Source organism: Rhinopithecus roxellana, chromosome 9 (genome assembly GCF_007565055.1).
Source record: "Rhinopithecus roxellana isolate Shanxi Qingling chromosome 9, ASM756505v1, whole genome shotgun sequence".
NCBI classification, from domain to species: Eukaryota; Metazoa; Chordata; class Mammalia; order Primates; family Cercopithecidae; genus Rhinopithecus; species Rhinopithecus roxellana.
In genome coordinates, this window is record NC_044557.1 from 92,164,028 (window position 1) to 92,236,116 (window position 72,089).

Below are 72,089 nucleotides of genomic sequence, written 5' to 3' on the forward strand. Positions count from 1 at the left end.
GTAGTGAGGGAAACAACAATGGTATTTCAACTTGTGACTCTAGGCAGCTTCTAACACAGTCTACCTTATGGTATAAAAATGTGTTCAAAAAGGTTATTGGACCAGAAGGAGGAAGTGATTAATTCTTCCAGGATTACTTGGAAAGACTACATAAATTAAATGACACTTGGTCTGTGGCTTCAGAAATTATGTTTAATTGTTATCATCTCACTTATTCTTGTCAAACCTAGGATGTGATAGGCTTGAAACTCCATCTGCATTTCATGTGCTCTGTGTATAGTATTGGACTCGAGTACCATTGAAGAGAGATAATTCTTTCTTCAATAAGTGTGAAAATACCTCTTATCAGCTCGATGTTAATGAGATGCAAATTCGTGCCAAGAGAAGTCTGAAATGTCTTTTTTTTTTTTAATTAGGTCTCTCAGCTACCTCTTGCTTCTTTTCTTATTGTTATTGCATTATATAGCAAAAATTCTGAAATAGATACAAAAGTCCTTCTATAGTGTTACACTTCTAATGCACAGTTCCCAACACCCTTTGACACTGTCTTCAAAAATCTGGTGAAAAGGATGCTATTTTGTTACGTCTTTTAAACACCTAATCTGGTTTAGTTTATCTCTGTATCTGTGTATCAACTCTCCTATTTGAAATCTTATCTCTACTTACAACTATTTAAAGAAGTTTAGCATTTAAAAAGAGAATAAATGGGGACATAGACATGATGGGCTTCATGTTGATGATTCTTAGGGGAAGCTCCCCTTGGTATTATAGGCTCCCTTTTGAAATAAATCTCTGGGCAGCATGTAGTGATGAGGCATCCGTTGTTTAGCCAGAGAGTCGTCCCTGGACTCTCCTTACAGTCTGCTTTCTGTTGGTGCTACTGCAATGAGAGAGAAGCTATGTAATCACAGTTACTTGATTGTAGGTTATAGAGGCCCAGATTCAACTGGCCTACCCAGGAAAGAGGGCTGTAGCCTGACAACAGACACCAAGTACTTCTCTTGCTCCTTCTTATCTTTGTTCTTCTTTGCATGTTGCATTGAGTTTCTTTAACTTTAGACCCAGTTTTTTTTTGTCTATGATGGGGGACCTAGCCAATGACAGCATATACCCTTATAGGGAAGGACATTTCTTTTCCTGGTGCAGGTTAGAAAATTATCCCAGAGAAGTCCCTTGATTGACCTGAGTTTGGTTATGTGCACATTGTAGAGGCAAAAGAAATTCTAACTTTGCTTTCTGAAGGCTTTCATCTTTACATCTGCTAAAACTAGCAACAGACAGATTAACAGGAGAAAAATGTTCAAATTTATTAATGTGAAAGCACATGGGAGTCACATTCAGCATGAAATTCAAAGAAGGCCAGATACTTGAAGCTTAAATACCTCTTCATAGGGGAGAGAAAAGTGGGAGGTGTAAGCACTTTTAGAGGAAGAGTAAATAGTATTTAGGGGAGATGAATGAGCCTCAAGAACAGACAATAGCTTGGAACAAATTTCCTCTGAACTCTGGGGGAGGTGGCAAGAAGTTATGGGAAGGTGAGGGGCAGAACTGCACAGCCAACAAAGGTTTTCTTATTCAGATAAAGTCTTTCAGATAGCTGCCCTCAGAAGAATAGATGAAAAGTCTGTTCAAGGGAGTGTAGCATGACCTTTAGTTTCTTCTTCAGCGATTAATCTTTCCTAGTTAATGAGATTTCAGACAGGAGATTGAAGGCAATTATGTTTCTTTTGGAAGTAGTTCTGAGTCAGATAAAGGAACTCAGAGAGAGCCCCTCCCCACACTTGGGGACAGAAACAAGGAAACGTCAGAAAGATTTTGATTTTTGAGGCAGCTTCTAAGGCCTTCCAATTTCCCTTAATTCAAACTTCAAAGTGCTCAGCATGCCAAAGCACCATTTGGGGTATTCTTTTCTAAGCCTAACAACATCCTTGGATAAACAAGAAGGCAGCATTCTCTGGTTAGTTCAGTGTCCACCCTTTGACCAATTGCTGTAGCAAGGAGACAAGATCATGTGCAAAGGTTGCAAGTTCTCTTTTGAATCCTATAGCAAGCAAATATAGAGGTAGGTCTTCTCTTAAAAAAAAAAAAAGGAGGGTGGGGTATGAATGCAGTATAACCACAGGAATATTCTAATGATTGATGATTGCCTTTTGTTTCCAAGATATATTTTCTAATTCTCAACCTGACATCCCCAGGATATAGCATGAATTTTCCTTTAGGACCTTGCCTCCTAGTATTTTTTTTTTTTTCACATACCTTAAACTTTCCACTTGAAGGCCTTTGCTCCTATAGATCCATCCACTTGAAATGTCCTTCATTTCCTTTCAGTCACTTAACCATCCAGCCATTAATCACCATGTGATGAGATAGGTACTGCTACAGGAGCAACAATGAGATACTGTCTGTATTTTAAAAGATTTTGGGGGGTAAGACACACGTATTACCAAGCAATGTGAAAATATACAGATATAGGGCTGTACACAGTGGCTTATGCTTGTAATCCCAGTGCTTTTGGGGTCCAAGGCAGGAAAATTGTTGAGGCCAGGAGCTTGAGACCATCATGGGCAACATAGCATGACTCTATCTTTACAAAAATAAAAATAAAAGATTAGCCAGGTATGATGGCATGTGCCTATGGTCCCAGCCACTCAGGCTGCTAAGACAGGAAGATTTCTTGAGCCTAGAAGTTCAAGGCAACAGTGAGCCATGATCATGCCACTGCACTCCAGCCAGGGCAAAAGAGTAAGATGTTGTCCCTAAAAAAAATATATATATATATATGTGTGTGTTATATAAAAAAATATATGTATATAAATATATATATTTCATATTTAATAAAAATAGAAAATACATAGATTATCCCTGTTGTAGAAGCACAATAGAGGTAAGTGACCAATCCTGGAGCTACCAGGGGAGGATTTCTGGAGAGGGTGATGCCTAAACTGACTCTTAAAGTTAAATGCTGGAGAAATAAAAGAAACGAGGATCACAATGAAAGTAGCAGTGTAGATACTAGTCAGAAGTTGAAAATCTATAGTCATCAGATGGAGAGGCTAAATCCTACACATCAGTCAAGACATAAGATACATGTGGTCCCCTTCAGTAAGACTTCCCTGTCCTAGAGAGTTAAAAAATAATTTCTTAATCTCTTATGCCACTTTCTCTACACTTTTTAAAAGCCCTGTTACTTTTTACATGTGTTTAATTGCTTGTATGTGCTTTCCCTTCTCTCTAAAATGTGAGCTTTTTAAAGAAAGGTATTGCATTAAGAAAGGTATTGCTTAAAATGATACATCATTTTTTAAGTATCAACCAAAAGAATGTCTCATATATATATTAATATGTATAGACATTAATAAACATAGCTCATTGAACCTACGCAAAAAATTAGAAACGTACCCATTTAGAATATGCATAGTTTCCCCTGGATTTAACATAGAAGTTGCCAAGGGATTACTGTAAGACAGAATGCATATAAAGTAGTTTCCACTGAAAGGTCTATTGATCTTATAAGGAAATGGAAATGCATTTGGGGAGGGAGTGGTAGATATATTTTGATCTATGCTGTAGGTCATTGTAATAGGAAGAATGGAGAAAGAATTTCACAGGGAAAGACTCTCCAGCTGCCTATAACTTTGGCTCAGCAAATGTCACCCCACAACTCTTTACTACAATATTTATTGTTCTGTCATTAGCTTATAAATAACATCAGCCTAAAGACCTAGAGGCGATGCCATGCAACAGCAACCATGATAGGATTGTGCAGAAAGGCAAAGAAGCTCACATTGATGTCTGAGGAGGAGGCGCTAAAAGTAAACTCTAGCAGTTACCAAGAATCATAACTTTCCCCATAAAAACAGTCTGAGCAAAGCGTAAATGGTGCTTAAAATAGCATTTCTCGCCAAAACTCCCTCATAAAAGCACAGAACCCAGTTGAGATAGCTATATCTGTCATAAGCCTTAGGCAAATAAATCTCAAATTGATGGGTATGATGTCAAATGGAATTCCTTTGAGCTTTCATATTCATGTTGAAATTCTGATTCCAGGCACCAAATGAGAGCTGAGAGCCAACTGGCTTATGAGTTGTGTTTTTCTAATAGAGAGCTAGGGGTTGTAAAGGAACTGGGTGGGTGGTGGTATGGCAGAACGTAAACCTAATCTTGGTCTCCTGTAATATCATTTATAAACCCTGAATGCTTTATTATGGCCTCTTGGAATTGTAAGCTAAATTTACATTTTTCCAGATCAGTTTTGCTTCTCTGTTTTATCATTAGAAAAATAATATTCTAGAATGAGCTGAAACCATGATTCTAGTCAACCTCCAAACTCTCTGATCACTCACTCTCTTTCAAGCCTCTTAGGTTTCTTTTTCTCATCCACTCTTCGAACATCAGAGATCCCCATGCCATTCATAAGTGGAGCTGTATCTCTTTTATCTTTGAGTCTCCAAGGCCTAGTACAGGTCCTTCCCAGAGAAGAAGTCAGAAAATATGGAATTAATGTGAACAGATGGATGAAGAATGCACTTCTTGGTGCATGGTGTGCAAGGCATGAGTTGCTGCTGACACAGGAGGTTTGGTCTGGCCTTCCAAGTAGTAGACTGTAGATATAAGTCAGTCATTGCCTCTGTGGCACTTCCAAGCTGAATGACAGATGAAGAACTATTTAACCTCTCTGCATCTTGGTTTCTTCATTATCAGTACAGGGATTGTAATATACTTTTTTAAGGTTTGCTGTGAGGATTAAGAAGCAAGAGAGGGCCTGCACAGTGCTAGTCATGGTGCCTCGTATCCAGGAAGCACACAACAAATGATTGCTTCCATAGGTAGTTACTTAACTCATGTTTAAGTGAGTCTGTTAAAGAATCCTGAAGTGATGAGAATCTTCTCTAGCAATTACCCAGAAAGAGTATGGGTGGAGAAAGCCCACACTGTTGGGGTTGTGGATCAGCACTGCCATCACAGCTGGGGTCCCCATGAGCTGCAGGAAGGGAGGAGGCAGTGATCAGAGCCAGCACACCCACAGAAAAGGCAGCAACCTAAGTTTTCCCACTGGGAAGAATTAACACAACCGGCTACCACCAGAGAGTGGCAGTGGATGTCTGGTCAGGGGTGAGTGGAATCACTTCCTAGTCATCAGATTCCTTAAATTATTTCTCCCTAAAGACACAGGATCCCTTCTCTCCAAATCTTCTCTCCTCATTGCTCTGCCACTACTCTGAGTTCAACCACTCTTCCTTTGCTTCACCTACAGCAAAGTACTGAGTTGTCTCTCTTATCAACTCCTCTTATCCTCCCATGTAGCCTGCCTTCCTTTCTTTTCTGTGTTGAAATCATCCACTCAAGATGCTCTGTTCCCATGCAAAGGTGCCCATAACACCACACACCCTCCTCCTTCCCTTTCCATTCGTCCCCTTTCACTGCCTGCATGGAGGAAGCATATGGTAAAATTCAGTACAAATGGCCTGCATTCCCCTCCTTGTTTGCCCACTCGCTCATTAGGAAAGATTTATGATCTTAATTGCATCCAATTTTTCTCATTTGTAAAAGAGGGATAATAATACCAGAATCACACCATAGTGAGGATTACATGTATTAACGCAAGCAAAGCATTGAGACTGGTCCCTACACCTAGGCAGTGCTCAAGAAAGGTTAGTTATGGGCCCAGTGCAGTGGCTCATGCCTGTAATCCCAGCACTTTGGGAGGCTGAGGAAAGTGGACCACTTGAGGCCAGGAGTTTGAGACCAGCCCAAGCAACATGGCGAAATCCTGTCTCTACAAAATTATATATATAAATTAACCAGGTGCAGTGGTGCGTGCATGTACTCCCAGTTACTCAGGATGCTGAAGTGGGAGGATTGCTTGAGTCTAGGAGGTCAAGTCTGCAGTGAGCTGAGACCACACTACTGCATTCCAACCTGGGTGACGGAGTGAGCCCCTTCCCTGTCTTAAAAAAAAAAAGAAGAGTTACAAATGAAACAAAGCTCAACATTGAAAAATATGTGAAAAATAGGATCAGAGGATTAAGGGCTATGGCCACCATCTTTACCAACTGACCCCAGTTTTGCTGTATCCTAGACATGTTCTTCATTTCCCATCTTCTGGATGAACAGCTTTTTCAGTGAGATCTCAGACTGTAGTTCTGAAATTGTTCACCCCCGTTAACTTGCTCCCAGGAAGAACCTCCATCCTCCCACATCTGCTTACCCTATTGTTGCTGCTGCTGAAGCCAGCTCAAACGTTTGAATCCCCTAAGGGCTTCAGAACTTTGAGATTCTACGTCAGTGTTCCTCCAAGGGACACCCACATTCTCAGAAGAACAACTTATCCTCCACAGTTGCATCCTTGGAGTTGCTCTGATAAAGTTTTTATTCTGTCAGTCTAATAGCTACAGTGATTCCATCTTTTGCGATAGCTTTATCTGAGGCATCTGACCCATTTTGATTTATAAATATTTCCTATGTGACGTCTGAGATAATGTCTATGGCCAGCCGTTGCCACTGTGCTATATGATGACCCCGTCAGCAGGTGGGGGAGACTTGCGTACTCTTTTGCAGAGTGGGAATTATAACAAAGATATTTGGCCCTTGACCCAGCCTTGCTAGATTTTAGTGAAATGGAATGAAATATTTGAAAACTCATTCCTGAGGAAGCAGAGGTGGAGAGGGACAAGGTTCACGTGAACCTTTACAAGAAGAGCTCAAATTTTCTGACCACATGAGCCTCTAGCCTTAACCCTACCTCTAGTGAAATGCTTCTTTTTTTTTTCTTTTTTTAACTATAGGTACAAGAAAGATAAATTAAAAGGCAAAAAGAACAGTGTAAGCCAGAGCAAAATTTGGAAGAGGTCTGTTATTTTACAGTACACACAGAGCAAAATTGTCAGCTTGTAAAATAGAAGCAAAGTAAAAATGGCATTGGGCATGAGCCATCTGGCTGGTCCTGCAGTCTCTTCTCATGAGCCCTATGGGATTTGATAGTAAAGGGCATCTGTGTTCTCCCAGGAGGGACAGCCCAGCCAGAAATATGGTGCCTGACACAGATGAACATTTCTATAAGCATTCTTATTAATAATTTGAAGGCCTTTTCATATACTTTGCTAATAAACTGCAGTAGATAAGATCTAGTGCTGGAAGTCCCTTTGAGAGAATGACTGGATCTGAGCTGTGGATGCTCCTTCACCACTTCCGTGTTCTCTGGCCCAACTTCCAGTTGGCAGCACCCATATCTCCTTGCCTGAGGGATTTCCTTAGCTACCAGGGCCCACTTTGCTTCCTGTCCAGCAGGACAGAAATGCCAGGGAATTCACACCTCTTTCAGGGAGTTGCTGTATGATACTCACTCTGCCGTGCTATTTGGATGAGATAGTCCTGAGGTTTTTTTCACCTGAGAACCCCTTTGATCAATTCTTTCCCTCTCGGTCTCATTTGTCACTTCTCCATCAGCGGTTTCTGACGTCACCTCCAAGATAATCTGCTTACCCTTGAATCCTGGTCTCAGTGTCTTCTTTTGGAGGACTCTGAACTAAGGGAGGAGGGCACACAATCCTCACAAGAATTGATGGCAGGAGTGGGATTTGGTTGAAACAATGTTTTCTTTAGAAAGCAAGTTGTATTTATCCATTTTCACGTTGCTGATAAAGACATACCCAAGATTGGGCAATTTACAAAAGAAAGAGGTTTAATGAACTTACAGTTCCACATGGCTGGGGAGGCCTCACAATCAAGGCAGAAGGCAAGGAGGAGCAAGTCACATCTTACATGGCAGGCAAAGAGAGAGAGCTTATGCAGTGAACCTCCTGTTTTTTTAAAACCATGGGAAAAGACCCACCACCATAATTCAGTCACCTCCCACTGGGTTCTTCCTATGACATGGGATTGTGGGGGTTACAATTCAATATAAGATTTGTGTGGGGACACAGCAAAACAATACCACAAGGCAAGATTAAAAACAGAGTGATCCCAAAAACTTGGATGAGAAATGGACAACCAGTGGTTGATGACAGTGGCCACTTGCAGAATCACTACAAAATAGTCAATGTTAGTGACAATAGCATTGTCCCAAGTCCCAGGCTGGATGGGGATGGAGTACCTGAAGGTAGCAGTCTGGATATAATTAATCATATAATAATTATATATCTTTTATATAGATATTATTCATATGTACTGTGTGTTATAGACACACACACACACACACACACACACACAGAACAATTAAAAGGTGCCATGGAATTTTCCATATGATGTAAAAACAAAGAAATTTATAAAACAATTCTAACCATGAGATGGGACTACAAGGGAATATATGGATATTCTATTCCTTTGGAGCCTGTTTCTGTTAGCTTAGACAATGAAACAGCAAATTTTCATAAATTAGTTTCCTTTTGCTGCTTTAGCAAATTACCACCCATTTATTGACTTTAAACTGTAGAATAAATGTGTACTATATCAAGATCTGATGTCAGAAATCAGATTCATGGATCTAAGGTCAGGTTGTCAAGATGGCTGATTCTTCCTGGAGGCCCTGAGGGGAGGATCTGTTTCTTTGCCTTTCTGTGCTTCTAGTGGATGCCTGTGTTCCTCGGCTTGCGGCCCTTCCTCCATTTCTAAGTGTATCTCTCCAATCTCTGTGTCCATTGTTACATCTCTTCCTCCTCTGACTGACTCTTCCTTCCTCCCTCTCTTAAGGACCCTTGTAAGGTCTTGGGCTCACCTGGCTAATCTGGGATAATCTGCCCTCCTCAAGATCCTTAATTTAATCCCATCTTCAAAGTACATTTTACCATATAACATAAAATTTATGAGTTCCAGAGATTAGGATATGGATATCTTTTCAGGGGGAGGGGGGCATTATTCAGCTACAGCACTTCAGGGTCCTATCACTTGGGTTACTTAGACATAGGAGTTTATTTTGCAAATTATGATAGAAATATAGCCATTTAAACAGAATCGAGACAGTTTAGGGATAGACATTTGAGGATAGAGACTATAAATTGAAATGATACCCTAGGGTCTTCTTGATAATGTGATGGCCAATAGAATGTTGATGAATAGAGCATTCACCCATGTAGGAAAAAATGGCGGTCCTTCTATAACCACTGTTAGGTGCTTCCGTGAAAAGCCATACAACGTCAGCCAGGAGTGGGAAGTGCTGGAGAATGAGAAGGTATTTTTGTTTCAGAATGGATACATGAGGCTGTGAACTTAGGGAATATCCTCAGAGAGATCTCTAGGCTTAAATGGAGAACGGCACTACTCAGAATGCATCATTATTAAAACAATTGGCTAGAGGTAAGTGAATGCAAAATTAGCTGCAAAGTAGTCAAACATCTTGTGGTATGCTGTAAATTGGAAAGGAAAACTTAGTACTGAGGGACCCTGGAGTTATATAAGATACAGATTTCTTTTCCTTAAAACGAAGGAAATACACATGGTGTAAGCTGAATTAACCTTGTTTTATAGTGTTCAAAGAGAACAGGCTTATTTGGGGATCTCATGCAAATAGTTAACAAAAAGATGATAAATGCAGAAAACAAAGGGAGGTTTGTGGATATTTTTAATTTTTTAAAAATGTGTTTTTATTTTTAATGGACAAATAATAATTGTATATATTAAGTACAATGTGATGCCTTGGTATATGTATACATTGCAGAAAGATTAAATCAAGCTAATTCACATATCTAGTACCTCACCTACTTACCTTTTGTCTATGTTAAAAACGTTGAAAACCTACTCTTCTAGCAATTTTGAAATAGTTGATAGTGTATTGTGTACGATCACCATGCCTTGCAATACATCACTAAAACTTATTTCTCCTGTCTACTGAAACTCTGTACCCTTTGACCAACATCTCTCCTTTCTCCGTCTCCCTGCAACCCTAACCTCCACTATTCACCATCTTACTCCCTGCTTCTGTGAGTTTGACATTTTAAACTGTGTGTATTTTTACTTTAAAAAGGATTGTCAATGGTATGTATTGATGGAAAGCCCACCAATGTTAAAATGAGTAAATATAGAGAGTGAAAGCAGAAGACCTCTCTTCCATGTTATGTAAGCCAGTACCCAAGCAACCTCAAAGCCTCTGTATCACATGAAATTAAACTAACCTAATGATTAGACAGCAGGCTGAGACTAACCTGGAACCTCACTGGTGGAGGATCAGAAGTCTTATGCATCAATTAATTTACCTGGCCAGGAGGAGGAGTGTGCCAGTGTTTAATTAGAAGCTGAGGTCCAATTTGCTGGTCCAAAATCCTGGAAATGATTTTCCAGGATTTGAGAAACTTTTCAATGAAAGGATGTTATTTTCAGAGGTTATGAAGTCATTGAAATGTAAAAAAAAAAAAAAAGTATGTTTTCTTCTACAAATGTAGTTTTAGCTTTGCTATTTAAGAGTCTTATGATCCATTTTGAATTAACTTTTGTTTGAATTGTGAGGTCAGAGTCAAATTTCATTTTTTTTCCATTTGGATATACAATTATTCCAGTGACTATTGTCCTTTTTATCTTCAATTACCTTAATGTCATGTCAAAATGTCAGTTATTCTCTTCTCCTAAGCTATATGACTATCCTTATGTCTATGGACCGTAATCTTAGAGAAAGTAAGTGTAAGTCCTCTCATGTATTTCCTTTTCTCCCCAAAATTGTTTTGACTGTTCTAGGTCATTTCTACTGATAAAAATTTTTAAAAGTCAAGTATTTTGATTGGAATTGTTTTGAATCTACACACAAATTAGGAAAGAATTGACATCTTAACAATATTCAGTCTTCTGACCCATGAACATAATATATTTCATTTTAATTAAATGTTCTTTATCTTCACTAAGCAATGTTTTCTAACATTCAGTGTAAAGTTAGAATATGTTAAATTTTCTGTATTTAATGTTTTTGACACCATGTTAATAATATTGTTTATTTTACCTTTTTTGTAACTGTTGCTCAGAGATACAATTTTTTTGTGTTGACTTTGTATTTTTCAGCCTTGTTAAACTCATTAGTTTTAGGAGTTTTGTTTTATAGATTCTTTAGAACTCATTAATGTACCAAAGCTTGTCTATGAGTAAAGATACTTTTACTCCTTCCTTTCCAATTTGTATGCATTTTTTTTCTTGTCTTATTGCACTAGCATGAAGAATTTTCAAGACATTTTATATAAAAGTCATGACAGTAGTATCTTTTCCCCCTTCTAAGTCTTATGAGGAAGGCAGTCAATCTTTCATCATTAAAAATAACACCTCTAGAATTTTGAAGATGTACTTATCAATTTGAGGAATTCTTTTATTTCTAGTTTGTTGAGAACTCTTCTCATGAGTGTTGAATTTTGTCATAAATAGGTGTTGAATTTCATAAAATGCTTTATGTATTAAAATAATATTTTTTTCTTCTGTTAACATGGTGAATTATACGGATTTTTGGATATTAAATTAACCTCATAATCTTGGCATGTACACGTCTTAATTATGGAATATTCTTTTCTATATATTGCTAAATATCTATTTTGAGAATTTTTGTGTTTAGGTTTGGGTAATGAATATTACTGTAATGTCTTTTTGCTGTAATATTTTTGTCTGGTTTTGATAACAGGTTAATCCTGCACTAATAAAAATACTATATCTGTTTTCTAAAAAAGTTTGTGTAAGAAAGTTATAATTTCTTCCTTAAATCATTAGAACTCACCAGTAAAGCTAGCTGGGTGCTGTGGTTTGGATATGCTTTGTTTGTGTCCACTAAAATTAAATTTGATCCTCAGTGTACGGGTGTTTAGAAGTGGGGCCAAATGGGAGGTGTCTGGGTCATGAGAGTGGATCCCTCATAAATGGGTTGGTGCTGTCCTTGGAGTAGTGAGTTATTGCTCTCCCAAGACTGAATTAGTCCTCTGGGAATAGATGAGTTCCCAAGACAACAAGTTATCGTACAGCAAGTTTCTTCCTCTTGTTTGACCCTTCTCACACATCTCTGCTTTCCCTTTGACCTTCTTTGCCATGTTATAAGGCAGTACAAAAGCCCTTGCCAGAAGCCAAGTACATGCCCTGGAACCTCCCAGTCTGCAGAACTGTGAGTAAGTAAGCCTCTTTTCTTGAAAAAGTATACTGTTTCATTTATTCTTTTATAGGACTATAGGACTAAGATACTGGGCTTGTAATTTTCTTGGTGGGAAAGTATTTAATTGCAAATTTGTTCTCTTTACTAGATAAAAGATTATCAAGATTTCATTTATTTTCTTTAGAATCTTTATTTTTATTGCATTTTAAAAAATGATATTGAATAATAGCAAATAATTTATATTTAGTAAAATTCACTTTTCTAGTGTATAGTTCTTCAAGTTTTGGCAAACATATACAGACATGTAACCAACACCACAGTTGAGATACTGAACAGTTCCTTTACCCCCTAAACTGCCCTCTACCACTGAGTAGTCACCCCTTTCCATCCCTTAACTCCTGGCTACTATGGACCCAGTCACCAGTCCCGTAATCTTGCCTTCTCCAAAAGTCATGTAAATGGAATTATGTTGTATGTAGTCTTTTGAATCTTGCTTCTGTCACTTAACATAAAACATTTGAGAGGCATCCCTGTTGTTGCATGTACTGCTTTTTTTTTTTCTTTTATTGCTTGGCATTATTCCATTGCATGGATATACTACACTTTGTTTACCTATTCTTCAGTTGAGTTTGTCTCCAGTTTGAGGCAATTATGCATTCTATTATTACAAAGTGTTATGTGCATGTTTTGTGAGAATGCTTTTATTTCGCTTGGGTAAAAATCTAGGACTGAGATTGCTGAGTTGTTTGTATTTCTCTATATAAGAAACTACCAGATAGTTTACCTAAGTGGCCGTGCCGTTTTGCATTCCCACCAGTAGGTTATGAGAATCTCAGTACCTCCATATCCTCAGCAGCACTTGACATTATCCACTTTTATATACTTTAGGCCTTTTCATAGTTACATCTTGTTGTGATTTTAATTTGCATTTCCATAATACAAATTACACTGAATATCTTTTTGTGTGCTTATTTGTATCTGTGTATTTCCTTTGGCAAAGTTTGTGTTCAAACTGTTTTAACTCTTTTTAATCCTATCTTTTCTTGAATCTTGAGACGTCTTTATGTATTTTGAACACAAGTCCTTTATCATAAATATAATGTATAAATATTTTCTCCCTATATATGGGTTATCTTTTTATTTTCTTAAATATCTTTCAAAAAATAGATGTTATACGTTTTAATGAAACCAAATTTTACTGATTTCATTGTTTCTGTTGTTGTTGTTATTAATGGACCATGTTATTTGTGTTATGTCTAAGGAGTCTTTGTGTAATCTAATGTTGCACAGATTTTCTCTTAGGTTTTCTTCCAGGATTTTTTATTGTTTTAGGTTTTACAATTAAGTTTATTATAATTTTGAGTTACTTTTGTTTTAGAGGTTGCAAGGTATAGATTATTGTTGTGGGAAGTCAGGGACTCCGAAGGGAGGGACCGGCTGAAGTCACGGCAGAAGAACATAAATGGTGAAGATTTCATGGACATTTATTAGTTCCCCAAATTAATACTTTTATAATTTCTTATGCCTGTCTTTACTGTAATCTCTGAACATAAATTGTGAAGATTTCATGGACACTTATCACTTCCCCAGTCAATATCCTTGTGATTTCCTATGCCTGTCTTTAATCTCTTAATCCCGTCATCTTCTTCGTAAACTGAGGAGGATGAATGTTGCCTCAGGACCCTGTGATGATTGTGTCTGCTGCACAAATTGTTTGTAGAGCATGTGTGTTTGAACAATGTGAAATCTGGGCATCTTAAAGAAAGAACAGGATAACAACGATGTTCAGGGAACAAGGGAGGTAACTTTGAACTGGCCGCCGGTGAGCCAGACGGAACAGAGCTATATTTCTCATCTTTCATAAACAGATAGGAGAAATATCGCTGAATTCTTTTTCTCAGCAAGGAACATCCCTGAGAAAGAGAATGCGCCCTGAGGGTAGGCCTATAAATGGCCCCTTTAGAAGCCTGCCGTCTTTTATGGTGGAAGCCGAAGGGATGAAATAAGCCCTGGTCTCCTGTAGCACTCCCAGGCTTATTAGGAGGAGGAAAATTCCCGCCTAATAAATTTGGTCAGACAGGTTGTCTGCTCTCAAACCCTGTTTCCTGATATGATGTTATCAATGACAATGCGTGTCCGAAACTTCATTAGCAATTTTAATTTCACCTCATCCCGTGGTCCTGTGATCTCGCCCTGCCTCCATTTGCTTTGTGATATTTTATTACCTTGTGAAGTGTGTGATCTCTGTGACCCACACCCTATTCGTGCGCTCCCTCCCCTTTTGAAAATCGCTAATAAAAACTTGCTGGTTTTATGGCTTGGGGAACATCACGGATCCTGCCGACATGTGATGTCTCCCCCGGATACCCAGCTTTAAATTTCTCTCTCTTGTGCTCTTTCCCTTTATTTCTCAACCCAGCCAAGACACTTAGGAAATAGAAAAGAACCCACGTTAAACATCGGGAGCAGGTTCTCCTAATAGATTATGATTCATTATTTTTCATATAGATATCTAATTATCCCAACACTACTTGTTGAAAAGGCTGTTTTATTAAATTGCTTTTGCATCTTTATTGAAAATCAGTTGACTATACTTGTCAGTTTCTATATTTTATATTTCAATTTTTTATTTATGTCTATCCTTTCTCCATTGCTACACTGTCTTGATTACTGCAGATTTATAGTAAATCTGAAAAACATTTAACCTGAGTTCTTTAACATTATTGTATGTCAACATTGTTTTGGCTATTTTTTTTTTTTTTTTTTTTTTTTTGAGACAGAGTTTCACTCTGTCGCCCAGGCTGTAGTGCAGTGGCACAACCTAGGCTCATTGCAACCTCTGCCTCCTCAGTTCAAGCAATTCGCCTGCCTCAGTCTCCCTAGTAGTTGAGATTACAGGTGCCTGCCACCACGCCTGGCTAATTTTTGTATTTTTAGTAGAGACGGGTTTTCGCCATGTTGGCCAGGCTACTCTTGAATTCCTGACCGCAGGTGATCCACCCGCCTCGGCCTCCCAAAGTGCTGGGAATATAGGTATGAGCCACCGCACTCGGCCTGTTTTGGCTATTCTATTTTCTTTTCTTTCCATATGTACTTTAGAACTGTAACCGGGGACCTTAATTTTAAAAACGTATTTTAATCACCCGCTTTCTTTTTCTTAATTCCCTCTTTTCTAACCCATTATTCCTTCCTTCTCTAGACACTCCCCTGCATAATTAGATAAACACATGCTTATCTAATTATGTTTTTGCTTAAGAAATTCCAGAGGCTAATCTTGAAACAAACCAGGCCCAGAGCCCTTACAAAATCTTCCCACTAGGAAAAGTCGTGAACAATTAATCTACCACCATTGGGCTGAAGTCAACATAATGTTAATTAGAACTCTATATGAATAATTACCCAAAATAGCTATTAAAACAGACACACAGACCCTGTGCCCTGCACTATTCCCACATGCCTCCCATAGCAAGTTTCCCTTTAAAAATTGTATGGTAAATTAAAAATTGTAAGACGGTATTTTAGAAAATTAGTTCACCATCTTCTTGGTTTGCTGGCTGTCCACTTAAACCTGCTTTTCCTTCCACCAAACTTTGCCTGTCGTGACTGGCTTTCAAGCAATGAGCAGCCAATGCTGGGTCTGGTTACAGAACCAGCTTGTTGATTTCTACCAAAAGTTAATGTTGAGCATGTTGATTTAAGAGAATTGACATCTTAACAAAATTGGTTCTTCTAATTCGTGAACGTAGTATATCTCCCCATTTATTCAGGTTATTCAGGTCATCTTTGATTTTTCTTAACCATGATTTTGTAGTTTTCAGCACATAGATCTTGTGGTATTTTCAGATAACTGTATGTAAGTGTTTAATGTATTTTGGTTCTATTGTAAATGACATTGTTTTATTTCAATTTCCAGTTGCTTGATTCCTAGGACACAAAAATTTATTGTATATTGATGTGGTGTTTTGCAACCTTGCCAAACACATTTATTAGTTTTGGGGGGTTATTTTTCAGATTCTTTGAGCTATTCTCTATGGGCAATCATGTTATGTGTGAGAAGAGACAGTTTTATTTCTTTTCAATCTCTAGGCCCCTTTTATCCCTTTTCCTTTTCTGCTTCATTGTACTGGCTATAACCTCTAAACGAATTTTGAATAAGAGTCATGAATTACCTTGTTTGTAGGTTAGAGGGATTCAGTCTTTTGTCTTTAGTATGATATTGATTCTCGTTTTTTTTGCTATATCTTTATTAAGTTAAGAAAGTTTATTTGTACTTTTACTTTGAGAAATTTTTTAAAAAAAATCAGGAATGATGATTCCTTTTCCAGAGGATTCTTTTGGTTTGATTGTGCTTTTTTCTTATTTAGTCTGTTGATAAGGTGAGTTTTATTAATTGATTTTTTAGATGTTGAACTAGTCTTTTATTTTCAGGATAAACCCTACTTGTTCATAATACATTATTTTATATATTGTGGACATCAATTTGTTAGGTTATTTTTGAGTGTTTTTTATTGATGTTTATAAGAGGTCATGAGATTGTGACCTGCAGTTTTCAGATTTTTATATCTTTTGGTCATTTTTGATAATTTTTATCTTTCAAGAAATTCATTTTGACCAAGTTGTTATATTTATTGTTGTATTTATAATATTTTCTTCCTGCAATCTCAATGTCCTGGAAGCTAAGGTAATATCCCCTCTTTCATTATTGGTATTGGTCATATGTGTCATCTCAATTTTTTTATCAGTTTTGTTAGAAGCTTATCGAATTTATTAATCTTTCCAAAGAACAAACTTTTGATTTCACTGGTTTTCTCTGTTTGACAATGATTTATTTCATTGACTCACTTTTATATATTTTATTTTTCCTTATTTCTACTTCTATTTAAATTTATCTTCTTTTTCTAGATTTTTCTGATGTAAACTGGCCAGCAATGCAAATTTATTTGGTTAGCTACTAGCACAGCAGTGATGTGTAATGTGTAATTAGCACTTTAAACTGTAGAACCAACTCTACAGACCTGGCAGGATTTTACCCTGAGCTGGCTGCTGGTCAGCTGGCAGCTGCTGGATGTGACTAGAGGATGTGACAAAGAAAATAATGAAAAAAATCACCAGGGATTTAGAGAACTTCATATGCAGCTCTAAGTAATTGCACTTTTGCTAAAGGCTATTGACAGATTTGAGTTGCAGAAACATCGTTCTTTTTTCAATGAGGAGAATAGCGGAGAATGGGCCTGAGTAGAGATCCAGCTCCCAGGTGGATCCTACAGTCACATAGAGATTTGATAACACAACTCTTTACTAGAGACGGTGGAGATGGAGAGAAAATACAGGCTAAGAAGACTGGAGAGGTCGACTCGGTGGTATGGATGGTAGTGAACGAAAGAGAAGAAAGATCACACTGTGATGGGTGGCTCAGCCAGTGGTCAGAAAATAAACTTGATTGAGAATATAGAAAGTGCCACATATAATGAAAAAATATGAATATATACAGAGAAAGAGAGCATGAGTTGGGTTTTCTAAATCATTTTTATTTTATATATTTAAGGTGTATAACTTTATGTTTTGATATACATATAATTCAGAAGTGATTACTGTAATCAAGTAAATTAACATATTCATCATCTCATACAGTTACTTTTTTGTGGTTAGAGTACCAAAAATCTATCTTAGCACATTTTCAGTATGTAATACATTATTAACTATAGTCCTCATGCTTTAATTTGATCTCTAAACTTACTTATCTTGTGTAACTGCAACTTTTTGTTCTTTAATGGATATTTCTCCTTTTTTCTCCAACCTCCACACCCTGGTAACCACCTGTCTACTCTCTTTCTATGTATTAATTTATTTCCTAGATTCTACATATAAATACCATCATGCAATATTTTTCTATCTGAGATTGGCTTATTTTATTTAGCATGCTATCCTTTAGGTTGATCCTTGTTGCAAATGGCAAGATCTCCATTTTTAAGGCTGAATAATATTCCAGTTATTCAATTCCATTAAACATCTGTTTGATCACTGAGCCCCTCCATCAGTCCTCTCTTCCCCACCCTGCCTTGGGAACTGCTCACCCTCTCTGGGATATGCCATAGTCTGCACATAGCCCACACTCTTTGCAGATCAATCTGTTTAGTCTGTCCCCAGTTGACTGAGTAATTCTTGGGTGTTGGGGGGTCTACCAACATCTTTCAGAAAGACCCATTATTTGGAAAAAGACAAGAATGGAAGGACTGTCACCCAGAGCATAATCCCTCCCTAAAGGAAACTGCAAATCCCATTTCTTGTCACTCCGAGTTGTGAGGGCAGTATCACTTCAGAGCCTGTCCATTTAGGTGACTTGCTGGGTCCCAGCTAAGTCTTGGCAAAGATTGTCAGCCCCAGCAGAAGCTGTGGGATGGATTAACCCCCACCACTATGTTCTCAAAAGAGTAGCCTATGCCGAAAGTTTCCTCTGCCCTACTGAGAAACAGATGCCAGAGGAGATAGAAAAAGGCTTTGCCTCTCTCTCCTTTTTTTAAAATACAAAAATATTATCACTTATCCTTTAAATGAAGCAGAGCAAGGACCCGACATGTTTGCCTTAAATCACCTCCCTTGCAATGTGATAATCCAGGTTTCTAGAACAACCACAGGATTAAAGCAATAAAATGCAAAATCTCCAGCTCTAATTAGCAGAAGGCTCAATAAAAAGCTGGATTTTGTGGTCATGGTCAAAGCTACAGATTTAATCAGACTCTCTACATGTGGAGTTGAATCTCAAACAAATTACTTCCCACACTTTAAAATTCCAAACTCATAAGATTTTTTAACTAAAAAAAGAAAGCTCACAACGAGACTGTAAACATCACATTTCTTGTCTCTTTCTTGCCGGAAAATTTAAAGCTCGATTTATTAATCAACCATGCCACACATGGCAACTGGCTCTGGAGGCATCCTCCTTCTCCCTTCTCCTTTGTGGAATTTGCTTTGCTCTGTCATTCCTTGGTTAGGTGTTTCTGGCCTGTACATATTATCTCTTCATGTCTCCCTGACTCTTCTCTGCTCCCTCACGATCTATCACATGGAGTCACTTAGGTTTCCTTCCTGAAGGAATAGCAGGCACCTAGGTCCCAACCAGGATGTCAAGTAACAGTCTCACTCTGGATGGCTGCTGGAGTTGCTGGTAACATTTAAGTTAGGCATCCTGAGATACTCACTGAGCTGTAGCATGGCATGACCTTCACCCACTAGTACCATAATCCAAATAATTTTCTTCTTGAGTCTTGTAATTAGTGGAGAAACATTAATATCCTTTGCTAGACCAGAAACCCATATGGCTTACTTCTGTATTTATAATGCTATGAGATAAATGCTTATTGAATGAGCTGTGCATGGTTTCCCTTGGACTAGAAGACAACTGCCCTATTTCTCCTTTTTCTTCCTCCAACAAAACTGTAAGAGAGTGTGTGTGTGTGTGTGTGTGTGTCAGGGAGTGGGGGGTGGTGGTTAGAATCACAAACCCAAATCCTAATGCCATTCTAGAAATAGGATGCCCAATCAATGTTGGCCATTGATGGTTTGAACCATCTTTTCCTGCACGTGTGAATTTATTTATCGGCATTATACTTAATACTTCATTCACTCATAATTTATCCATTCTTTAAAAAATGGGTTAAGTCTTACTATGTGTCAATCTCTGTACTAAATTGGAAGTATAAGTGGTGAACCAAACAGAGGAAGTCCTTGCTCTCATGGAGCTTACATGTGATGGGGACAGGGGAGGCAGTAGACTGTCAAATGACTATGTAATATACATACATTAATACAACGTATAATTTCCAATAGAGTGATGGGACACAGTTGTGAGCAAAGCAGACATGGTCGTTCCAATGGCCAACAAGACAAAAGAAGTCAATAGGTAAAAACCTAAAACAATAGGAAGCTGTAGTTAGTGCTGAGAAGAAGCAGAGAATGAGTTAGAATAGAGAGTACTGTGTCTGGAGCATTTACATAGGGAAGAATGAGGAAAAATCTCTCCAAGGGACAGTTCCTCTTCCTGCTGCCCTCCTCCCCTCCTGTTCATATCCCATCACATAACTCAGCATGGCCCATAGGAAGTATTTAGGAAGTATGCTGTGCCCTGTCGGAGCCATTTTAAACTGGGACATGCCCCAGCCTCACCTATGGAATGGGATTCACCACAGGGTTCCTGAAGGGATTAAATAAAGTCACACAGCTAAAGTGCTTGTACGGACCCTGGCATATGGTAGGCTATTCATTGTAGGCTGGGTTCTCTGAGACACAGACTGAGATGGGACTATGATATAGGAGCAGGAGCTTCATAGGAGTGTGCTCTTTAGGGAGCCAGGGAAGCAGGATGGGCAGATTAAGAAGTCAAATTGGGACACAGCCTCAACAGAGGCCTCCTCGGCTGGCTCTGCAGGAATGTTGGGGGCTGGATGAACCTCATGAAATGGCAAAGGAGAGCTGGGCCTTCAAAGCCTCTCACTGATTAGTCCCTGGAGGCTTTTGGTAGGTTTGGGGGTGAACTTTAGCAGAGGGCAGTGCTGGAGGAGGGAGGGATTCAGCTGTGAATCTTCAGCAGTGACACACCCAGCAGCTAAGGAAATGAGTGCTTGAGTCCTGAACAGCAGATGGGGGCAGCTCCCCAAGGCATTCGCCACTATGACCCACACATGTTATATTTTCACTTCTACCGTATGGGAAGTGTCCAGTGCGGTGCCTACCCCCTAGGGGATGGCCTTCATTTTATTGTTGCTTCATGGTGAGCCCTGCTATGAATACACATCTACTGAGAGCCACAGGGTGAAGCCATCTGGACTGGACTTTGAATAGGACATGGCCTTAGTGTTCTCGCAGAGTCTCTGCTGGAACTGATCTCCTGATTGCCTATCAAGGAGGAAACTGAGGCACAGCCCAAAGCCACATAAGGCAGTCAATGGTGGGCTCTGGACTCAGCATTCAACGTGTCGCCCTGACTCCTAAATTCAGGCTCCCTTCATGACATCTCACTGCCTCTTCCCTTGCATAGCACCTTCTTCCTAAATGAATTGAGCAATTGAAATCAGTGATGGGCATCAGGGAACTCTGGCTATCTTCTTGGGTCCCCCAGGAAGGCAACATGTTCAAGGCTTCTCTGGAGGTCCTAGAGCTCAGAACACCCATGCCTTTAAGCAAGTGGGCATGTAGGTGGCATAGTTCATTAGTGACTACACTTTGGGTAAATTCTCCAGCTTCAACCTCCCTGCTTTCAATGCTGCCTCTGTTCTCTGTCAGCAGAGGTGATGGGAGCTGCTGAAAATTCATCAAGTTATTATGCCATTTGCCTAACAAGACTTATGATTGACAATTATACCTGTCAGAACCCAGAGAAGATAAGGTAAGTCCCTAAGGCAAGGCAGCAGGCTGGCTGCCTCTTCACCCCAAGGCCGCCTGCAGGATGGAAGGGTGGTGGGAAGGCTGGGACAGTTGGGGTCTCAGCATTAAGTGTGGCTCCTGGCCTCCCACCGAGAAAGGAAAAAACTAAGAACGTTTCACAAAACGTGATCCACCAAATCATTTTTTTAGTGCATTTGAATAACAGTGTCTTTGGGAAGAGTGTTCTGTGGTGAAATAAAGGACAACATTTCTGGGCTAAACACAGATTAACTGGAATTATTTGGCATTATTTATACAGGACTGTATGTAAGCATTTTTCAAACATATTAAATACTCCATTTAGCCTCTTTTGGAGAACACTTTTTTGCTTGTTTTTACTGATTTTTTTCTTTTCTTTTCATTTCTGAGATGGAGTCTCACTCTGTCCCCCAGGCTGGAGCACAGTGGTACGACCTCTGCCTCCAAGGTTCAAGTCATTCTCGTGCCTCAGCCTCCCATTAACTGGGTATTACGGGTATAATCCCCAGTAATCCCGAGTAACTGGGATTACAGGTGTGCGCCAACACGCCCAGCTAATTTTTGTATTTTTAGTAGAGACAGGATTTCACCAGGTTGGCCAATCTGGTCTCAAACTCCTTACCTCAAGTGATCTACCCTCCCTGGCCTCCCAAAGTGCTGGGATTACAGAGGTAAGCCACTGTGCTCGGCCTAGGTGATTTGTTTCTATCACATATTCTTTGGTCTCCAAAACAGTTTGTGGCTTAGTTATATTTATAAGTCCCATTCTGCAAATGAGAGAAACTGAGATTTGGGAAAATAAATCTTTCTGAGAGTCTTTTCCAGGAGTTTTCCGGAGGGCGCACAGTTCGCAGGAGGCAGCACCTGGATCCTAGTGCAGTTTGCTGCCTGAGGATTGGTGCTGGATTTGCTCTGAGGCCCCTCCTACTCTTGCCATCTTCACACTGGATTCATCAGCACTCACTCTTAGAGGGGTTGATGAGTTTTAAATGTAAAGGTAGAATTAAACACAGAGCTCTGTATGAATGCTAATTACAACTTTGAGAAAGTACATTAGGACTAACATCCTCATATGAAAATTCAAACCTTTGGCCTACTTGCATTTTTCCTGGTTTCCTTCAGCGGAATAGCTCTCTAATTTGGGTAAAAAGAGAGTTAGACTAGGGTCACGTCACCAGAGCTAAGGCGGAAACACGTTGTGTTCCTTCTCTGAGTTTCAGATCTGGCTTTCAAAAATCTTTTTTTTATTATTTTTTTTTTGTACACGGTGGATAATGCTATTTTCTCTATCTTACAAAACCTTTTGGAAATTGAATGTTATGATAAACGCATAAGTCATTGCATGAGAGCACACTCAATTGTCTGTTATTCTCTTCATGAGGACATGACGCCAGTGACTTATGGGTCATTTATGTCTGTGCCCTCTCTTCAAAGAAAGGGATGCACCAATAGCAGGAAGAGACACGGTGGTGAATAGGACATGCATGAAGTCAGTCTTTCATGAAGATGAAGAAGGATCTTTGGGGCAGACCCCTGGCTGCCTGGCTGGCTGTTAACTTCTCAGACAGAGCTCCTCCAGGCCTCAGAACAAGCAGCACATTATGACAGAAATGAGAATCATTTCCTTCCAAGGAAGTATTGTCCTATTAAAGCAAAAAGGAAAGGAAGTTGAGAAAAGTACAGAGGACAAGTAGAAATTGGACAGAGTTTAAAATAGTTTATTAAGTATTTTTTAAAACAGAAGTAGGTATTTTTAGGTAGGTATTTTTTAAAACAGAAGTAGGACATGAGTTGTAAAAGAAAAAAAATCATCTAAATTTATACAAATGGTATGATCATAATATTTTTATTAAAAAGGCAACACATAGACTGAGGATTTATCTGTTCCAAACACATTTCACATGTTATCTTACATATTCTTCAAAATAACTCAGCTGAGTAAATTATATATTCTGTTTCACAGATAATAACACTAACAATTTGGAGAATTTTTTGTTTTGGTGGCCACTGTCTTTCTTTAATGTTTCACTTTATATGCAGGTATTGTTTTATTTTATTTTATTTTTGAAATTGACTGATAAATATGTGTCATGATTATTTCAGCTTACCATAAGGTTCAAATTGAGCAAATCATGGGGAACACAATTTTCCTTCTTGTTGTTCTCCGTCACTGACTTTCTTCCACAACAACTTTATGAATGTACCTCTTCCCTTTACCTTTTTCTACATTTCCTTTCAACCTTTGCTGTTTTGGGGATTGAACTGTTTAATCTATTCACCTGGCCACATGGTCACATTTCTACATTCTGTGACTTATAAGTTGCTGAAGTCATTTCTAGGGGAACCTTACAAAGTGTTTGCAGAACCTGTTTCTACAAAAGGACTCAGTGAAGGAGAAAATTAGACGGGATTTCATCTTATCCTAGTGTTTATCCTGCATCCTAACATGGGGTTTTGCTGGGAAGGGCCTCTGCATGCCTTTGTAAAGTCCTAGATTTTCCAATGGCTTAGCTGAGAGAATATGCACCCTCTGAACCTTGATCCTCCTCCTCAACAACCCCACCACGCTTCTCCCCTTCTCCAGATACTGTAGGCCATTCTCACCCAAATCTCTGACTGCAAGGTAGGATAAATCAATCCAGTGTAACTTTATAACTAAAAAGTGATAGTCAAAGTTTTAAAATTAGGTGATAAACACTGTTCTTAGTATTTTACACCTATTAGTAAATTTACATTTTTAATTATGCTAAGAGGTAGATAATATTACCTCCATTAAACAAATGAGAAAACTTAGTACAGAGAATTTAATTAACTCACCTAAGGCAACACAGCAAGAAGGAAGGCGACTTTTATATACATTCAAGTATATTTAATTAGACTCCTATGTAAACAGTTTCTTAACCAGTATAGCAATGAGAGGAAATTACTTGGGAAGGAAGAAGCAAACCATTTCAAGCCCCATTCCCTCAATAACCAAATATCAAAGCCAGGCTTGATGAGCCTGAGTGACAGCAATGCATCCTATGTACTAGATGCCTATATACTATCAGTGAGAACTTTAATGCAAAAACATTAATGATACTAGCATCTTCACAATTTTAATCATTCAATTACAGTTATTGCTTTCTAACTTTATTGTACTGAGGTCAAAAAAAATGGTCTGCATGCTACTGATTCTTTGGCCTATTCAATAGTGGGCCAACAGGCATTTTTTATGCCAAGTGTGCTGGTGAAGAATGTATGTTCTCTGCTTGGTCTAAGGCTCTATGTCCTATAAAACACATCCATTCTATCTTACATCAAGTGAAAATCCTTGCTTAAGATTTGATATCCTCCTCAACAAGGCATCCATATCTTTCATCACCTTGGGAAATTCATAGTCATTTGAACACTGTCTCTCAAATCTCTCCTACCCTGCACTTTCTGGGACTCCTGCTAGATGTAAATTAGATTGCTCATTTTATTTATTTATTTATTTATTTATTTATTTATTTATTTATTTAATGTGAAGTGAGTCTCTTGTAGGCAGCATATACCTGGGTCTTTTTTTTCTTCCACTTTTAGGTTCTGGGGATATATGTGCAGGTTTGTTACATGAGTAAATTGTGTGCTGCTGAGGCTTGACATAGGAATGATCTCATCACCCAGATAATGAGCATAGTACTGGATAGGTAACTTTCCAATGCACGCCTCCTCCACCCTCCCCTCGAGCAGTCCTCAATGTCTGTTTTTCCCATCTTTGTGTCCATGTGCATTTAATAGTTAGCTCCCACATATAAGTGAGAACATGCAGTATTTGGTTTTCTGTTCTGCATTTGTTCACTTAGGATAATGGCCTCCAGCTGCATCCATGTTGCTGCAAAAGACATTTTCTTTATCCAGCATTGATGAACATCTTTTATGATTCTGAGATATTTGCTATTGTAAATAGTGCTGCAGTGAACATACAACTACATGTGTCTTTTTGGTAGAACAATTTATTTTCCTTTGGATATATTTCCAGTAGTGGGATTGCTGGGTCAAATGAGAGTTCTAACCTTTTAAAGAAATCTTTACACTGCTTTCTACAGTGGCTAAACTAGTTTACATTCCCACCAGTGGTGTATAAGTGTTTTCTTTTCTCCATAATCTTGCCAGCAGCTGTTTTTTTGTTTGTTTGTTTGTTTGTTTGTTTGTTTGAGTTTTTAAAATATTAGATTGCTCATTTTAGTCTCCATTTTCCCCAAGTTAATTTTCTATGTCACATTCTGGGTAAATGTATGCACTTCTACCTTCCAGTTTCCCAATTATTTCTTCATTTGTATACGTTTAGGCTGTCTAGTTTGTCCATTGTGACTTTAATTGCAATAACTACATTTTTCACTTCTGGGAGTCCTGTTTGGTTCTTTTCACTTCTGGGAGTCCTATTTGGTCCTTTTCATGATAAGCTCTTGATTGTATCTCACTTTTTAGTTTCATTCATACTTTAAAATATTAAAAATATATTTATTTTTAAATCTCTAATGGTGATATTATCTTATGGTCTAAGGCGTTTAAATACCTTGCTTGTTTGTTTGCTTTGTATTTCTACTACTCTCACTGTCAATGGCTTATATTTTTGTTTGCACTTTAATTTTGAGCTCATTCACTCTGATTCCACCTTTGTGAATCCTGAATAAAGTGCATTGAGAGTGTCCCCTGCCAGAGAAGATTTGAGGGTATGTTTATCTTGTGCCTCTGGGGCATTACAAGTCTGGAACTGTGTGTTAATATTTAAGCTTTAAGAATCCTGGACTTTGCAGTCACTTAAACTTGAGCCCCATTGTGGCAGAACTGTGCTGCTTTTCAGATGCTCTGTAGATCTTTGTTGAATATAGTAACTGAAAAAAGAAGAATGAGACAGTTATATTTTTTCATGCTTTCTTTGAAAGAACATCACCAAAATTAAGCAAGATATTTTTTAATCAAGAAAAACTAAATGTGGTTCAGACTTTTGAAGAAGACATGCCTGTGCAGTCTTTTAAAGTGATGCAGTTTTATAGTTCCTAAATCAGGATTGACTAAATCAGAATTTATATATTCCTCTGATTAATTATAAAACACTGGAAGCTAAGTGGGAGTTCCAAGGTCATGCAGGCCACCCCCTCACTGCACAGGCAACGAAGGGTCATGCTGCTTCTCTGAGGCCAAGTGTTCGCCAGTTACTCCCAGGAAATGATTCCAATTGTTCATATTGTACATCAAATTGGAAAGAGCAAAACGTGAACAGGAGATAAAGCTTAAAGCTCAAATTCACCTTACCTGGTGAGACTTTGTATCTCAGATCACCAATTAAAACCATCCTGACAACACATTTTTGCTGTGTTTTCTCCCAACAGACCTCACTGTGGATGGCCTCTTGCCTACCAAACTGTAGGGATATTTCCAAAGCAGCACATAATGTGATTGAACAGCCTGCCAGCCTCAGGCTTAAGGATTTCAAAGGATTCAGCCCTAATTTACCACAGAAACAGGGCATTTCAATGACTTCAGAGATTTTATTTGACCTTTCTAATATTTGCTGATTCCGGAGGTGCAGACCATTTTTATTAGTCTTGTCTCATCTTGGGAGCCCAAAAACCAATTCCAGGGCACGAGTGACTTTTCTTTTTACCGATCTATTATCTAAGAGCACTTAGCATCAGATAAGCCTCAGAAGGATTGGTTAATTGGACAGTGCGGAAGTTTGCTAATGAGTATATCTCTCATCTGATTCTTTCTGGCTTTTACCTGCTTCTGATTCTTTGTTTGAAAATCTTGTTTGCCTAAACAAGACACACTGTGAGGTGAGGTAGTTCATTCATGGTGAAACATTAGCCTTTTCTTGGTGTCCATCTGGCTTTTCCTAGCTGGAGTGATTGTTTCTATGATTGTGTCTGGAATGAGCTCCCATCTAGTCTTCAAGGAGTAGCTGATAAGGAGCCACCATCCTGAGGCCTCATAGGTTTAAAAAAGATGCCCATCTGGGGGTCCAGGCATGAGGAAGCCAGAAGAGGGATACATAGGGTCCCTTTAGTGAACTTCAGAGAGGATGGGCAAATGAATGCTACTGATAATGGGACCAAAGTCATTGCATCCCCTAATGCTCCCAAAGCCTCAAGCCTCTTCTCCCAAACATTGATATTGCATAAAATCTAATCAATTGCCCCCTTTGTTCTCTTGCTGGTTTTGTGACCTGGAAGAGATAACTTGACTTTTCCAAACTTCAATTTCCTCACCTAGAAAATGAGGCATGTTAAACCTGATCTCAAAGATAAACTCAAACACTGAAGCTCCGACTCAGGTTTCATCATTTCTTAGGTGGGGAGATCAAGGCCCTGAGAACGAAAATGTCTTCCCCAAATTGACATGGTCAGTAAGTGGCATTACTCAGGCCAGTGGCTAGGGCCCTTCACAGACTCTGACCCCCAGGTCCAGCCCCCTCCCACCACAGCCCACTCTCCTGCAGGCAAAGAAGGATTCTTGCATTCTGCAGTGAAGGGAGGCTGTGGGCTCATCAGAGACCCTAGTTTTCATATTCACACAATTTGTCTTTCTCTTTCACAGTTTACATTTGTTAAATTGTTTATGAAGTGTTCATGCTTTGGGCAAGTCCCTTGTCTCCTAAAATAAAGCAGAAGTAGATTATTCATCCTTTCATAATTAAAGAGTGTCAGCATCCTGGACTGGTCTTCATACACTGATGCTCCTGGTCAGCCCCATCTGGGGCTCCAGTGATGTTGCTGTGGACCCCACAGATGGGGCAGCACCTGCTCCCCTTCCCTTCCTGGATCATCAGAAGCCCGAACTCAAAACTATATTCCTCCCTGTGCAATTGGCATTTATATAGTAACTCCTCTCTGTGTTAGAATTAAGAGCTGACAGCACTAAAATATGCTGGCCATTTGATACAAAACATACAGGATGTCTAGTGCATCAGGAAAGAAAAACACTGGTCAATAAAGCCTGAGTCCTAGGCCGTATACTGTTAATTTACCAGCTGTGCACAAATTATTTCATATCTTAGACGTTACACATAACATCTGCAAAATTAAGGATTCGAGACAGTCAGTCTTAAAGGTTATTTCATGGTGTAAAACAAGGTGCATTAACCTTGGCACTATTGATAATTCTTTGGCTGAATAATTCTGTTGTGGAAGCTGCTCTGTACAGCTACATCCCTAGCCTATGCCCACTTAATGCCTGTAGCACCCCCTACCAGTTGTGACAACCCGAAATGTCTCCAGACATTGCCAAATGCCCCCTGGGGAGACAAATCTCCCTACTACAAATCTCTGATCTGAAGTAATGCAGAACTAGAATCTGTACATTTTCCCAGGTACACTGTCACTTTGAGATATAAATTAAAAGAAAAACAGTCCTTGAATTTCTCTTTCACTAATTTCGCCAGATTTTTATTCGGTGGGCTAGAAGCATTTTCAAAAGTTTATTGCCTGGGATGTGGAAGTTATTAAGTCATTATCTACTTTAGCTAATGTATGGATTAATTTTATATTAGTTCAAAATCATATTGTTAGAGATTAAAGCGGCAGAACATAGATAAATTTAGAAACTGCAAAGCTAAGAAATACTTTTTACTCGTAAGCTGCTTCACTCCTTGGTGCTTTCCCATCTAGGGCTGCTTCTCATAGCATCTGGATTGTCATCTCTCAAATGCCATGCCAAAATGTCACTCACTCTTGAAGATGCATCTTACATCCCACTCGTTCCATGAAGCTTCTAGCAATTCCTGTTCATAGAAATAATTTGGTTTACTTCTCTACTCACTGGGAAATGTGTTCACGTTTCCCTTGTAGTCACCCTTGTATGGTCCCATCAAAGGGCCAGGCTGTTGCAGGCCAATGACCCCGTCCATTGCTGCATCCCTTTGTAACCCAGAGGAAGCATAATGGCCCTGCCTCTTCTTCTCTGGACATGCCCCAGGCCAGGACCTCATTTCCTGTTCCCCAGATTATGGCATTACCTTTCCGGTTAATTTCCTCCTCTCCATTGGGTGCCCTGGGCTTTGCTGGCCAGGTCCTAGCTATCACTCCCCATTTGTCTCACCAACCTGGACTCCAACATTTGTAGACACAGCTTACCTTTCTTGGACAGCTCTTCTTACCTTGCCTGTTGAGAAAACATATTGTTCTTCATAATCCAGCCAAATAATTTGGTTTACTTCTCTACTCACAGAGAAATATATTTGCGTTTCCCTTGTAGTCAGCTTTGCATGGTCCCATCCAAGGGACCTTCACAGCGGTGATAATCCTCTGTGAAGCCTTCCTGAGTCATGCCACTTTCCCAAACACAGAGAAATTTATTCCTTCCCTTCCCCATGTCACCCACAGGATCTCTGTCAAAACGCTCACCCTGTGTCCTCCTGCCAGTGGGTCTCTCATTCAGTATGAATACTGGCTCTCCTCCCACCCCTCATTCAGTGAACACTCCGGCAAACTCCAATTCTCAGCTCCAGATGTACTCCTAAGGGAATCCCGTCCTGGTACACACACTCCCCCAGTGGATAGTAAATTTCCTCAATTGTACACTGTATGAATTTTATTTAGTAACTATTTTTCTCCAATAGATTTTAGCCTTTATGATAGCAGGGATATGTTTTTATCATTATAGCAATTTTTCAGTAATTTCTTGATGCAGGTTAGAAGCTCAACAAATAGTATTGAATGAATACATCTACTGAGACTGTCTGTCGCCTCTCTTCCTGCTGGACTGCGAGTTTTGAGGGGTGGGGACTATGCTCACTCATCTCGTGACTTTGTGACTTCAGCATCTGGAACAGTACCAGGAAATTGGTAACTGTTTATTAATTCATCAATATCATTTTTATTGTTACTGGCACTTACTAAATGCTTAATGTGTGCTAGGTAATGTGCTAAGCACTTTACGGAAATTAGTTTTTCTAACCCTCAACCACTTTTATGAGGCACGTATTATACCCACTTTAGAGATGAAGCAACTGAGAGTTAGAGGATTCAAATAACATGCCCTGTTCACACCCTAAATCTCTTCCTCTTAAGTGCTGTTTCATGAAGTCTCTCAGATTTATGCTACAAATAAAGGAAATGGCCAGAGCTTCTCTGATACAAGTGATTGAAATCAGAGGTGCATTAGGTAAAGGAAAAATAGAAAATATGGAATATTCCTTTAAATTACATATATAGCTTGAGAATTTTATTTTAAATTACATAAATATAAATGTAATCATACATGTATTTATGAACTCTGAGGTAGACCAAGGGTGCTTCTTTGAGAATGGTTTATTTTCAAGAGTTCTGCCTTATCTAGTGTAAACTATGTCCATAAAATGTCTCTACCCTTTACAAATTTTTCTTTCTTTAGAATGGAGAGAGTTTAAGTCATTTGACCGGCCAGGCACAGTGGCTCATGCCTGTAATCCCAGCACTTTGAGGGGCCAAGGCGGGCACATCATCTGAGGTCAGGAGTTCAAAACCAGCCTGGCCAACATGGTGAAACCCCATCTCTACTAAAAATACAAAAATTAGCTGGGCATGGTGGTGGGTGCCTGTAATCCCAGCTACTTGGGAAGGTGAGGCAGGAGAATCGCTTGAGCCTGGGAAGCGAGATTGCAGTGAGCAGAGATGGCACCATTGCACTCCAGCCTGGGCGACAGAGCGAGACTCTGTCTCAGAAAAAAAAAAAAAAAGACATTTGACCTGCATTCTCCATGCAAATATCTTCTAGATTTTTATGACCTTGCCTCCAGCTTTTTTTTTCTAGGTATAAAGTCCACACATAATTGTCTGGCAATTTTTAAAGCAATCTATCTTTTTTTTCAAAGTCTTTGAAAGGCGCAAAGTTTTTTATCGTAGTTTTCATAGAAACAATATTATCTCCTTCTTCCCTAATATATCTTTGGCTTATGAAACAGTTTTCAGAGAACTACAGGGAATCTTAGCATGAGGCAGATCTGTGGAGAGTTGTAAAACATCCCACTGGCTGAGACAAGCTCACCCACTGACAGCTTTATCCTAGAATGTTTTACAGGGTTGTTGGGCTGTATTGGTTAATCAGAGAAGTCAGCTAAATAGAGTAAGTTTAGAAGAACTTTTATTATAAATGTTTTCACTATTCAGTTAAACAGAATTGAAGGGTGGAACTGTTCCAGGTAGTCAACAATTACTGAACATCTCAAAGATGCTGTAAGGAAGATGGTTGAGCAGAAAATAAAATAGAAAAATGATATAATGTGACTCCTCCCCAAGCCCGCTAGTTCTTGGGCTCCTAATTGTTCTGTGGAGATTTATGACACTGCTGATTCTTTCCCAAGCAGAATGTCTCCTTCCTCTCATCCTGCAGGGCCTAATGAAGATCTATGCACCTGCATATGGCCAGTCAGCAGTTTTCGATGATGGCAAAAAGGAGAGATGCAGCCAGCATGCTCCATTAGGATTTTTTTGTGTGTTGATACAGATTGTCTTTGACTAAGTGTGATCCTTTGCACCTCAATATAGGAGGCAATGAAGAGAGAATAGGATATCATCCTTGCCACTCTGAACCTCTGGATCAATATAAGCTAAAGATAGCACTGATATGGAGGAACCTGAGTCATAAAATAAACCACCGGGGTGGGGAAAGGGGATTACTGCCTTTGTTGCCTAAGAGGCCAGACCCCTTCAGCTGGGAATTCTGTGAGGTGACAATGAGACCCACTGGAAATCTAGCCCAAGTGATAGCTTTGGAGCCACTAGGACCTCATCCCACACTGGTGTAGAACTGACTGGACTTGCCTTCCCAGCACATTCTGGAACAATTTCACCTGCAGGAACTTGTGGGGTTTTAAAGCCTGGGGAACAAATCCCATCCAGATAGCCACACGGCAAGAGGAACAGGAGGGGCAGGGTGCGGCGGCACCTGTATCCCAGCACTTTGTGCCTGTAATCCCAGCACTTTGGGAGGCCGAGGCAGGCGGATCACCTGAGGTCAGGAGTTCGAGACCAGCCTTCGCCAATATGGTGAAACCCCATCTCTTCTAAAAGTGCAAAAATTAGCCAGGCATGGTGGAGGGTGCCTGTAATCCCAGCTACTCAGGAGGGGGAGGCAGGAGAATAGCTTGAACCTGGGAGGTGGCAATTGCAGTGAGCCGAGTTCGCACCACTGCGATGATATCCTATTCTCTCTTCATTGACTCCTGTATTGAGGTGCAAAGGATCACACATCCAGCCTTGGCGATGAGAGTGAGACTCCATCTCAAAAAGAAAAAAAAAAAAAAAAAAAAAGGAACAGGAGGATGGCAGAGGAGGTAGGGAAGGAGGATATGTACCCATTGACCCCTGTGATCAGCTTTGAAAATAAAATGGTGATCCCCAAATGGGTGGAGTCAGGTCAAGATAGTACAACTTTTCACTAGAATCGGGATTTCACATTTACAACTCAAAAAGGCACCCTGTGAAACAGGGTTGGCATCTGTATGAAAAACATACCAGACACTGTATGGGGTTATTATCCAGCATAACAATTACCCACTTTCTCTCAAATTGCTTCCCTCCTGTAAGAGTGGGTGCCTGGGCCCCTGGAGGCTATCATCTTTAACCATCGGCAGTTAGACCTGGCATGGACTTCTGACCCAGGTGCAGTAACCCACTTCCTTTCTTGGCGATTCTGAATTGGGCCTGCAAGTGAGTAAGTGTGAAATGGTCTTCTGCACAGAGGAGATGGTATCATGGGAGGTGTGGAGTGGCAGCTGTTGCCTCTATACAAGTCCCGAAGGGTAGAAAAAACCAGTCCACAGAAGCTGTGAGGAGACAGTGAGAGGTGGAAGGAGACTTCACTCTAGGCTCTTGATATGTTTTCAGTTTTAAATTTCCAGAAACTTCCTGAAACCAAGTCTCATTCTCAATCTTGACTCGAAAGACAACATTGCATTTTTTGATATAAAAGTTTTCTTTTTGCTTAAGCTAGAATAATTCACCTTACGTCTATCATTTACAATTAGAGTATTAACAAAAATAAGTAACGTAATTTTAGTAATTCTATATTATAGACATTTACTATGTGTCAGATAATTACTCTAAGTGGACCGCTATGGACTGAATTGTCTCCCTCTCTCCACATTCATATGTTGGCGCCATAATGTCCAAGGTAATTGTATTTGGAGATATGGCTTTTAGGAGGTAATTAAGGTGAAATGAGGTCATAAGGGTAGGTTCCTAATCTAGTAAGATTAATGGCTTCATAAGAAGAGGAAATTCGCTCAGTGTGGTGGTTCACACCTTTAATCACTTTTGCAGGCTAAGACAGGAGGATCACTTGAGCCCAGGAATTTGAGACCAGCCTGAGCAACATAGTGAGACTCCATCTCTACCAAAAACAAAAAACAAAAAACTAAAAAAATTAGCCAGGTGCCATGGCACACAACTCTCGTCTTAGCTACTCGGAAGGCTGAGGTAGGAGAATTGCTTGATCCTGGGAGGCTGAGGCTTCCATGAGTCGTGGTCATGCCCACTGCACACCAGCCTGGGTGACAGTATCCTATCTCTTAAAAATTAAATTAAATTTAATTTTAAAAAAGAGGAAGAGAGAGAGAGAGATTCTCTCTATGTGCATGCCAAGGAAAGACCTTGCAAGGACACAGGGAGAAGATGGCCATCTGTAAGCCAGGAAGGGAGCCCTCATCAGAAACCAAAGCAGCAAGGCCTTTATCTTGGAATTTCCAGCCTCCAGAACTGTAGAAATAAATTTCTGTTGTTTAAGCCACCTAGACTGTAGCGTTTTGTGATGGCAGCCTGAGCTGACTAATACATGGACAAGGCATTATCTAATTTAACCCCCACCACAACCTGTTGAAACTAGTGTCATCATGCCTCATAGATGGGAGATGGAGGCTCAGCATGGTTAACTAACTTGTTCAAGCTCCTCCTACAGGTCTTTCTACTCAAAGCCTAGATGCACTAATACTGCTGCATTTCTTGGGAACTGGATCCTCAAACAGCTAGCTCTAAACCCAGGCTGCTCATTAAAAATAACACTAACCATAGAGAGAGCAGGAAAGACAAATCCCAGAGGAGAAATGCGGGCGTCTACCTTGGGCTTCACAATTGACAACCCTGGGTGAACAGGGCACACGGTTACCGTTTTTGAACAGGAAACCTGCTTCCAGCATCTTGTCCTCTAGTCTGAAAGAAGCATCCACATGTGCAGTGCATGAGCGTGCCTTGCAACCCCAAAGCCCCGTGGCATCAAGACTGGATTCATCCATGAGAGCGAGGCAGTTGGCTAGGATGCTGGCTGTAGGGAAAGAAGCCTGCAGTAGATTCAGCTTCAGGGCTTGCATCTATGCCTCAGGCTAAACATTTACATGGGCCCAGTGTTTCCCAGGAGCAGTGAGAGGCAGATGGGCTGACAGGCGGAGGATGACAGCCTCATAGATGGGCTCAGAATGTCAACTCAAGATATGCACCAACTTAAGCTAGAACAGCCCTGCTACTTTTTCTCAAATTTTTTTAAAACTAAACTTAAGTCAAATGTTTTGTACGTAATTGTAGATTCACATGCAAAGAGATTCCTATGTATCCTTTACCCCCTTGTCCTTAATGATGATAACATCTTGCAAAACTGTAACGTAATATCACAACTAGAATATTGACATTGATACAGATCACTGATCTTATTCTTATTTCCCCAGTTTTATTTTTACTTGTATAGGTGAGTTTAGTGCTATGTAATTTTATTTTATTTTTTTTGAGACAGGGTCTTGCTGTGTCTCCCAGCCTGGAGTGTAGTGGTGCAATCATGGTTCACTGCAGCCTCAACTTCCTGAGTTCAAGTGATCCTCCTGCTTCAGCCTCCCAAGTAGCTGGAATCACAGTTGCATGCGACCATGCCCAGCTGATGTTTTTAAAAAGTTTTTTTTTTGTTTTTGTTTTTTGTAGAGATGGGATCTCACCATGTTGCCCAAGCTGGTCTCGAACTTCTGGTCTTAAGCAATCCTCCCACCTTAGCTTCCCAAAGTGCTAGGATGACAGGCATGAGGCACTGCACCTAGCCAGTTCTAAGTAATTTTTTTATCACCAGTGTAAGGTCGTGTGTCCACCACCATGTAATCATACAGTATGAAACCTTTTACTCCGTGTAATTCTCTGAACATTCATCAAGGTTGTTATGTGTATCAATAGTTCATTCCTTTGAACTGCTGAGTGCCATTACATGGTATGAATAAATCAGAGTTTGTTCAACCCTTCCCTCATAGAAGGGCATCTGACTCATTTCCAGTTTTGGGCTTCTATGAATAAATTGATAAAACAATAGTTTTTTTTTGTCTTTTTTTTTTTTTTCTTTTTTTTGTCAGCACAAGTCTTCATTTCTCCAGGATAAATATATTCAGGAATGCAATTGCTAGGTTGTAGGTAAGCCTATGTGTAGTTTTCAAAGTAGCTGCCAAGCTGTTTTTCTATAGTGTTTTTTATAGTGGCTCTATTTACCATTCCTACAGCGATGTTTGAGTGCCTTAGTTGCTCCACATTCGGTGATATTAAAATAATATCACAATTATTTTAATTCAGCCATTCTGCTAGTTTCATGAGCTTGCCATCTCTATACCTCTTCTGTGACGTGTCTGTTCATATCATCTGCCCATTTTCTAATTAAATTTAATTGAATTTTTTTTAACTGTTGAGTTGTAAGAGTTCTTTATATATTCTATATTCTAGTTCTTTGTTGGATAAATGGTTTACAAATTTGCAAATATTTTCTCCCAGTCTGTAGCTTGCCTTTTCATTCTCTTAACAGAGTTCTTTAACAGACAAAAAGTATGTAATTATGATGATATTTGACTTGTCAGTAAGTACTTTCATGAATTATGCTTTTGGTATCAAGTCTAAAAACTTGTTGCCAAGTCATAGACACTGAAGATTTTCTTCTACGGTTCTTCAAAAGTTTTTTGTTTTATATTTAGTTTGTGTGTGTGTGTGTGTGTGTGTATGTGTGAGTGTGTGTGTGTGTGTGTGTGTGTGTGTGTGTGTGTGTGTGTGATTTTAGACGGAATCTCACTCTATTGCCCAAGGTGGAGTGTAATGACGTGATCTCAGCTCACTGCAACCTCCAACTCCCGGGTTCAAGGAACTCTCCTACCTCAGCCTCCCAGGTATCTGGGACTACAGGTGCATACCATCATGCCCAGCTAATTATTTTGTATTTTTAGTAGAGATGGGGTTTCAACAAGTTGGCCAGGCTGGTCTTGAACTCCTGACCTTAAGCGACCTGCCCACCTTGGCCTCCCAAAGTGCTCGGATTACAGGTGTTAGCCACTGTGCCCGACCCTACATTTAAGTTTATAACCTGAGCAATTTTAGAGAGCGAACTAAACCCAACCAAACCATAGAATCTAACAAAAAGAGAAATGCAACCTTTTAGCTTTGTATTCACTCATTCATGTCTATAGCATAAGTCTACTCTCACCAGGGTTACTTACAGTTCATTTGGCAGAGAACACAGTAGCTCTCTCTGTTATGTGAACCCCCCAAACAATTATAACAAACCCCATCTATGAGCACCTATGGTTACGTCAGATATGTCATTTCTGAGCCTCAGTTTCCTGTCTCCACCTATAGTATCTCTACTTCTATAAGAGACAATAAGTAGAAGATTCCAGTAAAGTCAATGGGAATGTTTGCAATTACTGTCTAAATGAGGCAAAGATGTGGAGGGAGCAATGCTGAGCTCTTAGTACAATGACTGATGGGTGCCTGCCTTGCAACAGAGATGGCTTCTCCACACCAATCCAAAGTTGACTAAGTTTAGAAAAGGGAGGATATTGACATTTTGAAAGGAAACAGAGGCCCAAGAAAGAAGGACCAATCAAAAGACACATTACTTGGAAGTGAAAGCTCTTCAGACACACTTAACTGTGCTACTTCTGCTAAGCACAGCACATCATTATGGGCAAAGCATGCCAGCCCATAATGATGGGAACTATGACTGTCATTAACAGATGTATGTCAAGGACCTATCCTAATATTCAGCACATAATCAATAATTAATAAATACATATAAAGTAAAGGAATGGACTGACTCTCAGTTATTTTTGAAGATTTATTTCAGGTTTTGTCTCCTCCAGAAACTCTTCTGCAGATCTCAGAAAAACCTTCCTTCTCACAAAGCTTACTTTGTATGACTTGTGTTTATGTGCATTCCTCCTCTACCAGACAATGACCTCTCTGAGGGAAAGAAATGCCTCATTTATGATTGTAGCCATAGCATATAGCACATTTCCTGTCACATAAGAGCTGACCAATAAATACAAGTAAAGGAAAACTAAATTGTCTATCTCTTCATTAGACATGCTGCTCCCTCTGGAACCATCAGGATCTTTTGTATGTCTATAATTGTATTACCTGGGCAAGAAAGGACACAGGCGCTTCATGACATACACAAGCACTTGAGTGACAGAAGGCTGCTTCTGCCTTCTAGGGACAATCTGATTTATCTAATCAGTGCATGGGTCTCTACAAGGTTCTTGATCACTTTCAGATAATGATGGAAAGGAAGAAAGAAAAGAAAAGTGAGATTTAAAAAGTGTTGCATATTCCTCAGAGCTGTTAGCAGATGAAACAGACAGAAGTGATAGGTGTCAGTCACCTGTCTTCTCCTCCTGTTTTATAAACTATAAAGTACAGATTTCAAAAACGAGAAAAAGAGAAGAAAACTGAGCCCAATAGGTATTACTACTTATTTATTATTTTAACATCCAAAGTGCACGACTCCTTTTTAAGCTGCATGAAGAACGGAACATAGGCTGGCTCTCAAATGAAGGTAAACAAAACTGAAGCTAATCACCCCTGGAAAAGGCTGATGTGCCCTTTATTCCTAGAGGCAGACAAATAAATAAGAAAAATTGGTAACATACCCTTGGCTAGGACCAGCAGAGGGAGGCCCCAAGTAGTTAGTTTACTGTGAGAAGCCTGAAAGTATAAGCGAAGCCCCAATACCTGCCTGAGGACAGAACGAGAGACTGAGAAAAGAAGTGAGGCTTTGGGGATTGGAACTGAGGCCTCTTGAACAAGGCCACAACCCTCCAAGACCTTCCAGAGAAAAAGATTCTGAACTGAGGCCTCTTGAACAAGGCCACAACCCTCCAAGACCTTCCAGAGAAAACGATTCTGCTTGCCAGCAAAGAGAAAAATGAGAAAGATCGTTTCTTTGTGGGAGTGGAGAAAAGCTCCCAAAGGCCTGATTCGCTTGTGTTTTGAATTTAAATTAATCCTATCCTCACCCTACTTTTGTAGTATGGAGCAGAGAAGCTGAGAAATAAAGTCAAGTCATCTGGGGTTCATAATACCTTTGGGTTCCTGGCAGAGACAAACGTCAACCCCTGTGGAGGTCCATGTTTGCCGTCCAGACCACTGAGGAGTCTTGGTGGCAAAGGATCTCAGAAACTGAGCTCACAATCCCAAACTGCAAAACAGGAAGATATCCATCATCATGACTAAGTCAGGAGCAACAACAGAGCTACACTCCCTAGAACTACAGATTTGTCATTTTTGTATATATAATATAAATTATTTTATTTTATTTTTGAAACAAGGTCTTGCTCTGTGGCCCAAGCTGGAGTGCAGTGGCACAATCACAGCTCACTGCAGCCTTGATCTCCCAGGTTCAAGTGATCCTCCCACCTCAGCCTCTAGAGTAGCTGGGACTACAGGTACACACAACCATACCTGGCTAAGTTTTTAATTTTTTTATTTACTTGTAGAGACAGGGTCTTGCTATTTTCTCCAAGCTGCTCTCAAACTCCTGGCCTCAAGTGATCCTTCCACCTCAGCCTCCCAAATTGCTAGAATTACAGGCGTGCCCAGCCCATAATATGAATTGTGTGTTTAAAGTGTTAAAGGATGTAAAAAATGAGAACCGTGAGAAAGGAATAAAACACTACCAATAGCATTTCAGGCATGTTTTAAGAGAACACATAGAACCTCTAGAAAAGAAAATGTGATCATTGAAATTCAAAAGTATTCGAGGCAACGTAAAGGACAGTAAAATTCCTTGAGGAATCGCTGCAAGGATTTGACAGGAAGACATTACCAAGAGTTCAGAACAGAGAGAAGAGATGTAAAGTAGAAGAAGTAGAAAAAAAGAAGGGTAGAATGGAAAAGTTTAGCCTAATTTGTTTCAGAAAAAATGGGGTACTAGAGGACATAGTGGGAAATATTTTTCAAAAGGAATTCATGATAACATTCACAAATCATCAGATTTAGGTAGCCAGCTTGATGGAAAAGAAACCCAAACTTAGATGCTCTGTCGTTAAACTGCTGTACTTCAAAAACAAAGATAAAAGTCTTAAAGTCAACATGAGAGAAATGTCAGATTATTTAAAAGGATGGCCGTTCAACTCAGCTTTCTCTGTGGAAGTCAGGAGTCAGAACAAATTTCCTCAGAGTGCTGAAGGGAAAAGAACTGCTACTGTAACATTTCATACCCAGCAATATTATATTTCAGAGTGAAGGTGAAATGAAAATATTTTACATGAACGAAAACGTAGAGAGGTTATCACCCACAAACTATCACTGAAAGAACTGTGAACGTTTGTACTCCTGAAGAAGAAAACTGGTCTCATGGAAAAGGCCTGTGAAGTCACAGTGAATGGTGATGAGGGGAACCATAAGTATGTGAGCAAATCTATGTCAACATGAGTTCTGCAAAACAGCACTAATAGTAATTAATATTGGCTTGAAGAAAGCAAGGTGAAATGAAAACACCCGACCAAAATTTAAAAACTATGTATGAAGGGATGAACTGATTTTTGTGTTGTAGGATATGTTTGTAGAGATAAGATTGTGTATATTTTATTAACTCACTAGGTAAAAAAAGATTAATGACTAAAAAAAGACAAATACAGTATATACATTTTAGAGTAGTAGAATAAAAAGTAATAAAATGTTATTTTAATAAAAAAGCAAGAAACAGGGAAAATCAGAAAAACAAGTGGAAATCAAAACAAAGTAGTATAAATAAATCCAAATACCTATATACTTGTGTTAGTCATACACATATCTAATTACAGTTAATATAAAATTTACAACTCAAATATATCAGTAAACAAAAAAAAAAAAACCACAATTATTTACTCATTTATTCCTTCAACAAACTTTTTTTTGAGGACCTACTGTGTGATTGGCCTACTACAATAATGGACACAACTTACCAGTTGTTAAATATTTCCAGGTGGGATAGACAAGCTAATCTAACAATACATTATTTAACAGAAACTGATCTAAAAGATGTTGACATATGAAGTCAAAAGGAAAGATGTGAACAAAAGCTCTAAAGGGCACCCAAGAGGCAATGTAAGGCTATTATTGCTATAGAGGCATCTGACAAATAGATTTCAAATGAAGTATTACTATAAATATTCTTTTACAGCAATAAAAGGTTCAACTTAACAGGCAATTATAACAATTTTAAACTTGTATAAACTTGATAATATAACCTGAAAATATATAAAACAAAATCGATAGTTACAAAAATACATGTATAAGTCCTGATTAATAGTGTGATATTTTAATATCACTTTCTTAATAAATAATTTATTGAGAAAAAAGGTAAGACTATAGAAAATTTTATTAAACAGTACGGTTTATAAAATGACTAACGTACAAAGATATCTTGCATCCAAAAATTAGAGAATATACATTATCTTCAATATACCAGGAGTATTTATGAATATTCATGGTTCATTAGACTATAAAGAAATACTCTCCAAATTTAAAAACTCTTTAGCAAACACATCATTTTAAGTATTTCAATATAATTAAGTCATAAATAAAAATAGTTATACATTTAAACATTTAATATAATTTCTAAATATCTCATGGGTCAAAAATAAAAATAAGAAAACATTCAAGACCAAAATATTACTCAAATATTGCACAAAATCAATACAACTATAAAATTGTACTCAGAGGAAAATTCCTTTATTCAATACTTTAATAACTTTTTATGATTATCTATGCTTTTTTTCAGCCTGTAGTTAAGATACATTTGTGAGCAAAACAGACCAAAGTTCTGCCCTCGTGGAATTTATGTATTAGTGGGTGGAGATGGATAATTATTGCAGAACAATATTCATCATGAATATTTTTTCAGGTCATTAACTATAGACTTAATGTTTCATTTTCAAAAGCCTGCATACTATTACTTAGTATGTATATGTAAAACATTGTTCGAGTTGTCTACAATATGTGCTGTCGCGCTCTAATAGGTCCACATCCACAGGGCCTGTCTGGGAGCCCTTTCCTTTGAAGGGAGATGACTTCACCCCCTACTGACATCAGATATTTCCATAAGACTTATTTTTGCTGATGGAATTGGAGTGGGAGTTATGTAGGCAATGTCCAAGCAGAATCTCAAGAGCCACCCCACGGTTCTATGCTTGCTGTTTGATTTTGGCTATCTCCTGGCATGTCACAGATGGAAGGTGATGCTTCAGCCTGGATCCTGGAATGAAAAGGATATGAAAAGAGCTGCAATCTGCTCATACGGATGGGAATGGGAGCAACAGCTCTGTTGATTTAAACTACTCGAATTTGTGTGATAATTTGTTTTGCAGCATAACCTACTGAAAATTGACTGATACATGATGTAGAAAATATGTTCTGTTATTTCACTATGGCAGATGTTTAGATTATGTCCTTTTTCTCCACTTCAAAATATTTTTATAACCATTCTGAGAGATGGTGATTTTGGGGGGCTGCTTTTACAAAGATTCTTCCTGTAGTTTCAGACATGTTGAGAGGGAGAAGGACTCTTAGTTGAAAGTTTCAGCCCTGCCAGTTCCTTGCTGTGTGGTGTTACTGAAGATTCTTGTCACACACACAAAGATACCTGGCTTCTCTGGCCTCTCAGTTTCCCCACTTACAAAATTGAAATGGGAATAATAATAATTATAATAATAATAACAATACCTCTATCACGAAGACACTGTGTGGGTTAAATGAGAGACCATGCCATTAAAGTAATTTGAAAATAGTAAATATGTCAGTGATTGTAGCGTCTTTTCTGAGTTGCGCTGCCTAACCTGAGCTTTGTAAATGATGGATGGAATGCCCATGTCTGCTACGTAAGCCTTCTTAGGAAATCAGGATGCTTATGACCCTTAAGGGTCATTGCTCCATCAAGGCAAAGGGCTAGGTTTTATGAGGAACTTACGAGAGGCTGGTTAATTCCTGTGAGTCATGCTGTTAGTTGACACTAGGGGATTAGTGGCATCTGATTAGGATAATATAGGCAAAGCATTTGGACTTGCTTCAGGGGTGGATAACAAGAGGAAGCTGGCTAGATCACTCAATAATTAATCAGTGCTTTTCATGAAGAATTTAGAAAAGCACAGCCATTATTTAACTACACTTTCTATTAGAAACAATAAAGTACTCCAGACATAAAAAAGTATTAAGGAAAAATAATCAACGAAGGATAAAAGGTTCTCTTTTTCACTAAATGTAAGTTATGTTATTGTCAAGTTTTTAAGGAAGCATTTTGTCTCTTATTATATAAGTGGGTAAAATTAATTGGCATGATTGACATACGTTTTATCAGTTTTTAAGGGAAAGATGTGAAAGACCACATTACCACCAGGTTTTGCACATGCATGTGTGTATATTGTTGTGTGTATCGGGGGGCAACATCAATGTATAGAACATCCAACAAGTTCTGCTTTTTTTCAATCTCTCATTCTGTATTCCAAAAAGAGGGTAGCAATTCTTTTGGAATGCATTCAGCTAATGCCTTATACACATGAGTTCTACATCGACAACAAAAAATGCTGTCCCTCGGTTTGATATATCTGTAAGGTTGCTATAGTTTACAATAATCTATTATATATTTCAAAATGGCTAGAAGAGAACAGTTTGCTTTTAGCATAAAGAAAAGACAAATATTTAAGGTGAAGGATATCACATTTACACTGATTTGATCTTTACAAATTCTATGAATGCATTAAATTACCACATGTATCCTGAAAATAGGTACATCTAGTATGTTTCAATAAAAATGAAATACATCAAAAAGAACAACAAAAAAGTGGTTTATCTCTCTCTCTCACACTATGTGTGTATGTGTGTGTGTGCGATGGTTCTTGCCACTGTGGCAAATTTTTTCATATCACTTTGCTTTCCTTCAAAAAAGTGTTGAACAAAATTTAGGTTTTTTTCTAGTTTGTCTCAGAAATAAATGGCAGATTCACACCTGACTTTCTAAATCCCCATCGTACTGTATTTTGATGGAAGGCAGAAAATTGATGGTCAGAGGAAAGAGATCTCAGAAGAGTAGTGAGGAATGTATTTTTTATCTTATCCAGATAAATGTGCAAAACTTCTTGGGTTTATGGAGAAAGCAGAGGCTCACCATAGAGATGAACCACTTGCCTATGTAAGCCTTTGCGGAGGGGGCGGGTCTTGCTGACACATGGTATGGAGGATGGAGCAGTGTGATGGCCCAAAGTGGACTGTCAGATTATGCCATTAGCATCTGCCCCCTGTCCTGCTGACCACTTGAGAAGTGGTCATGGTGCAAGGGGAGAGGCTTTATTTAATAAATGTCTCTTTACTCTCTACTTTTCTGCCAAAGAGAATTAGTCCCTTTGCCCCAAGTCAGCATGTACTTTCATGTCCTCTTATCTTGGTCAACGCAGATCTCTCTCACTGGTTTCTACCCACTGCCTCAGGATGCATGCCCTCACTCTCTCTTTAAAACCTTCTCCAACTCTTGAGAGCATATTCATCCCTTGAGACCCCATCCAATGCTATCGTGTCAGTGAATCTTTCTTCTAGTTTAACATGAGACAAAACAGGAGTCCACAAATTCTGTTGATTATACACCTTATCTATCAAAAAACTTCAAGAAAGTCTCCCAGGAGATGCATATTTATTCACTTCAAATCATGTGCAACTATTATTTATGGGTTGAAAAATATTAAATTGCTAATGCTCAACCTTTTGGCCTTTGAAAATGGCCATTTCATACAGTTCAATCTAATATGCTATAATGATGTCCAGAAATACAAGTGAAAGAGGATGATATAAAAATTAAATAGATGATGTATTTAAAATTATGTCATTTCACTTTATTTTTCCTAGCACAGAGAACCTTTTTCTTCACTGAAGCATGTTATTAATAATGTTCTGCATACTTAGATGTTAAATGTCTTTCTAATTGTAATGGCTTTATACTCTCGTTAGCTAATATCTCAAGGCTCACTATACACTTGAAGCAAAATTTATCTTTAAGAACAGTGGCTCTTAAAACCATATTTCAAGTAACTGTGCTAGTTCTAATCATTCTCTTTTGGCACTAGTATTACTATGTTTAAGCTGTGGGATTTTTTTTGCAGGATTTTTTGAGACTATTTTTCCATATTGTGGTAAAATAAATAAAACTACAGGTCACCTGTGCATCCTTTTTATTAAGGGCACAAGCAATGCAATACCTTGGAATGATGGGTAAGCAAATGAGCAAATGCAGTTTTTAAGTTCTCCATATTAAAAAGCTGTCACCTGTCTCTACAATATATGTTACCATTTGACATACAAACCAAGTCAAGACCTCAGAGTCAGTCTGCATATTAAACATGTGTAGAATTTGATTTACTTTTTGTTTTCATACTAAAATAAAGAGAAAAATATTTCTACCATTTGTAGTTTTAAAAATGTTAATATATATTTTGTTTAACCTCAAATAGCCAAAATAGTATTTTAAGCTTTTTATTGAAGCATAATTGATGAATAAAAATTGTGTATATTCAAGTTGTACACCATAATGTTTTGATGTATGTATACACTGTGAAATAATCACCACAATCAAGCTAATTGGAATATCCATCACTTCACATAGTTATCCTCTGTGTGTGTGGTGAGAATACTTGAGTTCTACTCTCCTAGGAAATTTCAAGTGTGTACACAAGACATTGTTATTAACTATAGTCACCTATGTTATACATTAGGTCTCCAAAATGTATACATATGATAATTGCAAGTTTGTTCCCTTTGGCCAACCTGTCCCCGTGTACCCCAGCCTCCAATCCACAGCCACCATTCTACTCTCTGCATCTATAATTTCAACTTCTATAAATTCTACATATAAGTGAGGTAATGCAGCATTTGTATTTCTGCATCTGGCTTATTTCACTTAGTATAGTGTCCTCTAGGTTCATCCATGTTTGAAGTTGTCACAATTGGCAAGGTCTCCTCATTTTTGTAAAGACCAAATAATATTCTATTGTATGTGTGTGTGTATGTGTGCATGTTTGTGTGTGTATGTACATATATATATATACACACATCATGTTTTTGTTAACCGTTGTTTTATCAGTAGACATTTATGTTATTTCCATATCTTGGCTATTGTGAATAATGCTTCAATAATATGGAAATGCAGAAATCTCTTCCACATACTGATTCAATTCCTTGTGGACATGTATCCTGAAATGGGATTACTGGATCATCTGGTAGTTCTATTTTTAATTGTTTAAGGAACTTCCATACTGTTTTTCCACAATGTCTGTACAAATTTACATTCCTACTAACAATGTATAAGGGAATAGTGGGTAAGCAAATAAGCAAAATGCAATTTTTAAGTTCTCCATATTAAAAAACTGTCACCTGTCTCTACAATATATGTTACCATTTGACATACAAACCAAGTCAAGACCTCAAAGTCAATCTGCATATTAAACATGTGTAGAATTTAATTTACTTTTCATTTTCATGCACATCCACATTCTTGCCAACGCTTGCTATCTTTTTATTTTTTGACCTAGTCACCCTAACAGTTATGAGGTGATAGCTCATTGTGCTTTTGATTTACATTTCCCTGATGATTAATGATATTGGCCATTTTTAATAATATATTTAATACCTGATGGCCTTTTGTATGTTTCTTTAAAGAAATGCCTTGTCAGGTCATTTGCCCATTTTTAAATCATGTTACGTGGTCTACTGATCTTGAGTTTTATGAATTTCTTCCATGTTTTGTATATTAACCCCTTATTAGAGATACAGTTTGCAGATATTTCCTCCCCATTCAATGGGTTGCCTTTTCATTTTGTTCATTGTTTTCACTGTTGTGCAGAAACTTTTTTAGCGTGAGGTCATCCCACTTATTTATTTTTACTTTTGTTGCCTGTGTTTTAATGTTATATCCAAAAAACCATTGTCAAGACAAATATTACAGAGTTTTTCACCTAGGTTTCCTTTAGGTATTTTACAGTCTTAAGTCTTATGTTTAAGTCTTCAATCCCTTTTAAATTTTATGTTTAAGTCTTTAGTCCCTTTTAAATTGATTATTGTGAATGGAGTAAAACAGGGATACCATTTTGTGTGTGTGTGTGGATATCCCATTTCTTTAACATAATTAATTGAAAAAACTATCCTCATTGTGATCTCTTGGTGCCTTTATCAAAGGTTAGTGGTCTATATATGCACAGATTTATTTCTGAGCTTTCTATCTTGTTTCTTTGGTCTGTCTGTCTTTATGCCAATACCATACTGTTTTGCTTAACATAGCTTTGTAATATAATTTGAAATCAGGGAATATGATGCCTCTAGCTTTGTTCTTCTTTCTCACAGCAACTTTACCTATTCCAGGGTTTTTTTGTTTTCTATATAAATCTTAGGGTTGTTTTTTCTTTTTCTGTAAGAAAAAATGCCATTGGAATTTTAAAAAGCATTGCATTGAATCTATAGACCACTTTGGGTAGTATAAACATTTTGACCACTTTGATTTTTCCAATCATGAACATGGAATGTATTTTCATTTATTTGAAATTGGATTGTTTTCCTAACTTCTTTTTCAGATAGTTTGTTGTTAATGTATAGAAACGCTACTGATTTTCGTATGTTGATTTTGTATCCTGAAACTTTCCTGAATTTGTTTTTGTTATTATTTTTCATGGAGTCTTCAGGGTTTTCTCTATATAAGATAATGTCATCTGCAAACAGAGACAATTTAACTTTTTCCTTTCAGATGTACATGCTTTTTATTTCTTCTTTTTGCCTAATTGCTCTAGCTATGACTTCCAGTACTATTTGAATAGAAGTAGTGAGAATGTGCATACTTATCTAATCCCTAATCTTAGAGGAAAAGTTTTCATATTTTCACCAGTAAGATGTGTCAAATGTTGATGTGTCAAATATGGCATTTGTTTGGGTGAGATACATTTCTTCTATACTTACTATGTTGAGAGTTTTAATCATAGGAGAATGATGAGATTTGTCAAATGCCTTTTCTTCATCGATTGATATGATCATGACTTCATTCTGTTCATGTGAGGTGTCACATTTATTTATTTGCACATGTTAAACCATCCTTACATCCAAGTGATAAACTCCACTTTTTATGATCCATTTAATGTGCTGCTGAATTCAGTTTGCTAGTATATAATAATGTAGTATTTTTTGCATCTACATTCATCAAGGAAATTGATCTGTAACTTTCTTGTCTCATAGCATTCTTCTCTGGTTTTGGTATCAGGGTAATGCTGATCTCATAACTTGGGAATGTTCTCTCCTCTTACATTTTTGGAAAGAGCTTGAGGAGGATTTGTATGGATTCTTCTTTAAATGCTTGCTAGAATTCACTAGTTATGTCATCAAGTCCTGAACTTTGCTTTAATGGAATATTTTTATTTAATTACTGATTCAATCTCCTTAGTCATTATTGGTTTGTTCAGATTTTTTATTTCTTCATGATTCAATCTTGGTAGGTTGCATGTGCCTTGGAAGTTATCCATTTTTTCTACATTAGCCAATTTGCTGGCATATAATTGTTAATAGTAATCTCTCTTGGGATTCTTTGTATTTTTATGGTGTCAGTTGTAAGGTCTCCTCTTTCATTTCATATTTTATTTAATTTTCTTTACTCTTTTTTTCTTAGTCTAGCTGAAGATTTGTCAATTTTGTTTATCTTTTCAAAAATCCCACAGTTTTGTTATTTTTTACATAATTTTTATAGTATATATTTCCCTTATTTTTTCTCTAATCTTTGCTATTTCTTTTCTACTACTAACTCTGGGCTTAGTTTGTTCTTTTTATTCTCGTTACTTGTGATGTAACATTAGGTTGTTTATTCAAGATCTTTCTTCTTTAATGTAGGCATTTATCACTATAAAATTCTTTCTTAGAACTGCTTTCGCTACTTCTGTAAGTTTTGATACATTGTTGTTTCCATTATCATTTGTCTTCAATTTCTTCTTTGACTTACTGATGCTTTAGGAGCAAGTCGTTTAATTTTCTTGTACTTGTAAAATTTCCAGTTTTCTTCTTCTTGTTGATTCAATTGTGGTTGGATAAAATAGTTGATGTCATTTTAATCTTCTTAAATTTGTTAAGACTAGTTTTGTGGCCTGATATATGATCTCTCCTAGAAAATGTTCTGTGTGTACTTGAGAAGAATGTGTTTTCTACTGCTGTTGGATAGACCATTCTGTATACATATTTTAGGTACATTTGGACTAAAGTATATTTCAATGTTTTCTTACTGATTTTCTGTCTGGATGATCTATTCATTGTTGAAAGTAGGGTATTCAGGTTCTCTACTATTATTGTGTTGCCACCTATTTGTCTCTTCAGACCTATTAATACTTGCTTTATATATTTAGGTGCTCCAATGTTAGGTGCATATGTTTTTATAATTATTATATCCTCCTGATGAAATGACCCTTGTATCATTACGTAAATCTCTTTTTACAGTTTTTGACTTAAAGTATATTTTGTCTCAGTATAGATAATCAGCTCTCTCTTGGTTTCCATTTGCGTGGACTATATTTTTATATCTTTTCACTATCAGTCTATGAGTGCTCTTTTAGCTGAAGTGAGTATCTCATAGGCAGCATATACTTGGGTCCTATATTTTTTTATTTCTTTAATTTAATTTTTTAAATTTCTATTCATCCACGCTCTATGTCTTCTGTTTAGAGATTTCAATCTATTTACATTCAAGGTAAATAATAGGTAAGGTATACTTCAAGGTATTATTAAAATGTAAGGATTTACTGTTGCCATTTTGTTAATTATTTTCTGGTTGTTTTGTAGATCTTTTGTTCTTTTGTTCCTTTCTTGTTATCTTCCTTTGTGATTTGATGATTTTCTGTAGCAATATGCTTTGATTTCTTTCTTTTCACCTCCTATATAGCTACTATAGATTTTTGCTTTGTGGTTACAGACTTACATAAAACCTAACAGTCTATTTTAAGCTTGTAACAACTTAACTTTAATCGCATATAAAACCTCTATACTTTTAATTTCCCCTCCCATATACAGTGTAGAATGATGTCAATTGTGACAACAAAATCACAATTTACATCTTTTTGCATTGTATATTCTTTAACAAATTATTGTAGTTACACTTATTTTTAATAGTTTTGTTTTTTAACTTTTATACCACAGATAAAAGTGATGTATGCACCACCATTATGATATTATTCTGAATTTGATCTGAATTTGGCTATATACTTATTGATATTTTCTTCTTAAAGCCAGTGGAATGTATTGCACACTCCACTATGAAACTACTAATTTAATAGAAATTACAAGTTTTATAGTCAGAAATATCTTAGTTCAAAGCTGCATACTCACCAGTTTGATAATTTGATAGGCTTTGATTTTCTGGGTTTCAAGTTCCTCTTCAGCAAACTAGAGAGACTATATGTTCAGTAGAGATACTATGTGAACAGTAGAACCTTTTTGGGCATCTGTTCAATTCACAGCCTCTAATACAACTGTGTTCCCTGCCCTCCAAAAAGGGAGAATTGTTTGTGCTTCATAAGCTTTCCTCCCTGGCCAGAACTTAGTAAATAGGGATAGTCCCTGGCCCATGCTGGGCTAATTAGATTCTCTTTTCCTGGAATTTAGCATTGGGACATTGCATTGAGAAACCATGTAGTTGGGTGTGGTGCCTAACTGAGATTTGAGTCTGTTTTGTGCCTGAACTAAGAGGTCATTTACCTGCCGTGTGTGCAGAGGAATAGAAAAAGCAGTTTTACGGAGTGCAATCCGTGAAGCAGACACCCAGAGCATGGCAGGGACAAGAGTTACAGTTGAATGAGCTCTCTAAGCCAACTTGAAGGACAATTCTGTGGCTCTATTACCTAAACACTTGCCTGCTTAGATTTTCAAGGGAAAATGATAATTTCTCTAAATGGACTTACTGTCAGAAATGAAAGACTGAAAAGGTTTCATGGAAAGAGGCAGAAAGAACGAAATGATATTTTGGGTCTGTCCAAATTCTCATCATAAGGTACTTCTTCTGTGAGACTGTAATTACAGCAGTGTTTACCCTGAGTTGCAGTAAGTCATTTCAAAAGCAATTATTGCCAGCAGTCATTGTTCTCTGGCTGAGAGTTGAATGGGAAATTTAATAGTATTATGAGAGTTTTTCCCCTACCAAACTAATTCTAAAAAATGATATAAATTGAATGCGTGTTTATTTTTTTAAGACAAGCTTATCTTAATTGAGTTTTTTGTCATTGTGTTCCACTGGTTACATATGAAATGGAAAGAGAGGTGTGGTGTAGGGAGGTGAGCACTTGAGTTTCTAAATTCTTTCTTTCTCTGTGCTTCATTTCAGGCCTTTTCTTGCATCTTTCAAGGTACTTTGTAGCACTCAGGACTGGGCACTGCACAGAGTGGTTGCATAGGTTTGATTACTGATTAGTACCAAGATAGTTTAGAATAATGACCAGAGAGCATTGTGGGAATAAATGTTCCTGGCTCTGACTACTGATACGCTTGGGTATCTCTCATCCTATCAGTAACATCTGAGTCAATGGCTGAGAGTATCAATGAGAACACCATTTATTGATCATGAACTATGCACAATAGTAATATTGAGAGTATTGCTTATATTACTCAGTTAACCCTGACAACATTCCTAGTATCATGCTAATCTTAAAGGTAAAGAAAACTAGGCTGGGGATATTTAAGCTGTTCAAAGCCACACCGTTAGTAGATGATAATGGGTGTCCAGCCTGGGACTTGCCTGCTATGAAGCCAGGATCTCAGCCACTCTGCCTCGCTGCCTTTTAGCTATATATTTATTGAATGGACATTTATAATACCTGTGATAAAAAGAAAACTTCAGCCGAATTAAATTTAAAGGAGTTTATTTGGGCAATGGATGATTCATGAATTGGGCAGCCCCCTAGAGTCACAGCCAATTCACAAAGACTCCAATGCAGCAATATGGTGGTAGAAGATTCACAGACAAAAGAATGGCTGGGCACAGTGGCTCATGCCTGTAATCCCAACACTTTGGGAGGCTGAGATGGGTGGATCACCTGAGGTCAGGAGTTCGAGACCACTCTGACCTCGAACATGGTGAAACCCTGTCTCTACTAAAAATACAAAATTAACCGGGTGTGGTGGCGCATGTCTGTAATCCTAGCTACTTGAGAGGCCAAGGCAGAAGAATTGCTTGAATCTGGGAGGCAGAGGTTGCAATGAGCTGAGACTGCGCCATTGCAGTCCAGCCTGGGGGACAAGAGCAAAACTCCATCTGAAAAAAAGAAAAAAAAAAGACATAGGAAATGAGGTACATACATTGGAAGTGAGGTATAGAACAGCTGGATTGGTTACAGCTCAGCTTTTGCCTTATTTGAACAGTCTGAACACTCAGCAGTGTATGAATGATTGAAGTATGGCCACTCAGCTATTGTTACAGGTGCATACTCCTAAATTAGGTTTTTGATCTTATCTACCTATTAAGCAAGGTTGCAGATCGTCCGCAAGAATTCAAATATAGAAGTATGGAGTCCTTCTCAGGCCATATTTAGTTCACTTTAACACCTGATTGAGTCATACTCTTTGTGAGCACAATAAATGGTTAAATTGGAAGGCTGTTAATAATGATTTATATAAATTCTGCCTTTTATAGTGATTTCTTCTTAATTAACAGTGTTTAATGAGTTACCAATTTGGGTTAAATTTGTATATGTTAAAGAAATTCAGTTACATTACATGAATGTTCAATGACTCCATGGAAAAGATAACAGTACGTTTTAGGACTTCTTCATATAGAAGTGAAAGAAACCCATTTTTAACCAGCTTAATGACAGAGGGAATTAACTGGAAAGATACTAGTTGGATTTATATAATTGTATTGGGAGCCACAAGAACCAACAAAGTTCTGAGGACATCAGAGACCAAAACTGAGAACTCTATGTTGGGTTCACCTTGTCTCTTCCCCACTTGATTTCGTCTTCCTCAAACTGGTACATTGGCCACCAAATGGTTTAGGGATTTATCTTTGAAGCTCTAAGACTCTTGAGAACAGAGGAGATGATTCCTCAATGGTTGTAGCAGAAAAGTTCCAAATAAAGATACAGGCTGGCCCTGAAACATCCTCAGAAGACAGAACAATTTTAGAGACCTAAATGAGGATTTGCCCATATCGGTGGTAGCCAAAGGAGATTATTTCCAATTGTCAGAAGAAAGGAGTCTTGTGTACTGTTTACAATTAAGTCTTTAACTTTCTAGACTACTTACAAAATCTTTTTAGCATACAAAAATTGAAAAAAAGAATACTCCTTCTCAATATAACAGCTACCCATTGTAATTACTGCTTCCAAAATTATGTCCAGATGTTACTTCTTCCACAAATCCAGGGTTTTTAAATGTTATGCCTTCCTCTCGCTGAGCTCTAGTTGGGGCATAAAAAGATTCTGTAAACGTTCAGCTAATGATAACTATCACTGTTTTCTCTAATAAGCAGTCCTGAGGTAAAATATTAATCAACATAATTGTCTCATGGAAAAAGGGAGGAAGAGGAAGTAATACCCAGTAGCCACTGGCCAGATATACAATACTCCAATGGATAGGGATAGAAATGTACACCCATTCATTGTATTGCTTGTTAATAACAGACTGAGTTCCTTTTTCAACTGATATGATTGCCACAGAATCTGCCTACTGGGTGAATTCACTTATCTGGAATCATCCTGGACCATTCATAAAAGGTGTTGTGCAGTAAGAAGAAATCCCATTCTATGGTTAAATCTTTGCTAAATATGCTTGAATGAGCCTGAGGACTGTCTTAGGGAATGTGCCATCCAAACCTCATTTTTTGATATTTGGCATTTATCTAGCCTTAAGTATTCTTTAAAATTCTAGTCTGGAAGACTGATGCAAGAACATATGTCTGGTCATTATCTTTGAATAAATACCGTAACCCTTGGATTGCTTATCAATAGACCTGACATTCTGACCATCAGATTAATGGCTACTGTTGACTCATACCTCAGAGTAAAGTGAAAGAAAGGATAGGATGATAAGGTAAAGCTAATTCCCTTTCTTCCCCACCACTGCATCCAAGTTGCTTAGGCCATAGGGAATGATTACCTTGGGTAGGCAGGGAAGAATCTAATCTTCTTCCACTTTTCTCACTGTCCTGTTTTTGCTTATACTAACTTTATCATGGGGGTAAAACACTTAGTTTTCCAGTTCTAAGGAAATAGGGCTTTCCTGCCTTAACCTTTCCGGTTTAGCATTGCTGAGGCTGTGTAGAAAGAATTTTTTATGTAGAGGTATATACAGATTTCTTTGTGATTTCAGATAAATCAATTTGTCTTTTTGTTGTAGAAATGTACTGAAGAATGCAGAACAAAGCCTACAGTCCAATATCATCACATTTTTCTACTAAGTCACTGATATTCTGGTTTTATTAGGCACATGGTTGAAGTTTCAAGATACCACAAGAAACCTGTAACCCAGTGCTGTCCTACTTTGCAACAAAATATTTCCTAGCTGAGGATGATGAGGGGAGTGGAGAGTGATTAATGAAGATTCTCCCATCTCATCTTGACAAAACCCAGTTTCACATTTCTATTTTCAAAATTATCGTCCCAACTTCTGGTACCAATTCCAATTGCTAGTCAGTGTTCTTTCAGTTTGCAGTGTCAAAATCTCAACCTGATCTAACGTAAGCAAACAAACAAATAAACAAAAACTCTGTTACATTATAGATATTAACTAGAGAAATCCAGGTATATCTGAGACAGGAATAAATGACTTGATTTCGCTATATATCTTTCTGTCTGCTTCTCATCACCACTTTTCTCTCAAAATCATCTTTATTCTCATGTATTTATCCATGTGACAGTATATGTGCTATCACATTGAGTCACATTCCTATAATTGACTACCTGCAAGAGGAAAAGAAAACCTCTTTGTTCTTAGTTCCAGGTGAAAATGCTTAGAGAGGGCTTCCAGTTTGTATGGTTTGGGTTTTGTGGACGTTCCTAAATGACTTGTGTTACCAAGGGATGCTTTACTGTGATGGGCCAGGTCTCAGTCACAAACTCATCCTTGCAATCAGAGTGGTGAGGTCTGTAAACAGAATAGGTAGAAGAAGAGCATTAGGCAAATAAAGATAATCGTTGAGATAATTATGATGCACTGTGTTGTGATGCAATCATGTAGGGGCTGCCTTAGGAGCACAGAGAAGAGAGCAGGGAAAAACTTAATCTCTTGCTTCTCATCTAGACCAGAAATGCTCGAGGTCAGAGACTGGGTCACATCTGCCTTTATGTTCACATAACTTATCACAGAGAGTACCTTATAGAAAGTATTTTTAAAAATTAATACATATGAAGAGAAACTGGCAGGAAGGAAGCAAGGAATGAGAGTCCATTCTAGAAACAGTTTAGATTTCCCCCAGGAAACCTTATCCTGGCACAGGGGATGAATGGATGGACTCAAATTATTATTCAGTAGAATCTGCAGTGGGATAAGGAAAAGGAAGCAAACCATCCATTTCAAATCATAGAGTTTTAATAATTTCCCATGATGCCAGATATGCTCACAACTGCTTTTCAGCACCCAGTGAGACTGTGGCATGCCATACATAAAATCCTCTCTGAAATCTTCTTATAGTGTACTTGTGGTTTGACAAGTACTAAGCTTATCTTTTTCATAGTTGCTGCTTGTGTCAAAGCAATTTAAAAATTGAAGAACAATTTGGCAGCTTGTTCATACCTCCAGTGAGTGGCTCTACCCCATTATTTACAATTTCTCCAAATTTTAAGACATGCTGCTTGGATAGATGTTGGAACAGGTAAGGTTGTGACCATGGTAGAGATTAAGCAGAGTTACTGCAGACATTTGTGAAATAAACCAGGAATTATTTATAACCAGGTCATTAATTGGTAAGTATAAAATGAGACTACCATTTTTGTCATGGAAGAAGTTAACTAATCTTTCTTCTTCTGATGGATAACAACTAAAGAGTGATGAAGGGAAGTAGCTTGCCTTATACATGTATAGCCACATGTATTCCTTTATTCAAATCCATTCAATGATACTTCTAACATATACGATTCTGTTTTCCAACAAGAATAAATGTAACCTCTTTTATAACAGGGGACATGGACTTCCATCAGTGTATCACTGATACCTGTCAGGTAGCAAGAGAAAAGAGACAAAAATCAAAATGATTTTTAAATAAAGGTGAAGAGTCAGTAGATAAATGAATTTAACATAAAATATGGTGCTATAAATACAGAGAGGAATAAAACCAATTTCCTGCTCTCGAGAATTTGTTCTAGAGAGGGGAAGTAAACAGCTGTCCACAGTTCAGTGGGCTGGGGATTGAGGGTTTTGGTTAGAGGTGTACAGGGTGCTGTGGTTGCACAGAGAAGCAAACCTTTGCATCTGCATGGAGGATTGGTGAAGGAATTTCTCACAAAGGAAATGGCATTTGAGGGATTTCAAAGCAATACCTTTCACATAGTAAACATTTAATAAATATTTGTTGACTAAATAAGCAAGCATTGAAAGATGAATATAAGCTTGTCAGAAACAGAAATGGAGAAATAAATAGCAATTTAGATGTAGGGGAATGCAATGTGCAAAGACCTAGAGGCATAAAAGCACCTGGCCTGATGGGAAAAGAGTGACCCTAAAAGTCCCCACCCTGAGACAGCAGTGACCTTCCCACTGCCAAATCTAAAGGGCATGTTTCTGTGCCCTTCCTGAGCCTTCAGAGCCTGTTGACCACCCCTCTACCACCAAACTCTTACTTCCATTGGCTTCTAACATTGCATGTCCTTTGCACTTCACTCTTACTGTCTTGGTAACCGTGACTTCTCTAAGAGACCCCCATTCTCTCTTCTTCCTGTAACTATTAGTGTTCCTTAGGACTTTGTGTTCCTGACACACATTCCGTGGATAATTTCAGCCACTTCTTTGGCTTTAAGTATCGTCTCAACACAGATAAATCTGAGATGTACGTTTCTAAATTAGAGCCCTTTTCCAATTGTTAGACATTTAAATTCATTTACCTATTGATAATTTACTTATTTATTGTAAAATAAGTTTAAGTGATGTTGACCGCTTACTTCATGACAGATATTGGGGAGACGTTAATAATAGTTCATAGTGATAACTGACTCCAAAGAAGTACATAAGATTGTTCAGTAAGAGCATGTGGGGAAAGAAAAGAGTAGGGAAAAGAACAGAAGAGAGAGGAGACGAGAGGACTTACAGCAAAAAACAGAGATATGATCAAAGCAGCCAGATGATACGCTGTAGGCAATTAAGTCTCAGGGCAATCAGAGATAGAAAGAAAACACGAAAGTGTGGTTCATACAACCAAAACAGAAGTGATATTTCAATAATTAGGGAGATTGAGAGTACATACTTCCACTTGTGAAACGAGGGAATACACCAGGTTGTGTTCAATTGAGAAAAGAGAGGAAGGTAGGTGAAGCGCAAAAACCTAGCTTGCATTTAAACAAGGCTGATGGATGGGGAAGTGAGCTACAGCAATACATGGAAGGACAAGGGTGTGGTTGTCCTCTGACACCCAGACACACCATGGCTGCCCATGTGGATTTGCATTTCTCCCTTCCCTCTTCCCAGAGAATTGCCTGCTAACATCAGAACTCTGAGAGGTATCCTGGGCTTCCCACTCCCTTGCATCCAACCAGTCACCAGGGGAACCCCACACGGAGGCAGCATTACATAATGAAGGCTGAGGCAGAGGAAAAAGATTTTTACTAGGGTTCAAGTCCTGGCCATGCCACTCACCAACTCTGTGGCCTTGGGCAACTGCTTGACCCTGTCTGAGTCTCAGTCTCTCTTCATCTGAAAGCAAAGAGAAGGATATATATTTTGAAGTGCACGGGTAATTATTACTGCTAAATTGTAGGCGGTAAGCCAAGTGATAGGCAGTTAATTGGATGTTATTATTACTTTTCTTTCCACTTCTTTATTTCTTCCAGTGCCACTGCTACTACTGATTTCGGACTCATCTTAGGTTCAGAAAGGTGAAGTTATACGGAGAACTTTACACTTCCAGTGGAGAGCAGGCCAAAGACCAGAAGGTTGCTCTGTCAACTCGAGATGCAGTTGAGTACCATTTTTTCCCAGTGCAAGTGATGGCCTGTAGTAGGGTCAGGAGGATGACACCACATCAGAACATCCTGGCTGCTCTGGGGAAGGGGACACCCCACCTTCATGGACTAGGGCAGGACTCTAAGAACTTACTGCTTTCCAACTTGCTTCTGGGCTCTTTCTAAAAGAGATTGCTAAGATATAATGCTTCAGATTCATAGAAGGCAGGGTATTAGCTTTCTTATTTGGAGCTTCAGGAGTTTCTTATTTTCCACATAGCATCTAATCCATTATTAAAGCAAACAAGTGTATTGACCATTCTGCATGCACTTTCTCAAGTGGCAGATGAATCTTGGTTATCTATTTCCTTCACCATTACTAATGCAGCCATGTGGACACTGGAAGAAATGGAATCTTTTTTGTAAAAGTCATATTTGCTCACTTGCTCCTATCCTCCACCACCTCCCTCAAGGGACAGATGCTCCAGTGCTCAGCAGTAGCTCTGAGAAGGGAAGCTGGTAGCAGCTCATCCTCATCTGAAACTCATCTTCATCTGTTCCAGGGTATGCTTCAGCTATGACATTGTCCCTATCATGACCAATGCAGGGGAGAGTATTTCTGATGGCTTTTAAGCAAAGCAAAGTGACAGTGCACTTACTAATGTTGTCTCACTTGAAGTAACTCAGTGAACTATGCTGAGGTGGGCTTATGAGATTGAGCCTGAATCTTGGTTGCTGGAGCAAAACAAAAACAAAAACCTTAAGAGGATGGTGGGCTCCAGGACTCGGGAGGTGTGCTGAGATGTAGCACTGAGCTAGACTAATGTCTAAAAATGACTAGATTTTTTTCTTTGTCCTTCTCCCTGTACCCCCTCTGTTTTTCCTTCCGTCTCCCCTTCTTTTTCTCTTCCTTTCCTTATTTTCTTCTTCCTTTCCTTCTTTTTTGCCTCCCTGTGACATCATCATCACCATCACTGTCACCATCCCCATCATCATCATCATCATCATCATCATCATCTTCTTCTTCATCATCATCTTTATCATCAGAAAAAGCATACACTGGGCATTGCTCTAATAATATATTCATTATGTGTCTCTCTCTACTAGTTTTGTAAGTTCCTTGAGGACAGAGGGCAAAGCTATCTCATCATCTGTGTATTCCTTGCACACATGACAGAAACTGAATGAATATGTCAAGTAAATTAACAAATGGACTTTTGAAAGTCAACAAGATTAAAACAATTAGGATAACTGAGTTAATCTTTATAAGCTGATCTTTGTGTTGGGACCTGATTACATCCCCATGGAGAAGCAGCCTCTGTTTAGGGCAAAGCAGATAGACATTAGAGTGGGGATTCTATTGCCTCAAATCTAGCTTTTCCTCCACTGCTGCTCTGACTTGGGATAAACTGTCTGTCTTCCTCTCTTTTAAAATATGGCACTGATGAGATGATTGCATAAAGTAATCAGTTTCTGGCATGTAGTGGTTTTCCCATCCAAGGGATTTCTTTTTGCAGGGCATATTGATAAGTTTCATTTGACAGTTATGCCTTTCATTTTTTCTGCAGGTGCCACCAGAAACCTCATGTTTGAAACTCACATTTCATTGGCCTGTCTATTGCTACTCCATTACTTGCTAGTGTGCACTTTCATCTCATTTTAATAGACATATTGGAGCTACAGTGTTTACTATAAGCAGCTTCATATTGCTTTTAAGAGTGGGCACTGGAGGAAATAATGTGTGGGAATGTAAGTGCTCATGATGGTGAGTGAAATCTCCATTATTAGTTAATCCCCATTTTAATATGAGTATTACATAATCTGAGCAAAGGCCAGAGTGCCACCATCATTTCATCATTTCAGTGAAGGGAAGAGTCAGCTGGGAATAGGAGCGCATGGTTGTGTTGATTTCCTTCTTGCTATCAGCTGATAGGCAGCAGGTTTGACAAAGCCCCCAGCACGAGCTGGGAAACATGACTCTAGCCCCTTGCAGTAAGTCTCAGATGGCAAGACTACATCTTTAGCCAAGTTGGACATTGGTTGGATTCTCCCCTATGGTTTTTCCAGTTCTGATTTCTTCTAGCTGCCGTTTACCATGCCAATTCTAGCTTGGCTTGGCTTTTTGTGTCTTCTGTTCTGACACATAGCAATAGACTTTGGTGCGGCCCCTGAACTTCGGTTTGACTTCCAATATTAGAATTAATAGTTGGCCTCTGGTGTGGACCCTGAAATGCAATATGATTCCATTGCAAAAGTTAGTAAATAGTGACCACCAATCTGTGCAGCCCAGGCAGGAGCAAAGAATAGGAAGATGGAATAAAGAAATTATCTAGCGTGACTCAGTCACATAACCCCCAAATGTCCCAGGGGGCCAGCAGTCATAGCAGCAGGAGCACAGTAGATCACAGGATGCTACTAGCCACAAAAACCGAGGCATCCTGGAAATTTCATAGTGAAACTAGAGGATTGGAAAGTCTGGGATTGAGCCAAAAAAAGGCAGGCTCAGGTCAACCCAGGTCATGTGTTGAAAAACAAAAATTGCCATCAGCTACAGAGAAATGAGTTCAGAGACTGAGCCCCATGGACCCTTTGTTAACCACTGCAGGTGGGACTTGACTGATGAGCACTCCTTCTTTGGCCAGTCTTTTAAGGGCCAATGCTCTTGTGTTGCTGCCTGGGAGGCAACATGTATGATTTCTGTGTCAGACTATAAAATAAAGAACCTCTGGACTTATTTTGGTGGGTAAGCCTGCAATCATAAAGACCGCCTTCTTTGCTGTTTCTATTAGTAACGGTTTTACTTAAAAACATATATTTGTTTGCAAGGAATCCAAGTTGGTAGCATTTCACATTACTTTTTTTTTTTTTTTTTTTTTTGACTAGTGCAGACTACACATCACTATACAGGTGTTAAACGAGGATAACACCAAAATCTCCCTTTGTTCAACAGGTATCTGCTCTCTTTCTCTCTCTCTCTCCTCTCTCTGTGCCCTTACATATGAATGTAATGAAAGGACTTGTTCAGTAATCATATTTCTAATACTGTGAAATATTTAATTTTTGTTTCGTTAAATATTGTCATAATATGACATTGTTTCTCTTTAAGGTGGGAATTCCACTGTCTTATGATACTACACCATTTTAGGTAACAGCTGTCTTTTGTTTCAATGAGTCTACATGAGATGAGAAACAAGCAAGGGATTAGGCTGCCCTGCAGCCTCTAGGAAGTCATTGGGTCCATCCACGATGGAAACTTGGAACCAAATCCAAGCATTGAATGAACTTATGTCAGGTGACCTTGACCGTTGATTCCACTTCTATGACCTTCAGTTTTCACACTGAACAAGCAGAGATAATATTGTCTTCTTAGCAGGTTCAAAGAGGATTAAATGAGATGATATTTATAAAATGGGTAGTGCAATGCTTGGTTCACTGGATATAAAAGGTAATTATTATTTTTAGATTATTGAGATTACTTATGTGTTTGGGCAACAGTGACAAACTACATGTGCCTGGAGGGTAGCACGCTAAATCAACGCACTACAGTACAAGATAAAGACTAGAGTGAGCTGGATTTTTAAAATTGGTTTCCTTTTATTCATAATATGAGTATTTCCTATCTCCTGATTCTTCTCTCTCCCACTTATGTTAGATAAAATGATACTTAATCTCATGATGATGCAAAAGATAGGTTTCCCTATCCAGGCCAACATCAAGAGAAGGCAGCCTATCATATGCCAGGCTCATACTAGTCACTTTCACTTATCACATACTTTCCATCTGTCTTAGTCCATTCAGGCTGCTGCAATAAAACAATTGAGTGGCTTATAAACAACAGAAATTTCTTTCTCATAGTTCTGGAGGCTGGAGGTCCAAGATCAAGGTGCTAGCAGATGTGGTGTCTGGTGAGGGCTGCTTCCTAGTTCATAGATGGTACCTTTTCACAGTGTCCTCACATGGTGGAAGGAGCAAGACAGCTTTCTGGGGCTTCATTTATAAGGCCACTAACTCCATTAGTGAGGGCTCCACCGTCATGACCTAGTCACCTTCCAAAGTCCTCGTCTCCTTCACCTTGAGGATTAGGATTCCACTTCTGTATTTGGTGTCATGGGAGACAAATATCTAGACCACAGCATTATCATATTATCTATAACACTATATTACATTTGTTCTGTTATGTATCTGATGTTCCCTCAGTGTACTTTGAATCTCTCAAGATATGGATCTTTTTCCATTACTTTCTGCATTTCCTGTACCTATACCTACATGTATTCAGGCCAATGATTGAACAAAAATTCAGCATTCATCTGAAATTTAACTATAGTTTTTGTTTGTTTATTGTTTTTAATTTTTGTTTTTGTTTTCCAGTGGGCAGCATCTATTATGATTGGGCAATACCCATATCTTATTAGGTGTTAAATAGTGTAAATATTGATACTCATTAGGGGTTGAATGAATATAGTTTATCCTCACAGTACTCATGAAGTTAGTATTATTCAATATGCATATAAGAGGAAACTGATGCTCAGACAGGACTTATGCAACCTCCACATTCTTTCAGAGTGTGAAAGGGGCCAGAATTTGAAATCTGCTTTGTCTGGTTCAAAGCCCAAATGCTCTCACTATTTTTTGTTGACAGCTATGACTCTTTAATTTTTTAAACAATCTGGTATTGAATACTTAGGATATTTCATAATTCAAGTCTTAGTTTAAAACTTTACGTCGGCCGGGCGGGTGGCTCACGCCTGTAATCCCAGCACTTTGGGAGGCTGAGGTAGGAAGATCACGAGGTCAGGAGATCGAGACCATCCTGGCTAACACAGTGAAACCCCATCTCTACTGAAAATACAAAAAATTAGCCGGGTGTGGTGGCGGGCGCCTGTAGTCCCAGCTAATCGGGAGGCTGAGGCAGGAGAATGGTGTGAACTTGGGAGGTGGAGTTTGCAGTGAGCCAAGATCGCGCCACTGCACTCCAGCCTGGGAGACAGAGTAAGACTCCATCTCAAGAAAAAAAAAAAACCAAAAACTTTACATCATACAGGCAAGAAAAGCCAGATGGATCTGTGCGTAGAGTTAACATCTTACAACTTGACAGTCAGGCAAGAGCAAAACATTCAAGGTGATTTCAGGCAAAATGTATCCTAATCTATTAAGTGTAAGGCATTTATATACAAATAGAAAATCAAACTCAATAATCTAAACAAAGTCAACCCTCACCTCCTTTGAAAATCCTGTGCTTAAATATTTGCATGTATACACAATGAAAACACAAGCTTAATGAATACTTCATATAGTTTGTTCTAGATTGAATGTTTGCATCACCCCAAAATGCATAGGTTGAAGCCCATACCCCTAGGGAGGCTGTATTTGGGACTGGCCTTCTAAAGAAGTACTTACAGGCTGGGCAATGTGGCAAAATCTCATCTCTACCAAAAATACAAAAAATTAGCCAGGCGTGATGGCACATGCACCTGTAGTCCCAGCTACTCAGGAGGCTGAGGTGGAAAGATTGCTTGAGCCCAGGAGGCAGAAGTTGCAGCAAGCCAAGATTCTGTGACTTCCCTCAGCCTGGGTGACAGGGTGAGACCTCATCTCAAAAACAAAAACAAAAACAAAAACAAAATTAACATGAAATAAAGTCATAAGGGTGGAGCCCTGATCCAATAGGATTAGTGTCCTTATTAGGAGAGACACCAGAGAGCTCTGTGCCAAGGAAAAGCCATGTGAGAGCATAGCCAGGAGGCAACAGTCTGACAGCTCAGAAGAGTCCTCACCAGAAACTGAAACAACTCTGCACCTTGATCTTGGACTTGTAACCACCACAAGTATGAAAAAATAGAGTTCTGTTATTGAAGCTACCCAGTCTGTATTTTGTTACGGCAGTCAGAGCTGACTAACACACAGTCAGAGCAGCTTCTTCTAAGGGAAGCGTGGTTGAGTTGATCAAACCAACCTTAATTAACATAGACACTGGCGAAGAATGGGTAGTTATCAGATTACATATGCTCATGCTTTAAAATCAATATTGCCTATCAGCACATATTAATGGGACTCAACTTTGTCCAGTCATTCCTGTAAGAAGAGTATAAAAATGTTTTTGTGACTATGTCAGCCTTAATTGAAATTTTTTTTTTTTTTTTTTTGAGACGGAGTCTCGCTCTGCTGCCCAGGCTGGAGCGCAGTGGCTGGATCTCAGCTCACTGCAAGCTCCGCCTCCCGGGTTTACGCCATTCTCCTGCCTCAGCCTCCCGAGTAGCTGGGACTACAGGCGCCCGCCACCTCGCCCGCTAGTTTTTTGTATTTTTTTAGTAGAGACGGGGTTTCACCGTGTTAGCCAGGATGGTCTTGATCTCCTGACCTCATGATCCACCCATCTCGGTCTCCCAAAGTGCTGGGATTACAGGCTTGAGCCACCACACCGGGCCGAAATTTTCAATGTGTTTATGAGTAAATAAATTTTCTTTAGTTCTCATTTTCTTTGTGAAAATCACAGGAGTGGATAAGAAGGCCTCCAGGGTTTCCTTCATGTATGGGACTTTTGGGGTACTTGTTCTTCCCCATTTTCTAAGGAATTGATATACTCAATACTAACTGTTGAAAAGTGTAAGGCAATTTGAATTTCCACCTACCTTCAATAAAGGCAGAAGATCTGGGGATCCCATTCAGCATCCATGCTTTTTATAGTTCCCCTGGTTATTATAATGTGCTGTCAAGGTTCTCAACAGCAATAAAAACTCTCTGCCTCCTAAGAATACTATGTTCTTTCCACTCGTAGGCTTCATTGTGTGCTCCCTCTCTGCTTGCAATAGAGAATTATTTTCCATCCTCCAGATTTCCTTTTTGATAAGTTTACCACATATTTCAGGCAGAATTTGATTTCTTTTCCCTGATCTAAAGAACCAATTGATAGTTAAGAAACAGCACTAGCCTCACATAGGTTAGAGAACATGTTGCATCCCTCTTCCATGCTCAGCCCCAGCATAGGACTCTGCACACATCAAGTGTTAGCAAATACATAGTGTATTTGACTGTAGATAAATTAGTTCAGCTCTCAGAATCTGTTGACTCCTCTATAAAGAACTCTTGCAATTCTGACATCACTTAGAAATTCAACATAAATAAATCTTTGTGTCTGAACATAAAAGCGTACAATACAAAAACTCTAACCGCACTTTTAGAGAATTGTTCAATTAAAAAGCTGTTAAAATGCATACACTTTACAACAGAAGAAATTCAAATCTGCCTCAGTTCTGACAGAAAGAGGATGCTGAGGGACACCTGCATTTAAGTGGTGGCTGTCAGACAAGGCCAGGAGAGCTGTGAGCAGCATGAGCTGTCTACACCCTGACTGCTGGGTGAGAAATCAACAGGAAAAGAGCTTTGGCTAGAGGTGGGTTGTCTTCGTATTATCTTGCCTCATGTCTGGCTCAGTTGCAGTTACGAACACATACTGTCTATAATTATTTAACTACCCTTATCTATTCTTGACCACAAACTAAAAGTCAAGTCATTTATGATACAAATATAGTTAATGGGATAAGCAGGAAATGAGGAATCTACAAAACCATTCACATTTACCATAATGAATTCTGCTGATAAAGATCCCAAACAGACTCGTTAGTGTATCCTTTCTTGTGTCTGCATTTTGAATTTATGTTAGACTTTCTCCTTTGCTTTCTGGTGATCAAGAAAATCTGGGAGATGTATCTGTGATGATACTGAGGAGGATTTTTCCCAACCATAAAATGTCGGGGCTGAAAGGAACGGGAGTAAGTATTTGGTACACACCTTTACTTCACAGATAGGTGACTTGGAGCTTTGAGAGAGAAAACAGCTGTTCGAGGTTTTAACCAAGGATTCCTTGACCAGTGTTCTTCTGAGTACAATGGGATCTATGAAAATTTCTCTTGCATCCTAAGGGTGTCTCTGTCTCACAACTGTCCCTGAAACTCTTAGAGAAAGAGTGGTTCCTGGTTTAAGTTCATGATTCCTACATGCTGTCTTCTCTAACCATATCCTCTAAACACAGTCTTAGCAAACCAAAACAGTTGCTCACCCTAGGAGAAATGAATAATTGGTGAAGAGTATTACTGTCTGCTACATCACCATGCAAGATACTTAAGCTTTCACAGTCTCAGTAACTTTGTGCAAAAAATGGGAATAATACTGGCCTCAAAAGCTGTTTGTGATATGTAAGTGATGTCAGGTTGCGTTATCTAACTAAGATTAATGAGGAGAGGGGATTGATTTATTCTAAAGAATTGGCTCACAGGATTGTGGAAGCTGGCAAGTCCAAAATTTGCAGAAGAGGCTGAAAGCCTAGAAATTCTGACAAGAGCTGATATTTTTGATGTTGCAGTCTTGAGTTGCAGGGCAATCTGGAGGCAGAATTTCTTCCTCATGGAGGAATCTCTCAGTCTTTTCTCATAAGGTCTTTGGCTGATTGGATGAGGCCCACGCATATTATCAAAGCAGGAGGTTAATCCACTTTATTCATGTACTGGTTTAAATGTTAATCACATCTAAAAATAACTTAGCAGCAACATCTAGTCTGGTGTTTAACCAAACAACTGGATACAACAACCTAGCCAAACTGACACACATGATTAACTATGACACATATTCTTAGCATAGCATGAGCTTCTAGTAAGTGTCAAGCCAATGTTAGAACTTTTTCTTGACTTTCTTTTCAAAGCATTTGTTACTTTCTTTTATTATAGGAGATGCTAATTTTAAAAATTCAAAATTATCAAACCAAACTTGTGTGATATTTCACAATACAAAAATTATTCTGCATCATTACAGTTATTTGATAGGCCATTTTGTTAAACACAATTAACTGTATGATTGAGAGGTATGTTTAACAAACATTGATTAAATATTCATTGCTTGCTTAGAGTTCTTCAGCGTACTAAGGCTATAAATAAGAAGGCAGGGCCCAGTGTCATCAGATATCCCCAAATCCAGTGAAGGATTGGAAGCATATTTATCATTAATTGGGGTGAATCTTGTAAGAACATATGTACAAGGCAACACACCAATACTGTGGAGGGAGAAACTGACTATGCCAGGAGGCTCAGAAATAGTTCCAAGGACCTGTGACTTTTATGCTGGCAGGCAATGCTTTAAAAGCAGACTAAGTATAGCACATTGCACCACCCAAAGCAGTAAGATCTGAAAGAACATTCATGGTATAGTCAAGTGATGGCAAAAGACACTCACAGGACCTTCAGAGCAGAGTGAACAGAATGTTATCTTTCAAAACCACACTGGACCTTCTCATCCATCTCTCCAGGAGTCTGCTGGGCTTGCCTCTTTATACTGAAGTTGAGCATCGTAGCAGGGCCTGAAGTTCCTTCACATTCTCATTTGAATGTTCCCATAATTATCTCTGGGACTTTCTACACACAATATGCCTGTCCAGGACTGCATACTAATGATTCTTCCTATAGTGCTTTCCGCTCATCCCTGTTTCTCATCAGACAAAACCTACATGTACTTCAATGCTCAGATTGTGTGAAATCTTCCTTCGACCCTTTTCTATCTCCTAAACAAACTTAAGTATTTTCTCCTGTGGTCTACCATATGACTCCAGACATATTTCTATTGCAGCATATAATACTCTATAATGTAAGTTTTTTTTTTTTTTTTTTGAGACAGTCTTTTCTGTCACCCAGACTAGAGTACAGTGACATGATCACAGCTAACTGCAGCGTCAACCTCCCAGGCTCAAGCTATCTTCCTGCCTCAGCCTTCTGAGTAGCTGGGACTGCAGGCATATCCTACCACACCCAGCTAATATTTTTTCTTAATTTGTATTTTTGTGGAGACAGGGTTTTGCCATGTTTCCCAGGCTGATCTTGAACTGTTGGGCTCAAGTGATCCTCCCATCTTGGCCTCCCAAAGTGCTAGGATTAAAGGCATGAGCCACCATGCCTAGCCCTGTAATGTAATGGTTTATGTAGGTCTATTTCCCATAGGATTAGAACTCCTTCAGGGAGGTAGTTGTTTTACACACTCTTGCATAGTAGGATCAAGCTCTGTGGCCAGCACGAACTGGAAGCTCAGTATATGCTGATGGAATTAATACATTTTAAATAAAAACCAGGTGCTAAACACATAGTTATTGTTGAGTAGAAGCAAATGTATTGCAAGTTAAATTAAATATTTGTGACTATTTTAGAATTAGTATTTCTTCACGATGTCAATATCATAACTGGTAATGATCCTGAAAAAGACAAATGTGTTGAAATATTTTTCTGTGGGTTTGAAACAAATTGCCTGTCTTCTATTATGCAAATCCGGAATGTTGAGTCACAAACAATGGATCATTGCCCCTCAGATTAATGAAAAGAACGATGAAAATAAACCTTAGCTCTCATTTAAAAGCACTTGAAAAGTGATGCCTCAAACAAATACAACTATAGCATAAACTGAGAAGGACCAAGAAAAGTATTCTTTTTAAAATTTTCATTTATTTCTGGAGCAAAATTTATTTCTTTTACAAAATAGTTATTCTTCAATCAGTGTACATAGAACCATTGTACATACTGGTCATTCAATCATTCTACATACTAGTCCCAGAGAGATCTTTCCAGAAGACAATCAGATCATATCAATTCCTTGCTCTAAAGCATTCAGGGGTTCCCCATTACCAATTGATTGAAATTGAAACCATCTGGCTCTAACCCACTGCCTGAGGTCGATAATGTAAAAAATATTTATTTACATTATTTATTACATAAATATAAATATATAATTATGATTTAAAATAATAGTGTAAATTATTTATTTCTTGAGTAGATTTGCTATAGAATTGCTGTTTTATTATTCTATTTTTGCCTTTTTTTCCCCAAAAAAATGGCTTTTGGTTTATTGAGTTTTTTATCCTTTTGTTTTTTCTAACAAGAATTTTTACTCATATTTTCTGACTCTATATTCTTTAGGTTTTGTCTTTTTTCTAGCATTTGTAATTTTTTTTTTACTGAACTATATAATATATCCAGAAAAGTGCAAGTTTATAAGTGTAAGTTTGATGCACTTTTAAAAAATGAAGACATGCTTGTAACCACAACACAGATTGGAAATAGAATGATACCATCACCAGCCCCAGAATGCACCTCTTCTTAATCCTTCTTTTGCCTCCTTTATAAAGGTAACCACCACTCTGACTTCTAGCAACACAAGTTAGATTTGTCTATTTTTGCAAGATATTTTGGTAGAATCATAAAACACTTACTGTCTTATATCTGGCTTTTAAAATCCAATATTATACTGAGATTTAAATCCATGCTGTTGGAGATATATATATATACACATATATATATAGTTTATTTATTTTCATTGATATATAATATGCCTTTTGATGAATAATATATATATTGTCATTTCTTTTTCTATTCTATTTTTAATAGAAATTTCCATTTCTCATTATAAATCAGATGTTGCTATAAATATTCCTGTGCTTGACTTTTTGTTGCTCATTGGTATGAATTTCTGTTGGATATATATCTAGAAGTAGAAATGTTGGGTCATAATTTAGGTCTATGTAGATACTGCTAAACAGTTTTCCAGAACGAAATGAAGGTTATGATTGTTTCACATATTCAATAATCCTTGCTTTGGTTCGACATTTTTAAAATGTTGCCCATTCCTGTGGTGGGTAGTGATATTTTACTTGGTTTGAATTTACATGCCTCTGATGGATCCTTTATTGAACACCTTTTTTAATCTTTATTGCCTTTTCTTTCTTGAAGTACCTTCAAATTTTTAAATTAACTTTCCTATTGGATTGTCTTTTACTTATCAGTTTGTAGGCGCTATCTATATATTCCTCACTAGATTTTTGTCAAATATATATCTTAGAAATATCTTGTCTCTCCCAGTGGCTTTCCTTTTTGTTCTCTTAACAATGTTTATTGATGTGAACCAATGTTCTTAAATTTTAATGCAATCTAAATTTTTAGTCTTCTCTTACAAAATGAGTAACTTTCATATCCTATTTAAGAACTCCTTCAGACAAGCAAAAGACCCTCAGCCACAACCACTACTAAGGTCCCTTACTCTGCTGCCTCCAAATTGGAGAGGAAACATAAACCCTGAGATCATGCCAAAACTGTGGTGGGCGGCCTGGGGGTGCCAATTTGTAATCTATAGCCACGACTTCAGTGGAAGAGGAACCCTCACTTTCAGAGCATTGAGAGGAAACATGGTTGTGACTATGAGGAAATACAGGGGAGCCACAAAACTGAGCAAGAGTCTACCAACTGACCACTATGCCTGAGTGCCACCTACTGGATCACACCACAAAGCTTCAACACGAAAGGTATTTTGTTAACATACCTCTCTGTGAAACCAAATACAAGAAGTCAGCTACAAATAAAAACCCTGCACAAACACGCCAAAAGCAATTGCAACAAAAATAAAGATTGACAATTGGGATCTAATTAAACTTAATAGCTTCTACAAAGGAAAACTATCAACAGAATAAACAGACAACCTACAGAATGAGAGAAAATATTTGCAAACTATGCATCTGACAAAGGTCTAATAGCCAGCATCTATAAGGAACTTAAACAAATTTACAATAAAAAAAAAAAAAAAACCATTAAGAAGTGGGCAAAGGACATGAACAGACACTTCTCAAGAGAAGACATACATGCAACCAACAAGCATTTGAAATAGGCTCAATATCACTGATCATTAGAGAAATGCAAATCAAAACCACAATGAGATACCATCTCACACCACTCAGAATAGCTACTACTAAAAAGGCAAAAATAACAGATGCTGGGAAGATTGTGGAGAAAACGAAATGCTTATACATTATTGGTGGGAGTGTAAATTAGTTCAACCATTGTGGAAAGCAGTGTGGCGATTCCTCAAAGAGCTAAAAGTTGAACTACCATTCAACCCACCAATCCCATTACTTGGTATATACCCAAAGGAATGTAAATCATTCTACCACAGAGACACATGCACCCTTATGTTCATTGCAGCACTATTCACAATAGCAAAGGCGTGGATTCTGCCTAAATGCTCATCACTGACATATTGGATAAAGAAAATGCGGTACACATACACCATGGAATATTATGAAGCCATAAAAAAGAATGAAAGGAATTAGCTAATGTAGTTTTAAAAGCCAAGGAGTCCCAAGATCTGCAGTTTGCAAGCTGGAGACCCAGGAGAGCCAATGGTATAGTTCCAGTCTGAGGGCTGGAAGACACAGGAAGTGCTGATGTTTCAGTTGTAGTCTGAAGATGGGAAAATAACTTATGTCTCAATTCATGACAATAAAGCAGGAGGTTCCCTGTTACCCTTGGGAGGGTCAGCCTCTTTAATCTATTGAGGCCATCAACTAATTGGATAAGGCCTACCCACATTACAGAAGGCAATCAGTTGTATTCAGTCTAGCAATTCGAATGTTGACCTCATCTAAAACATCCCCTCACAGATGTAGCCAGAAAATTGTTTGACCAAGTATCTGGGCACCCTATGGCCCAGTCTAGTTGACATATAAAATTAACCATCACAGTCGTACATCTAATAACAGAGTTTCAAACGTTATAAAGCAAAATACAATAAAATTAAGTTAAAAAATACATATTCATAATTATAATTGAGGTTTTACTACCCTCTTATCAGTATTTGGTACAATAAGTAGAAAACTTCAGTATAACTATCCAGTGAATTTTTTACTTTTGATAATGTACTTTTCAGTTCTAGATCTTCCATTTGGTTCTTTTCCATAGTTTTCATTTCTCTGCTGAGATCCCCCATCTAGTTGCTCATATGTCCATCCTTTTCTAGAACATAATTTCAATAAAGTTCTTGTCTACCCATTCCATCATCTGAATCACCTCTGTGGCTGTTTCTATGGACAACTTTATGTCTTGACATAGGTCACATTTTCCTTCTTCTTTGCATTTCTAATGTGTATTTGTTATTGTGTGCTGGACCTCTTGAACATATGATCCAGATGTATAACTCGTTTGGACTATGTTCCAATAATGGCATTTTTTATATGAGAATCGTAAAGTTTCAGATATTTGCTCAAACTCTCATAACAAAGATGCCTCAGAGACCAACTTCACACCTAGATCTTTTTATCTTTTCACCAAAGTAATGGCCCTTAAGGATAACATGTACTGGCTAGTCTGTTAACATATGCCCTGTGTGATTATTGGAAGACTAAATACTGATAACATATATGTTCCCAAATGGTTGTAATAATTAAATGATTTTCTTCCTAAATATCTCTTTCAGTAGGTCCTCTAGACAAAGGGAGAAAGATCATAA